Source organism: Dasypus novemcinctus, chromosome 21 (genome assembly GCF_030445035.2).
Source record: "Dasypus novemcinctus isolate mDasNov1 chromosome 21, mDasNov1.1.hap2, whole genome shotgun sequence".
NCBI classification, from domain to species: domain Eukaryota; kingdom Metazoa; phylum Chordata; class Mammalia; order Cingulata; family Dasypodidae; genus Dasypus; species Dasypus novemcinctus.
The window spans coordinates 5,703,300-5,775,388 of NC_080693.1; the positions used below are offsets into that span (position 1 = coordinate 5,703,300).

The following is a 72,089-nucleotide window of genomic DNA, read 5'->3' on the forward strand; positions in this document are numbered from 1 at the left end:
GTGACCCGGGACTCGGCGGATCTCCACCAGGTGCGTTCCCCTTGGCAGCCGCGGGCCCCAGTTCAGAGCGGCGCGGTCTAAGTAGGGAGCTGGTCCGCCCGCAGCCGCCGCACCCCCTAGCGCCGGCCCCTTGGCGGGCACTGCCTCCCGAGCCGCCCTCTGCTCTCCGCGCCCCGAGGTGCCAGGAGACTCCCTGGTCTAAAAGCCGCCAGGCTGGGGTCGGGTCGAGAAGGCAGCTCTTTGTCTCTTTTAAGAGTTTTTCATGTTAATGTCTATTTTATCAGATATTATTATAACTACCCCATATCTTTTTGGGTTACTGTTTGAGTAGAATATCTTTTTCCAGCTTTTCTCTTTCCACTTATTTGTATCCTTGGGTCTACGGCGAGTCCCTTGTAGATAGCATATAGATGGGTCATACTTTTTTGTTGTTGCTTTTTCTGTCATTTATTTATTTTTAAATTAAAGGGAATAGATTACAAGGAATGTTACATTAAAAACATTTTTAAAAAAAACATGAGGTTTCCATATAACCCACTCCCCATCCCCCACCACATCATTTTTGTAAATTGTATTTTTTTTGAAGATATATACATCACAAAAAAATGTTACATTAAAAAATATAAGAGGTTCCTGTATATCCCCTCCCCCCACCCCAACAACCTCCCTCATCATTGTGGCACACTCATTGCGCTTGGTGAACACATTTGGGGGCACTGCTGCACTACACAGATAATAGTTTACCCTGTAGTTCTCACTCTCCCCCAGTATATTCAGTAGGTTAAGGCAGGATATATAAAGTCCAGTATCTGACCCTGCAATATCATTTAGGACAACTCAAAATTCCAAAAATGCCACCGCATCGCATCTCTTCTACCCTCTCCCTGCCCTCAGCAACTACTGTGGCCACTTTAATCCTTTCTGACAATCTGTGTCATTGATTATGGAGATTAATCCATTAACATTCAATGTGATTACTGTAAATGCAGATCTTCAACCATTTTATCCTTTTTAAAATAGTGTTCCCTTTATTTTTAAAACATAACATACATACAAAATGTGCATAAATCACTACCTAATTTAATCAACATTATTGAGATATAATTTTAAGTACGTACTTGGAGTTTTGATGAATGTTAATGTACTTGTAATCACCATCGTTATCAAGATAACAGATCATCTCCATTACGCCAAATTCCTCATGACTCTTTACAATCAATCCCCACCCCATATCCCTGGCCTTAGGCACCCAATGATCTGCTTTCTTCAATATGGATTAGTTACACCCTTCTTGAATTTCAAATAAATGGAATAATGCAGTGTTTACTCTTTTTTTTTTAAAGATTTACTTTTTATTCACTGCCCCCTTGTTGTTTGTGCTCACTGTCCACTCTGTGTGTCCATTTGCTGTGTGCTCTCTGTGTCTGCTCCTTTCCATCCTTTCCATCTCTCTGGGAGACACTTGAACCAAACCTTGGATCTCCTATGTGGGAGAGACACACTCAATTGCTTGAGGCACCTCAGCTCCCTGGTTTGTTGTGTGTCTCATTGCCTTTCCGCTTTGTGTCTCTTTGTTGCATTATCCCACCAAGCCTGCCTGTTGAGCCAGCTGGCTGTCTTGCTTGTTTTCTCCAGGAGGCACCAGGACCAAACCAGGACCTCTCATGTGGTAGGTGGGCGCTCAATTGCTTAAGCCACATTTGCTTCCCCAGTGTATATTCTTTTGCTCTATTTCTTTTACTTAACATAATGCTTTACAGATTCAACCACATTATTATGTGTATCAGGAGTTTATTACTTTTTATTGCTAAACAACATTCCATTGAATGGTGTACAAGTATGTTTATAGGTTCACTGATTATTTCTTTTGCAGGGTCTAATGTGCTAACCTGCTGTTAAATCTGTCCAGTGAAGTTTTATTTCCAATCTTGTATTCTTCATCTCTAAAAATTCCATTTGGTTCTTTTTTTTTACAACTTTTGTTTTTCTCCTTATTTTGTTCATGTTTTCCTTTGAACATATTTATATTAGCTGCTTTAACATCTTTATTTGTTTCCAGCATCTCTGCCTTGTCTGGATTTGTTTCTATCGATTGATTTGTATTCTAGTTCTGGGTGACATTTGCTTCTTTCCAATTCTATAATTTTTATTTAGATCATGGCTATTGCAACTTTTAAAAAAAATCATTGAGTACTGCATTTTGTTGTCTTCATTTTAAAACTTTGTTTTGACATGCAGTCAACCCGTCAAGGTTTATTTTTAAGCTTTCTTGGAGCAGGGTTAGCGTAGCTTTATTTTAAGGTAGAGTGTCTCAACAGCAGCCCTGTTGACGTTTTGGGCCCAAAACTGTCCTGTGAGTTGTACTGTGTTTAACAACATCCCTAGCCTCCACCAACTGGATGGCTGTAGCATGTCATCCCCAACTGTAACAACCACACTGTCTGCAGAAATTGCCAAATGTCCCCCGGAGAACAAAATCCCCCCCGTGGGGAAGCACTTCTGCGAGGCTCCACTAGTCATGGTGGGGCAGGACCCTTCTGGGTGTCTGCCACATGCCCTAGGTCTTCAGCAAGGATGCCCAGTCTGGCTGATCAGAACGTGAATGTTTCCCAGTCTCTGCGAGCTCTGGAAATTGTTTGGCTTATAGCGTATGGTTATCCTTTGCCCAGCCTTATACATTCTCACCTGGAAACTACTTACCAACAGGCTTAAAAGGAACCTTGTGCGTATCTCTGAAGTTCTTTATCTAAGCAAATTTCTCCTTCTGGTTCTCTGCCCGAGTCCCAGCCCTCTCCACTGCCCAGAACTTCAAATCCTGTTTCCTTAACTCAGCAAGGGTACTGTACTTACGTTTTTATGTGTCATATCTTATTATTAGCTCTCTTTTTACCTTTTTAGTGATTAATAATCTTCATTTCTATAGTCTCCTCTAACCATCTCTCCTCTCTTTTCCTTTCACCTGCAGATTCCCTTTAGTATTTCTTAAAATGCAGAAAATGATGAACGCTCTCAGTTTCTGTTTATCACTGTGTATTTTTAAATCCCCTTGGTTTTGAAGGACAGTTTTGCCAGATAAAGAATCAATGGTTGGTAGTTTTTCTATTTCAGTACCTTAAATATAGCATACCACTGCGTTCTCACCTGCAGTTTCTGATGATGAATCAGTACTTGATTTTCTCTTCCTGCTTCCAGGTTTTGCTCTTTATCTTTGACGTTTGACACTCTGATTAGTATGTGTCTCAGTCTAGGTCTATGAGGATTTATTCTGTTTGAAGTGTGTTGTGCTTCTTGGACATGTATATTTATGTTTTTCATAAGAGTGCAGAAAAGAATGGCCATTATTTCCGCAAATACTTTTTCTGCCTTTTTTTTTTTCCTTCTCCTGTCCTTCAAGGATGGCCATGATGTATATGTTTTTGTGCTTCATACTGTCATTCAATTCCCTGAGACCCTGCTCAATTTTTCCATTCTTTCTCTATCTGTTCTTCTGACCGAAAGATTGTGAATGTCCTATCTCCTAGTTGGTTGATGCTTTCTTCTTCTGGTTTAAATCTGCTATTGTATGCTTCTATGGACTTTTATTCTCTGCCATTGTGACATTCATTCCAATAATTTCATTTTCTTTGCATGCTTTCAAATTCTTCTCTATGCTCACCTAGCCTCTTCATAATATCTTTTATCTCTTTAGCCATCATTCCTTCATCTCCTTGAATTGATTTAGGAAATTTGTTTAAACATCCTTGCTTAGTTTTTCTAAATTCTGTGTCTCCTCTTATATTTTATTTTGTTCCTTTGTCTGGGCTATATTGTCCTTTTTCTTAGTATTGCTTGCAATTATTTGCTGATATCTGGTCATCTGATTCTTGATGAATTTACTCTGTCAGTTTTACTCTCTCTCTTGCCTAGTTTTATTATTGATTGTCTTTGTGTTAAGGTTCTTTTTGACATCTGGTTTAACTTATTTTATTTTATTTATTTTTAAATATTTATTTTATTTACTTCTCTCCCCTTTCCCCCTGTTGTCTGCTCTCTGTGTCCATTCACTTTGTGTTCTTCTGTGCCCACTTGCATTGTCAGACGACACTGGGAAACTTCGTCTCTTTTTTGTTGTGTTATCTTGCTACGTCAGCTTTCTGTGTGCGGTGCCACTCCTGGGTAGGCTGTGCTTTTTTCATGTGGGGTGGCTCTCCTTGCGGGGTGCACTCCTTGCGAGTAGGACACCCCTACGTGGGGGCACCCCTGCATGGCACGGCACTGCATGCATTCAGCAACACTGAGCATGGGCCAGCTTCCTACATGGGTCAGGAGGCCCTGGGTATCAAACCTCGGACCCTCCATATGGTAGGCAGATGCTCTGTAAGTTGAGCCAAGTCTGCTTCCCATGGTTTAACATATTTTAGACCTTTAGATTTTCCTGTGTTTAACCATTTCAGATTTATTTGATACTTTTACATGTGAGTTTTGTTCTAGGTGTATGGTATGATTTTTAATATTGCTCTGTGTGTTCACTTGCTTCACCCCCAGGAGAAAGCTTCCTTTCTTCTGGTTATCTTGATCTGTGTTTGTTTCTATTTTGCCTATCTATTTTTCCTATATAGTCTTTTTTTTTTTTTTTTTTTTTTTTTTTTTTTTTTTTTTCTGTTTCCCCTTTCCTTGCCTCTAGTACTTTTGCCTGGAAGGAAAATTCTGGGAGGAGGGTCATCCCAGGCAGGGCTTTCTCAAATCAGCATTCCCCAGCCAGTTCAGGGCCAGGGGCCATGATGGGGTGCCTACCACTTCTAAGTGGCCCTGGGGGGAGGGTCAGGAAAGACGTCAAAATCCTCTTTTCTCAGCTTTCTGAAGCTGTGCTTTCCTGCCTTCCCAGTAGATTGTGCTCTTTGGTAAGCTGTTCTCTGCAACCCTAGGGAAGAAATGTGGCTTTCCAATCTCCGCTGGCTCTGCCCCTGTCCTGGGTGGTATTGAAACAATGCCCTCAGCAGTTGCTGTCTATTCTCAGCTGAAAGAGTGGTTTTGAGCCAGGACATAGTAATCCCAACTCACAGATCCAGAGATCGGATCAGATCAAGAGTTACTTCAGTAAAGGCAAAGGAAAATGAGGAAAATACCTTTGAAACACACGCCAGGAATGAGATGGTGTTGGGGTTAGTCAGAGAGTTAGCGATGGATTGGGGACAGTGATGGAAATGAGGCAGAGATCCAGAAAGGACAAGTTCCTCAGGAAGTAGTAAATGGGGGTTGTGTAGCTGATGATCTTCGGTGGTGAGAGTGATGATGAGAAGATTCCCTAGTAGGGCTGCCAGGTAAATGATCAAAAACAGCACAGCCTGTAAAACTTGAGTCTCCCAAATATCAGAAAACCCCGTAAGGAAGAATATGGTCTCATATACTAAGCTGTCCATTTCTCTGGACATTTAATCAATTACTCTAAAAAGTAAAGTGAGCAACTTGAGTTATTTACTGTGAGTTATTTACAGTTTTCTAATTTGTGCAAATCCCCTTTCTTCAAGTCACCAATATATCTATCCGAAAATTAGAGACCATATGAGACCAACCACTAAGTTTTCACTGAGGTAATTTAAACCCAATTTTCCATATTAGATTAGGAGAACATACAGGGATATCAATGCCAAATCTTCAACCCTGAAACTCTATTTAGATCAAGGCCCAAAATTCACTATTTAGTTAATTAAATTTTGCAACATGCAGTGAGAAGAGGCATTGAGTTTGGAGCAAATTACAAATTTCAACTCAACCATTCACTAACTTTATGACCAAGGATAAATCATTTAAGTATCACTTTACTCAATTTACATTGGGAGCTTTCTCATTAGACCATTATTCTGATTCAATTAAATAATGTAGATAAAAATGCCTAGCATATTTCTTGGTCAAAAAGGGACAAACAAATAACATTTACTCTATTTATTACATCTTTCTTCCTTATGCCAGTAAATGGAAAAATTGTTTAAAATGTGAAATTAGTCAGAAAAATTCTAGGTCCTGTCTAGTGCACTGGGTTAACTTTTCTTTTGGTTGTTTTTTTTTTTTTTTAAAGATTTATTTATTTATTTAATTCCCACTCTCCCCCGGTTGTCTGTTCTCAGTGTCTATTTGCTGCGTCCTGTTTCTTTGTCCGCTTCTGTTGTCGTCAGCAGCACGGGAAGTGTGGGCGGCGCCATTCCTGGGCAGGCTGCACTTTCTTTCGCGCTGGGCGGCTCTCCTTTAGAGATGCAGTCCTTGCGCATGGGGCTCCCCTATGTGGGGACACCCCTGCGTGGCAGGGCACTCCTTGCGCGCATCAGCACTGCGCATGGGCCAGCTTCACACGGGTCAAGGAGACCCCGGGTTTGAACCGCTTCCCTCTTTTGGTTGTTTTTGAGCTATTTTATAATTCTGGAAGTTGTAAAAAGCAGTTATTAGTGCAAATAATTATTTTCCAAGGAAATGAAAATTAATTGTGTTTGTGTAATGCAAATCATTATTGTTTTCTACACTGATGTATTTTACATCTATTTGAAAGGTCATTGTCATTCTTTAGCTGCCCTTATATGTGTAGTAATTTGATTTCTTTTCTGAATGAGTTCTATTATCTTGCTGGTTCCTTCTTTAATTAATGAGTTAAATAAAATTGTTTGCATGTTTTTTTATATTTGCATAAAAGCTGTAATTTTATCCTTTAAAATTTATCATTTCATAATGATAGAGAGTAATCTGTCATATTTAGAGTCAAATCTTATGAAAGGACCTGATCTATATTATATAAATGCATTTGGGTATTTTATTATAGGCATTGACAGCAGAAATCTGCCATGTATTCTTGTCTTTTTGTTCTATTTTGTTTGATAAAATCTAACTATAATTTTAGTAGTCAGAAGTTTTTACTTTCTCAGTGGGTTCTCCAGTATTGCTGCTGTGACCTTTAGGGACTGTGCAGTAAATCACAACTATTTAGCCAAATCTCCTACTTAATTACCTGGAGCAACAAACTCTCTGTAATCTCCGTAACCTTAGCTGTTGGCCAGGTTTCCTTTCCCTCCTGGTGCTCTCCCAGCTGCCCTCAGCCTTCACCACCTTCCTGTTGTCACTCAGTGGCTGCCCCATCACTTACATGCTGAGAATAGCACATGGTCCCTATATTGCTCCACCAAACTGTTCTCTTCTCACTGTCTTTCCTATTCCTTCCTTTTCGTCTACAGGAAGAGTGGCTTCTTCCTACATTTCAGCATATAACTAAGTGAAATGTCAAGATTATGCAGAGCCTTTATCACTTTAGGCTTGAGCTACCTCAAATAGCCAAAATGAGTTGTCTCAAATTGGTGTGTGTAGTGCAGTATTGTGCATTCATAACACATGTTGAGATTGTTTAATAAAATTCAATTTACATACTCATAGGATGATAGTCTATGTAGTATCCCATTAGGAACGGGATTTACCAGTATTTAAGTGTCCTAGTCTATTAATTTACCACTCAATGAATGCATCAGATTAACTTTCGAGTTTTTTCTTGTTCTTTGATAGTGTTTCTGCATCAAAGATTTTGCTTTCTAATATTCCCTCTCTTTCCCATATTTGAATAACAACATTTATATAATCACACATAACTTCAGCAAAAATGTTGTGTTGATTATTTATAATTGTATAGGTTCTATGGGAGAAACACAGAAAACTAGTATTCTAATAGAAATCATTGTGTATAATCATGAAATAACAAAAATACAAAGCAATGTAGTTAGTGGCAAGCACAGATTTAGAAAATAAGTAGCATTCAGTTTTTCAGTATCTATTCTATTTGTCAATATCTTACCTAGTTCTTATACTAAAAAAAAATTCATATAAATATAGTTTTCTGTGTATCATCCTAATTTCTGCCACCATATAATTCATATCTCCTGAAAGGGTGTTCGATGCTTTCTCTCTTCCAATTCTAATCCTCCCGTAAACTTTATGATACTTTCTGTCATGAAGCCTGCCAAACCTCAAACAAACAAAAAACAAAATATAGATTGTAAATGACCTTCTATTATCTAAGGTCAGTTGAGACTTTGTGAAGTCTCCTTGGAATTTACAAGAAGTGACTGCTTTTTCTTTGTTAGGATCTTCTCTTAGGCCCCCAAATCCCTAGGCCAGTGGTTCTCCAAGTGAGTCACAGGCTCAGCAGCAGCAGCAGCATCTGGGAACTTGTCAGAAGGGCAGACTCTTGCATACTAACTCACAGCTAAAGAAGCAGAAACTATAGGGTAAGCCTTATTGAGGTGTGGTTTGATGATTTTTCCATGTAATTCTCATGTATGCTAGAGTTTTAAAAACCACTACCTTACTGTCCATGTGCCAGCTGGTCTAGGGTTCAGCAGAGTTGCAACACTTACTCTCCAGTTCATTGGACTCATCCAAGACAACTAACAAGGAGGTGAGGATGGATAACCACCATACCAAGGAACTGAAAGTCTATAATTGCAAGCAAGAGAGTCCCATCCATCAGTCATATGGGATCAAAACCCCCTCTCAGTTAGAGGTGGAGTAGGCATCACAGTCCCAGAATCCTCAGGACTGGGGAATAAAATATGGACTGGAGTGGATTTACTGATATTGTAACTATAGACTTATTATGATTTTAGAAATTGAAGAAATTATATCATTGATGTGGAGACAGTGGCCCCTGGAGTTCCTAAAAGCAGGGAGAGGGAAAAAGAGGTCCAATATGGGGTTATTTTTGGGCCTTGGAATTGTCCTGAATGACATTGTGAAGACAGATACAGGACATTATATATCCTGCCATAACTTACAGAAGGAGTGGGAGAGAGTGTAAACTACAGTGTAAACTATAATCCATGCTAGGTGACAGTGCTCCAAAATGTGTTCCTCAATTGCAATGAATGTACTAGACTAATGAAAGAAGTTGTTAATTTGGGAAAATTGGGAGGTGTGAGGAGTGGGGCATATGGGAATCCCTTATATTTTTTTATGTAACATTTTATAGAATATCCTGTTCTGTATTTAATTATTCATATGGTGTCTTTATCTGATTTACTAGCAGCTTTTTAATTTTATCTCTGAAGTCAGGGTCACCCAAAATTATTTTTGGTTTTCTTCTGTTTTATCTCTGAACTCTTTTTTGGAGATTTCAAGCATCAAAAGTAGTTCTTAGCAATTAGAAGTCAAATTCTGACTTTTTTTTAAAGATTCTGCATTTCCATGTCAGTGATTTAAAAAAAAGTTGTTCTCCTACTATATTGTTTATTTAGAATTAAAATAAGCATATGAGTCAAGTTTACTAGGCCAAATATATTCTTCAAGAGTACTAAGGAAATTAAGGTGGGTTTAATGTAAATATGTTGCAAAAGTAAAAATTACCCCTTGAAAAAGTGGCACTAGTTTTTATGTGAAAAATGGAAGAGAAAGTCATTTAAGCCTGGGAACACAGTGGAAATAAAGAAAACCCTCAGGAGCCTGAAAGGTTTAGAGGTAGAACATTCTAGGAAAGGCTCAAAACAGTGGTCTAGGCAAGAGGGATGGGAGAGTTGAGGGGCATGAGCAGTGGCCTCCGAGGCTTAGTTTTCACCTGTCCAGACTGAGAGCAAAGGATGGTTTAGTATTTAAAGATGGAAGGCATAATGGAGGTGGCCTTTCCTAGAAATTCACTGTTTATTGCAATAAATTTATTTGTGAGGTCAGGAAAAGGGGTCAAGATGTTATTCTAACAGCTATACTATTAGAATAATAAAGGGATGACCTGGAATGAGTGGTCTCAAAAGTTATTAAAGGGAAAGAAGAGACACAAAATGACTTATGGAAGATAAAGAAAATGGATGGAAGGATTTAATGTATTATAATGTATTACTGAATGAATGAAAGTATAATAAAGATTAGAGTAAAATTCTAGATCAATAAATAGGCATGGTTATAAATTTTCCTAATTTTACTTCCAAACTGAGAGGGAGGTAGACTGTGCCTATCTGTGCTGGCCTCTCATCTCTTCCCTTCTCACCATGCTCATCTCTTCCAGGCTGGCCCACATCCTAGACTCCAAGATTTCAGCTCTTCTGCTAATGAGGGTTTCAAAGAGGTGTTCTCAGACTCTGCAAGACAGTTTTCTGACCTCAGAGAGGAAGAACATTTCACTTTACCTTTAATTATGAAATACAATTACAACATTATGGGGAGCAGATGTAGCCCAGTGGTTGAGTGCCTGCCTCCATGTACAAGGTCCTGAGTTCAATCTGTGGTGCCTTAAAGAAAAACATGAAGAGAAAACGCCATTGTGGTTGGGTTTAATGAAGTTCTTGCATCACTGGTAGTCTTTTAGAACTAGTTTATAGGAAAGAAAAAGTTAGCCTTTTCCTGAAACGCCAGCAGGCTTCTCCTGGGGTGCCTCCCCCGGGCTTTAACATTGGGCTCAGGATAGAGCCGCGCTTGCTTCTCTTCCTTTCCTTGAGCTGCCACTGGCAGGAAGACCCCACACTGCGTTTGTGAAAACAACGGTGAAACAACAGTCCATCTTTGACTAACCCAGTATATTAAGAAAAGTTCATTATTATATGGATTTATATAATCCGCTAAAGCAAATTACAGTCAAAATGAGAGTTTTTATGTTTCTTATATGTTGATGAGTCTCTGAAAGTTTTCTAGGCCATCAGATAATTTTGCTTTGAACTGTTGTCTTCTTGTGTTTTAAATAGTCAAAAGGATATGTTTATGAATCAAGTCTAGCAAAGCTTTTTTAACATGAGGATGTGCCAAGATGTTTATCCAATACACCAAGATCCTCACTCTAATCCTTCCAAGTACAGCAGGTGGTTGTTTTATTTACTTTAGAACAAGAGAAGCTGAGCAGGCATATACTTTGGTGGTATGATCAAAGGCAGGAAACATTCAAAACTTAAGAAATACTCTAGTGAAAAAGTGAAAGATCTGACTACCCTGTAAGTCATATTCTGTGAAATTCCTATGCATTCTTTAATATAATTTACAACTATGCTCAAAACCACCCATGATATTTCCATTATGCTGAGATATCTGACCTGTAGAGAGCTTAAGGAATTAGCTCAGTTCACACTGTGCGAGCATGATAGAGTCAAGATTTGAACCCAGCAAGCCTCTTTCTGAATCCCAGAATTTTCATCACTATCCAGAATGTCTGTTACAATTTTATGGACTCAAACATACTCAGCTGTATGTCTGGATAGCATCATAAAAAGCAATTGCAGAGGTGACACATTGACCCTCTCCTCTCTAGCATGGTGCTTCTCCCTATTTAGCAGACCTCAAATCCTAATTTATTTCTTTATTGCTCTAATGGATAGGTTGCACAAAGATCCAGCAGGTGACAAAGAGGTGGCATTGTGGTGGCCCCTCCTATGTCTTCTTGTGAGTTTCCAAAGGATAAACTAAGAGCTAATGTCCATTACATTCTTACATTGTCCACTTTACTCACGCTACCTCTTCTGAGTTTAACAGCAGACCTATCATCTGCATTTAAAGATAAGAAAATGAATACTTACAGCATTGGAGACATCTGACAAGAGTTGCAAAGCAAAGCAGGTATCAGAAAGGCATACAGACCAAGGGCTTAGCCAAATTCCTTCAGCTGTAGTACTATGTGAGATTATACACATCATAAAACAGTTGATTAAGAATCATGGATTGCTTGTCTATGCGTATTCCTTATTTTAAAGTAATCCTCCTTTATTTGGGTAAAGAAATGCTCTGGAGATAGAACCAAATTAGCCAGCACATTTGTCCTCAGAAGGAAAGTGCATTTATAGGAATAACCTCATTTATTTAGAGATGCAAGGAAATTTCAAAAGACACAGGTTATTTCAGTTTTGCATTTGGGGCCAACATGCCTTTGCAGTATGTTTTGAGATATAATGCCTCATTGCTTTGACATAAATATATTAATATATAATTGTGAGACATAAAAATGACATGAAACATTTGTTTTAGTATTTTTGACAACCTTTCATAACTTTTCAGTATTTTCATTGATGATGTTGTTCCTAAATATTAAGAAATTTTGACTGTCTCATGCTTACTCTATATAAAAAGGTTATGTTTTTATTTTATTTGTGATATTATATTGGCTGTAAGACTTTATTGAAACTAATCAAATGTAATATCCCTTTGATTTATGGCTCTGGCTTTGTAGTCTTGCTTGGAAAGGTTTGTTTTTCTTTACTACATTTTTGGGTCATGCTAACTAAAACCAAGCTATAACTTTCTAATTCTGTCAAACACACAGGTTTTGTCTAAAAATCATTCAGGAACATATTTTTCCATAGCAGTACTGTACAATTTTTCTTGGGTAATTTTCAAAAGGATTTAACTATTCACTTGGTCTAGATTGGATGCATTCTTCCATTGTACTTAGATAGTAGTGGCCTAATTATATATCAATGACAATTGCTTTATTTGTGCATTTTTATTAAGAATCAACTATTGAAGTATATTGCTATTTTGATAGATTACTTTCAGCTTTCAAGGTATGCAATAATTATCATGTAAAAAAAAGAATATTGCTCCCTCCTTTCAAATTTCAAACATATTTATTTCATATTTCTATTTTACTAATTTTATGAACAATAAAACTGAATAACAACTATACTCTTTTCATATCACTTTTTATTGGAAATATGATTCATTTCCCTTTTACCATATGCACATTTTGATTAAAGGTAAATATATTGCAACAATATATTATTAATCATAAATAGTTTAGAATAATTTTTCTCAGATTTAAATTTACCTGTTAGAGAAAATTTAACTTTGTTTATATAAGCCTTTTGTTCTTGATTAATAATTGTTAATGAATAGTAACCAGTCATTATAAAAACTGAAAATACTAGCACATCTGAACACCCATTCATCTCCCTTTATCATAAGTGTTCCTGACTTAGTTATTTCTAAATCCATATTACTTTCCCTGTAATTATTCTAGTATTGGTTACAATATTCAATATGTTCTCTTAAATATTTGAGGTATTTGAAAAATAACAGACACTTCTTATTTACCCCAGTGTTTTTTAAAATTGAGTGCTGCTGTAGGTAATTTACCAACTTTCCAGGACTTTTGTTCTGCTTTTGTGTCCTTAGAATTATTTCTTCATTTTATAAATATTATTTCATTCATCAAAATTTCTCTCATTTCAAGAATCTTTTTCACATGTTTACAGGAACGTAGTGTTCATTTTACACCTACAGATTCAAGTTTTGGTATTAAGAGAAGTGTTTTTCCACTATTGCTATGAATTTGTTTTATTTTTTCTATTGGTTCTGCTCTCTTCTCAAAAAATTTTTTTCCCAATGGATACCATTGTCTGTCTCCCAGTACTATTAATTTCTCTCTTATTACCTGCATAGCAAGTCTGGGTTGACCAACAGCTTTTCTGCAGATCTACTGAGTTTTGGCCAAAGCTGTGGAATCTATTAACTAAACATAAATTATCAGTCACCACAGATCCAAAGTTGTTTCAGATGTTTAATCCTATCTGCTTAGTTTTGTAGTTACAATAGGACTTCTGATTTGTGCCTGGTTTGGTAGAGCCTGGATTGGAGAGAGGGATTTGATGGTGCAGCCTGGCCACAAAGATTGAATGTGCCTACATGACCAGTTCACTCTGAGTTGCCAGCATCCCAGCAGATTTTGGGTTTATTGGTACCTCCCCATCTGTATATGTTGCTGGTAGCTTGAGGCCTGGAGTGAGCCTGTGTCCTTTGTAATGTAGAGTGGAAGGACAAAAATGTCCATGCCTGATGTTGTAGGAAACTTGTAATGAATATTGTTCTCCCATTATTCCTTTCTTGTCTCTTTTACCAATTGTAAAGTTCTTCCCTAACTTTAAACTGCTTGAATCCTGTTGGTCCTTTCAGCTATCAAACTCTTAAGGTGAATAAGGTGTATAAACATGATTTCAATAGTCTTTATTTCTTCTTAAATCTGACTCCAATGACCTTGCCTGTATTTTCTTCATCATCGATTTTCAATCTCAATTGTCTTACACTCCTTTAATGTGTTCATGGTTTTATCTTACAATTATTTCATGACCATTGGCAGATTAAAGTATTTCTCTTATATATTCATCTCATCATTGTTCAATATAATCAATCCATTCCACACTGCATTCACTACACTTTCTCTTTCTGTCTGCTTTACTTACAAGGCAAAACCCAAAGCTCTGCCTATTTTTGACCCACTCTCCCTGCTGAGCATGGTTTCAGAATAAGGCATGATCTTGCTGTCTGGTTTAACTTAAATTTATGATCTAAGAATGCATGTGAGTCATCGATAATATCCTTTGATCTATTATACTTATTTCCTTTAGCTCTCAAACTCCAGCAGCCCTTTCATTGCACTTGGTTTATAATTACTAATTCTATTTTAATTTAAAAGAGCGCACATAAGCCAAGGTTAATAGTTTCACACTATCAAATATACAAAGTCTGTCTTCCCTACTAATATCTTGTTAAAAAGTGAACTTCCTTTGTTTCTATATAAAATCAATCTATTCCCAGGATCATAAACTCAAAGACTTTGCCCCTTCATTTATTCTAACTCATCTATGGGCCATAAATATTACTTCATCATTCTCACTAGCCTATATATATCTAAAAAATGAAGCATAATATTTCTCCACATACTTCTATATTAATCTTCACTAATTTCTAGAAAACTTCACAAATGGGTTGTCTGTTCCTATGACACAATCTTCTCTCCTGCTGCACTCTTGCAAATCCATTAACTGTAACATATTTTACACGTAGAGTACACTGGAAGAAATATGGACCTTTACTAAAATAAAAAATAAACATGATTGTGAATTTTGTCTATTCTGGGGTTACCTTGCAGGACTGAGATAAAGACTGGCATTCATTTCACCCATCTCAAGATAGAACAATTTTATAGGTGATATTTGATAAAAGCATTTGAAGATAAACTCTACCTGCAGTAAGCAACACATAATGGTCAAGCAGCAGGGAGACCTAGAAGCCTGGACAGAACAAGGCTGAGGAGTAAGATTCTAATGGATTAAGGGCCTTGTGGAGCTAACAGGAACCCTGGGGTACCCAGGGATTTCGTGCATGTGCAGCGTAGGAAACATGACCCTAAGATTATACTTCTGGCTGATCTTTAGGATCTCCACAAGAAAGAGGTGAAGGTCAAGCCAAAGTAGGGGGCAGCCAGGCTTTATAGGAAGGAGTGCTGCAGCTCACAGCCAGTCTGCAAAGAATGGAAGAGGTTTTTAAGTATTTTTTTCAATTCCTGGCATTGAAGGAAATATGTCAGGTCACTTGCTGACTGCTGAGATAAGGAAACAGGAACCTCAGAGACAGCACATGACAACAAATACAGTTTTTTTCAAAAATAGTTAGAAATGCCACCAAACAGACAAGTGCAACCACATGTATATACATGCAAATTTATTTATGACAAAATAAGAAAGAAATACTCATAATGATACATGCATTATTTCTGCAGCCAGACCAAAGGCCATATTGGCATTTAAGAATCTTTTTTTCATGCTCATTCCAAATTCCCTTTACTCTCCAAATACACCTTAGTTGGATATGGTTCTTTGTGTGGAAGGATAATCTAAATATTCACTGTTTTTTGTTGTTTGTTTATCCTTCCTTTATTTTGCTTTTTAATTAGCTAAGTTGTAGGTTTAGAGAAAAGTCATGAATAAAATACAGAGGTATCATACACCACCCTATTATTAACACCTTGCATTAATTTAGTATGTTTTTTACACTTCATGAAAACTCATTGACTACAGAAGAGTTCAGTATTTGCATGATGCTGTCCTATGCTTGCATGTTTTTGATTTTTGGTTTTTTTTAAGATTTATTTTTTATTTATTTCTCTCCCCCCAGTTGTCTGCTCTCTGTGTCCATTTGCTGTGTGTTCTTCTGTGACTCTCTCTATCCTTATCAGCAGCAGTGCTTCTTTTTGTTGTATCTGTGTTTCTTTTTGTTGCATTATCTTGCTGTGTCAGCTCTCCCTGTGTGCAGCGCTATTCCTGGGCAGGCTGCACTTTCTTTGGTGCTGGGTGGCTCTCCTTACAGGGCGTACTCCTTGCGCATGGGGACACCCCTTTGTGGCACGGCACTCCTTGCGTGCATCAGTACTGCGCATGGGCCAACTCCACATGAGTCAAACTTTCCCCTTTTTAACCATATTGACGTATACACTTAAGTGTTAATTGTGTTCATATTGTACTACCATCATCACCATCACCATCCATTACCAAAATTTATCATCAAACCAATTAGAAATGCTATACAATTTAAGCATTAACTCCTCATTCCGTATGCTTATCCCATCCCCTAATGACCAAAATCTTAGATTCTGACTGTGAGTTTACTTATTCTAATTATTTAATAAAAATGAGGTTATATATGTCCTTGTGCATCCGGTTTATTTCACTCAATGTGATGTCTTTAAGATTCATCCAGTTATGGCATGCATCAGAATTTCACTTCTTTTTACATCTGAAAATATTTCATCGTATGTATATATAACATGCTATTTTTTTTGTAATTTTTTCTTTTTCTTTAAAACATCTAAAGAGCACAGATTTTTAAAAAATACAAATCTATTAAAATACATATCACTTTTGGGAAAACAATATGAAAACTTGATTCCCCCTCCCTCCTCCCCGCCAATAAACACTTCACAGGCTCAGAAAACAAGAGATCACCTCTAGAAAAGCTGTATATTAAATTCCCTGATGCCACAAGCTGCGCGTGTGGAAAAGTTTCACCCCAGACTTTATGGAACTGTGCTTTTACATTTGAAAAAAGTTTACAAGAGCGTATTTGTCAAAAAAGGTCTGTACAGCGCCGGAGCGTGGAGGAGGGTAGGGTCAAGGGCCCCAGGACAGCTGCGCCTCCACCTCCGGGCCTTGCGCGAAGGGAGCACGACTCCCAGGCCGGGGTGTGTGTGTGTTGGGGGGGGGGGGTGCGGTGCGTAGTCCTTGGGCAGTCTGGCGAGGCGCCCAGGTGTGCTGGCGCTCCCAAGCGTTCCCAGCCCAGGTGCGAGTGTGGGACACACGCGCGGTCCAGCTCGTCTCCGGGAGCCTCTCGCAGGTTTTCCGGGCGGTAGCCGTGCGGCTTGTGGTCACAGTAAGTGCGCTCCGGTAGTTTCTAGAAGGCGGGGCGGCGGGACAGGGGAGCCAGAGCAGCTCCAATGCGTGGTGGGCGACGCTGGAAGGGTCCGAGTGGAAGCCCAAGGCTCGCTCCGGCGCTGGCGCCCTCAGGGCTCTCGCGAGAATCAGCTGCCGAGGCCGACCTGCACCGCCCCGCTCGCCGCCCCCCGGCAGGGGGAGCTCGTGCTCCCGCGCGCCTCCCTTGACCTTGGGGAGCCCTGGAGCGCCCTGGCCCGGTTTCCTGCTGCCGCCGTCCCGCGGGGTCTTGACCAGCAAGCGGCCGTCCTTGGCCCGGGGCCAAGCGACCTGCGGCTCGGTCTTGCAGCCGTGGAGCAGGAGGTGCTGGGGGGGTGTCCCAGGGGGTGGGTGGGGGTCGGGGCGGACGCTGGTGAGGCCTGACTCAGAAGGGCGACCTCTAAAGGACGACCCCCCCGGGGGACTAGACACGACCACTGAGACCAGGCTCCTGTGTGTGCTGGGGGCGGGGGAAGTAGGGGTCCCTTTAGACCCTGGGGTCCTGCTGAGTTCCTGGAGAACCAAGGTCAACACTGGGGTCAGCAGCCACCCCTTCCCCTTCCCTAAAATCAACCAGAAACCAACCTGGGAGCTGTGCCACGGAGGCCTGCGCGCGGTAGGGCCATAGGGGTCCGGTCTGAACCTCAGCCAAGAAAACCCTCCTGCAGGGACATTGCGGGGGTCTCCACGCAGACCCCTGCCTCTCGTGGAGCCAAGCGGGCGGTGTGTCACAGACAGCGCTGCAGCTTCTCCCTGGCGGCCCCTTGGCTGCTGTGAGTGACCAGCCTCGTGGGCTCCCCACGGGCCTTTTGCTCTCAGGACAGCTTGGTCTCTGGACCCTGAGACCAGGAGGCCTGGGGCAGAAGAGGAGGCCACACAGCCAGGGCCCTTCTGGGTGTATAGGGGCCTGGACAGTCAGTTAAGCTGGCCACAGAGAATGAGTTAGAGGGCGCCCCTCCTCTAGAATACTTTCTTTGCAAGAGTTTGAGAAAGGTTGGTGTTAATTCTACTTTAAATGTTTGGTAGAATTAACAGTGAAGGCATATGGTCCTAGGCTTTCTTGGGTGGGAGGTTTTTGGCTATTGATTCCATCTCTGTACTTGTCATAAGGTTGCTGTGGTTTTCTCTTTCTCCTTGAGTCAATTTAGGTAATTTGTGTATTTCTAGAAAATTTTCCATTTCATTTGGATAATCTAATTTGTTGTGTACAGTTGTTTATAGTATTACTTATAACCTTTTTTATTTCTGTAAGGTCAGTAGTCGCATTGTTGTAGATGTCGAGAGAGGTTCAATTATTGTGTATGGAAAGGCCAGGACTCAGTAATAATTTTGGGAAGGAAAAGGAATTTATTTATGACCAGCTGGACTTGGGAGCTTCTCATTCAAAGCCAAGTCCCGAATAAGATTTTTGAGCTCTTTTTATACAGAGGAAGAGTTAAATGGTCCTTTGTTTCAGTGCTCAATAAGTTTGAAATAACACATATCCCCCACATTCTAGGTAAGCTTTTAGCATAAACTTCATACATTCCATGTAAGCTTTTATCACATTTGGTTTGCATCCTTCCTGAATATTTAAAGTGTATTTACATTGCCTAATTGTTTTTCCAGGACAGGAGTTGTTACCATGGTTACCAAGGGCAGGGCTGTAGCTCTCACCATCAGACACACACAACTCAGGTTATTTACAAAGAGACAGACAACCCCCACCCATAGCATATATCATTCCTCCTTTATCCTAGCTTAACTTGCTAAGCTTTGGCATAATTATCGCTGGCGTTATGAGGTGGGTGGCTGTTTGTTGTTTTGATTGATTATCCCACTTATCAATTTCCCAGTGAGGGCCTAAAGACAAAGTTCCTGGGTAACATCTGAGGCTTATCCTGTTTCGAGAAGTTCTCATCCTGGACAGCAGAATCCTGGGGGTGGGGCCCCCCAGCAGCCATCCTGGAGGTTACTGGTGCTTATGTGGATTTTTTGCCAGGCTCCAGATCCATCTATTAATTTTATTTTACTCTTAGAGAGTTTACACCTTTAATCTTAAAGAGGTGCTGAAGGGAGATGATCTCTTTTCTGTAACTACTTCCTGCTGGCCATAGGGTGTAGTCCTTACCTAACATGAAGTTGGGTGAAGTTTTCATATGGCTAATAAGATGTCCATTCTGAAAGAAACAAATTTAATTAGAATTTTGGAATACTTGTTTGTTAAAAGATGACACTGGATTACAAAGATAGATGCCTGCAAAGATGGCACTTCTTTCAAAAGTTGGTGGGGAACAGTAAATATATATGTATATATACTTTTTAAAGTTATTTTATGTTCAGAGAGATATTGTAATAGATAACAGTATTAGGTGCTTAGCTTTGTTTTGAAGACGCATTTCAGGCTGTTTAATGATTGGCACTCATGTGCTCCATCTTGTATTCCTGGTGAACTGGCACCTTCTTGGGCAGTGGGTTTCATTCAGTATTAGTGCACCAAATTGGAAATACTTTTACGGCTCTTGTAGGAAATTCATATGCATCCCTGGTGAACCAACTCCCCTCAGAAAATAATGTCTCTTAATTTCTTGAGAGAGAACACCCACCCCTTGCCAGGAACCCTAAATATGCTATCGGAAGCCTGCAAAGCACATCCTACTGTCCCTCTCCCTTAGGTGTGCTACAGGGGGGCTAGTTAATTTTCTGACTCCACCTTCTCCCAGACCAAGTTTCCTATCCCAGGGCATTTAGGTAAATTGGGCTCTCTCACCAGATTCACCTCTCCTCTCTTCCTAGGCTCTCCCCAAGTTAGCTGATATGCTCCTCCAAACTCAATAAAAGTGGGGAACCAGAAAATTGAGCCTGAACTCCTTGGGCCCCTCTGCACCTCCCACTAAGTCCTCCCACTCACAGGTAGTCCACGACCAGAGGAGTAGGGCAATGCCAGATTTCCAGGACTGCTGGGCTTGTGAAACAGAGCCCTGGGAGAATGTGGACTCGGGGTATGTAGATCTGCAAAATGTGGGTTGCAGGGGTGCAGGGAACACGGGCTTGGGGTTCATGCATTTGGGGAACACAGGGCTTGGGAATGCTGCTGCACGACTGGCAGCTGTCTGAGAGTGATGCACCCTCAGCCCTAGGGGGAAGGGATTTACCTTCCCATGGCTTCTGAGTTCAGGGTTAGAAACCCACAGTTCTACCTTGAGCAAGCACCAATTCTGCTGCAGTCTCTCCAGATCAACATCCAGGTACCTCCTGCCCTGTAGGTTCCTGAAACAGCCTGCTCCAGCAGAATTCCATCACCAACCAGCTGGTCCTTTGCAGGAGAGATGACAATGGTGTACTTACTCAGATGCCATCTTGCCCCACCCCTTTAAGCTGTGAGAGTGATTAGAACTACAGAATAAAGTTTTTTCCATTTTGCTTTTAATTGAATAATTTCTGGTAATTTTGACTGTTTAATAGGTGACCCACTGCTAGTAAGCCAGCCTCGTTTTGCTACACATTAGAGTACAATAGAGTAGTAGGGTGGCTGAGCCTGGTATTAATTAACCAGTTACCTGTAAGTCACTGGTGGCCCCATTGTTTTTAGTGAAGAGGGCTATTTTATTTTATAGACATGTTTATTTTTATTAACTATTTAGAAAATGGTTTACCAGGAATTTAAAATGTCTAATGTACTTTTGTACATGATTTAGAATAGAAAAGATAACATTATAATTATTAGGCATATATTTAGAACAGGATAAAGGTACAGCACTTAATATTAATGTATTACTTAATGCATAAGGATTCTGAGTTGCAATTAATAGTTTTAAGTTTCAGGTTTATAATACTTTACATGCTATCTCTCCATGGGAGCAGGCCATAATGCCAATTGTGTTTAAGTTCTACTCACAGTATTCTGGTATTTATTGCTCCACTTTGTATGTTTTTCACAGGAACTGCAGTACCATTGGTCTTAGAGAGAAACTAGGGAGTAGATTTTACCAGCCTGGTGCATAGTGGTCTCTGGCACTATAGTGCCAGTTTGGAGATGATATTCATTGTACATTTGGCTGTCCTTAGCCACAATTGGCTACTGCAGGAGCTTGAAACTGCAAAGTAGTTTCCATCCACTTCAGGAGCATGACCAGAAAGGTAGTAGATATTTTGTTTTAAAGGTTAGTGACCAAATTAGCCAGTAACTCATATGGAGAGGCAACCTGCAATGTATTCAAGGCCTGGTTTGAATGTACAAGAGAATTTGACAATGTTGAAGTTTATCCCTTGATTTTCATATATCTTTAAACATTTTCAATGTAATATGTTACATATCAAATGACTTTGTTTATTTTTACATTTTTTTACTATGATTTTACTTTAGTAGTAGAGGAAAAATTATTTTTCATTGTTAAAATGAAAATGGAAGATTCCCAATGGAATCAAGGTAACCTTTTATTACCGTTACTTAAATATGCAACTTGTAGTGACCTTTAGGCAGGTTTCATTGCTATGAAGTTATTTTTTGCTATTAATATTAATTCAGGGTTTTAGTTAATAATGACTTTTTAGAACTAGAACCATTTAAATGCTTCAGTTTGGGAGATGCTTTTACAAACTTTTTACAATTAGCTACAATTACAGACTAGCAAATTTACTTTAGATTACAATTAGGAGCCAATGGAATTTACCTTATGCATTTAAGAGAGAGCAACTCTACATTTAACTTTATTTCATTAAACATGAGCTTACAGTTTTTATTATTTTAAAGATTTAACATATATAATGTTAACTTGTTAACCTGATATTTTATAAGCTAGAGAGATAATAAGTTAAATAAGTTGAACTTGTTTTTGATTAAACAAAGAATGTTGTTTTCTTTTTTACAGGGGCTTAAAACCTTTGTTTTTGATAATTTTAAAACTATGAATAATTTTAAAAGCATACTAATATTTTAGGCTCTGGAATATAAAGCAATTATTTAACCTGTTTTAATTATAATTTAATAAGGATTTTATAGCTTTTTAAACAGTTTCTATATTTAGATTTTTACATGACCTTTCATAATGTTTAGTTTAATTTGGGTTTTAGGAATATATATTACTTACATAACTGCATATAATAGGCAGACATGAATAGTTTGATACAGAAACACCATTTAGTTATTTAAAACCTTTTTTTTTTCCTGGTTCATTTAAAGTATAGCTCCCTTACTGGCTTTCCTAGTTATATTGCTGTTTGGAGGGAACCTGGCAAGCATTTGGGCTTTTGTTTAGAATGCAAAGAAACCAGGTAGCTTTTACTCATTTTTTTTTCTTTTTGAGAAAGCCTGAACAATGAGGGGGGGAGGGGGAGGGTTGCTTAGTAAGGCTTGGTACACTCAGAAGAGTATTGCCTACTCTTGGAAAACCTGGCAACAGTTATTTCTGATTCCTGGTGGAAATGACCAATTAGATTAATTTATATTATTTTAAAGGTCAAGGAAAAAGACAACTTTTCCTTTAAAAGGGTAAAGAGGAAATGAGAAGACTAAAAATATTCAGAATAGCACAAAAGTGATATGCATAAGCCCCTTTCTTTTTAATTTAACTATAAGTTTTTAATGTTTAATTACTGGATTGAATTGTTAAGGGGTGGAACTGTAAGCTAAGGCAAATGCAAATGCAGTTTATAATTACTATCACAATAGTTGAAGACCAGGGGTGAAATTAGTCATAAAATAATTATAGGATAAGTTTAAATAATAACTACCACCATCACAGTAAGCACTAGATAAACCCGAAGTAGCCATAAATAGAGGCAAATTAATTCAATATCACTATTACAATAACCGAAATCCAGGCCACATTTACTCCATTGTAATAGCTTTAGTTATAAATTTATGCATGTATATAAAGGTACTTATACAATGATCTTAATTCTTAGTTACAGTTTTTAGTATGTTTTTACCTTAAGATGAATCAGATACTTTTATTTATTAAGTTACAAGAACCTTATTAGTAACAACCCTGAGAAACTTCCTTGTTTTTTTCTAGTAACTGAACAAATTTCATCTGCGAGCTATGCAATTAATTTACCTGCAAGACAGCATTAACATTCAAATATTCATTTTGTTACCTTTTACCATGATTTCTTAGGCACAAGCAAACTAACAAAAGTTAAACACAGATTTTAAAGTTGAACACAAGGTTAAGCACAGATCAAAACAGAAGAATTCCATATCTTAAGCATCTCCAGGGTATTGGGAGATAGGCTAATTAAATTTAGCATGATGTTGGTAAGCCGAATTGGTTTTTTTGTGGGTTTTTTTTAATTTTTTTTGTAGTTTTATGACCTTTACAGCTGATAGTTCTCAGCCAAACCATTAAAAGGGCTATCAAGTAATTAGAGGTTTATTGTTTCAAGCAATAGCCTCCTTCCTTTTGGTAAAGGTACTTTACCTGTTTTACAGCTTTAAAACATTTCAAAGCATTCTTATGCAGACTTGCAAAGAGAGAAATTCAGAAAAGCAGAACCTGGGGAGAAGTTAATTATACAAATTTATTTTGGCCCTTGATGCCGTAGGGAGGGAATTTTTATTGCATTTATCCTGGTCCTGCTCGGCACCGTCCTTCACCTCCCCCCTTCCATGCAGCCAGGTGTGATTAGATAGGAATGTGGCTTATGAATAGAAGGCATGGACTCACTGGAAAGGGGCAAGCTGCTCCCTCCTTTCCTGGGTCTCTGCTTTTGCTGCACATCCTCTTAAAGGTAGGAGGGTGAAACGTGTTGGTGGCAAGTTCCAGGCTGCTAAAATGGCTTGAAAAGAACTTTCTAAGCTTGGCAATTTCCCAGGGGACCCCTGTACTGGCAGGGCTATGATTTAAGTTACTGGTTTCATCAGCCATCCTGACTGGGGCCAATTTTAATAAACTTGGGTGTGCGGCACAGACATGGATGACCCTCAAGCCCCAGCAAATGGGCGGACCCAGAGAGGTGAGACAGCAGAGCATGTGCACACATCCAGACTCTGGGGTTTTGCTTTATAAACTACAATCATTTCACTCCTTTGCTAATGGCAAGGGAGGGCTCCAGCTTAACCAAAGTTTAGCACTTTACATAATTACACAATTTAACACTAGCACTGGACAGACACAGACAGAAGCACAAAACCTATTAATTAATCTGACTTACAATTTCTATTTTTTTCTGGCATGGCTACTCCTGCAATCATTACAAACTTTAGAAAGAGAGAACACTTAACATTTAAATCTGAACAAGATTTCCTGCTTAATCTTGCTGTCTACAAAGTGAATTCATCTGCAATCCAGCACAAAAACAAAAGGCTCTGGCTAAACCTTTTTCATTATTTAACTTTACATTCAGATCAAGTCTCACTGCAAAGCTGATTCATTTTTCTGTAACAAAGATTTTCTAGATGAGACCAATTTTTAGGATGTTAAATTAAGCCTATCAACATCCTTTCCTATTATAATCAGGCCTTCACTACCTCATTTTAGGCAAGATTAAAACCAGATGCTAATCATCATTAGCCAAACCTAAACACCAGATTTTTCCCCCTTTTTTTTCTTTCCTTTCAGACCTGGAGGAGACAGCTTCACCCCAATTTCTGGAGGTAATGGGGTCTCCTTGGGAGGTGATTGGGCTCCCCTTCCTAACAATTAAAGCTAGGGTTTTCCTGACACTGCTCCCCCAGGGGAGTCTTACCTTTTTTCCATGTTTGGAGTTTTTTCATTCCAAGAATTTTTCCAGAACTTCTGTTATCCCTGATTTTCATCAGGAGGATTCCAGCAGAACCCACATCTTTTTCTTGACTAAACGTAGTCGAGGGGCACCCAGATTTGGGGTTCACCTAAGTCTTCCTGGTTCCCCAGGGATCTAGAAGGAATAGCGAAATGCTGCCTTCTCTGACCTTCATTTGCAAATCCTGGATGAGCCCCCAAATGTTGTAGACATTGAGAGAGGTTCAATTATTGCATATGGGAAGGCCAGGACTCAGTAATAATTTTGGGAAGGAATAAAGAATTTATTTATGACCAGCCAGGCTCGGGAGTGACTCATCCAAAACCCGAGCTCCGAATAAGATTTTTGAGTTCTTTTTATGCAGAGGAAGAGTTAAATGGTCCTTTCTTTCAGTGCTCAACAAGTTTGAATTAACACATATCTTCCACATTTTAGGTAAGCTTTTAGCATGAATCCTGTACATTCTAGGTAAGCTTTCAGCATGAACTTCACACATTCCATGTAAGCTTTTAACACATTTGGTTTGCATCCTTCCTGAATATTTAAAGTTTATTTACATTGCTTAATTGTTTTTCCGGTACTGGAGTTGTTGCCATGGCTACCAAGGGCAGGGCTGCAGCTTTCACTGTCTGACACACACAGCTTCAGTTATTTACGAAGAGATGAACAGCCCCCACCCATAGCCTATATCAGCATCACCATTTACAGTTCTGATTTTAGTTGTGTCTTTTCATTTTCCTTTGTAAGTCTAGTCATGTTACTTTTATTAATTGTTTTTGAATGAACCAACTTTTGTATTGTTTATTTTCAATTATTTTTCTACTGATATGGGCTGTGTGTGGGGGGCTGTATGTTTCTTCATAAATAACCTGGGCTGTATGTGTAAGCTAAATATGTTAATTCAAGTTTACCTGGAATGTGGAAAATATGCATGGGGGGATGTATATGTTAATTGAGACTTACCTAGAGAGTATATGTTAATTGAAGACCTATCTGATACTTACCTAGAAAGTGTGATAATTGAAAACTAATCTGATACTCAGATAAAACACTTGAAACTCTAAGAAACTAACAAAAGGTTCTTTTGCATATAAACACCACCATTTAGCTCCTGACTCATATATCCTCTGTATAAAATAAACTCAAAAATCTTATTCCAGGCTAGGGTTTTTGAACAGAAGAGTTTCTGAGTCCAGCTGGTCATAAATAAATTTTTTCTTCCCGAAATTATTACTGAGTCCTGGCCTTCCATATGCAATTATTAAATCTCTCTGCTTCCACAACACTACCCTATTTCATTTATCTCTTCTCTAATCTTCCTTCCTTCTGATAACTTTGGGTATACTTTGCTCTTTTTCTAGTTCAAGATGTCCAGCAATGTACTTAATTTTTTCATCTTTCTTCTTTTTTACTATAGGCATTCACAGCTATAAATTTTCATCTGAGTATCACCTTCATTGCATCCTGTAAGTTATGGTATGTTGTGTCTTGGTTTTATTATTTCTAATTATTTTCTGATTTCCCATGTGAAGAAGAAATTTACTATGTTATTTACCCATTTATACATATTGTTGGACACTTGCACTGCTTTTGGGATTTGTGAATAATGCTGCTATGAACATCAGTGTGCAAATATCTCTTCAAGTCCTTGCTTTCAAAACTTTTTTGTTAATGCCTAGAAGTGGGTTTGCTGGGTCAAATGGTAAATGTTGTTTCTGAAAGCCTTTGTGAAAGAATGTAAGTGCTCCCAGCTTCCATTTTATTTTCTGTAAAGTGCTGGAAAGCACCAATGATATGCCTAAAAACAAATATTGCTGATTGGATTAATTTGATGAGAATTTGCTAATGTGGGGTTTCCTTAGCAAAGCCTAATAATAATGTCATTTTATTCATTATTTATTTTTATCACTTAGAGGTTTTTAGGCTCATTAAATAAGATTTCAGAACTTGAGTACTTTTTTCAGCTTTGTAAGGCAGAAATAAATGCAAAGTCCTTAGCTAGAAAGATTTCTTTGAATCCTGTTCTTTAATTAACTGACACAAAAACCTGTACCACATCAGTGACAAATACTGAATCCAGATTTTTTTGCATATACAATGTAAATAAAAATGCATTACTTGACATATACTGTTTTATATCCATTGTGTCCTTATTATAATATTTGGTCCTTTAATAATGAGTTTTGTTTGCACTGGAATAAAATCTAAAGAAATTTTGAGTTGATTTATATTCATTGCCCTTATAGTTTAAGCATGGCAATGTATTGTTTTCATTTTTATCTCTTCAGATTTTCTTAGCAAGTCAATTTATTTATCCGGAAAATTTTCACATGTTTAAAACAGATTAATTTGAGAAATAACCAATATTGTTTTAATACTTGTCCTTTTGTGTTATGATACAGATATAGGCTTTGCTAATAGAAATAAAATTCCACTTAATAATTACTACATTAAAGAAAAGTAACTAGCTCTTGATGGGACATCATATTCAACCCTGGACATTTTTAAAGACTTCACCTAAAGTGATTTATAGATTCAGTGCAATCCCAATAAAAATTCCAGCAACTTTCTTTGCTGAAATGGAAAAGCCAGTCATCAAATTTGTATGGAAGGGTAAGGTTCTTCAATAGAAAAAATCATCTTAAAAAAGAAAAATGAAGTTGGTTGACTTTCACTTCCCAATCTTAAAAATTATTACACAGCCATAGTAATCAAAACAGCATAGTACTGGCATAAGGAGAGACATACTAATGATTGAAATTGAATTGAGAGTTCAGATGTCAACCCTCATATTTACAGCCAACTGATGGTCCACTCAGTGGGGATATAATAGTTTCGCCAAAAATGATCTTGGGAAAATTTGATATCCATGTACAAAGGAATGGAGGTGGGTCCCTAGTTCTCACCATGTAGAGCAAACAAATAAAAATGGAACAAAGACCTAAATATAAGAACCAGAACTATATAGCTTTAGAAGAAAACACAAGGAAGCAACTTCAGGACCTTGTGTTAGGCAATAGTTTATACAACTCTATATTCAAAACACAAGCTTTATTATTATTTTTTATTTTAAAAAATTTAAAAAAGGTAAATGGGACTTCTTCAAGCTTAAAAATTTTTGCACCTCGAAGGCAGCTCTATCAACTTTCATCCTGTTTGGACTAGACTGTTGGATGGATATCTGATTCTGTCCCCACTCTGTCAAGGCAGGAGGAGAAATAGTGCACCCTCAACCTCTTTGGAAAACTATAAGTGACTTTTTTGTTTGAATATTTACTTGGTTGATTTAAATCTTTGACTATTTTGATTTCTATTTAAGTTGATTCTGACAGATTTTGCTCATACTTTCAGTGTTTCTGAGGAGGAACAGGCTTTTGGAGACTCTAATCTGCCTTTTTAAATTGATGTCTCCCTAACTTATTCTTTAATTAGGTTTGACTTATGATTCACTCACCTGTCTTGGTATAATTCTACTCATATTTTATATTTATTTTTTTGTTTTTTATTTTATTTTTCATATTTAAAGATACTTTAGATTACATAAATATTGCATCAGAAATATAGGGGGATTCCCCAATACCCCATCCCCTCCTCATCCCAGTTTCCAACAATAAGATCTTTCATTATTGTGGTACATTTGTTACAATGGATATACATATATTGAAGCATTGCTGCTAACCATGCACTATAGTTGAATCTTTTCTATTTCTTTTTGAGTCAGTTTTGTAAGCTTGTGTGTTACTAGGAATTTGTTTACTTCATATAGCTTTTCTATTTTGTTGGTGTACCATGATTTATTGTCTTTTCTTATAATCCTCCTTATTTTTGTAAGGTCATTAATCTCCCATTCATTTCTGGCTTTAGGAATTAGAGTCTCCTACCTTATTTTCATGGTCATTCTCACTAAAAAAGCATCAGTATTTTTTATATTTCCAAAGAATGAGTGTTTGAATTTGTTGATTCTATTGTTTTTCTGATCTCTCTTTTGATCATATCCAATCCAATTTTTATTATTTCCTTTCTTCTGATAGTTTGGGATTAGTTTTCTCTCCTTTTCCCAGTTGTAAAGAATGTGAAGTTTGGATATTTATTTGAAATTAATCTCTGAGCACTTATTTTGCTTCATCCCATTTGTTTTCATATCTTTTATTTGTTTCCCTTCATCCCTTTTGTTTTTATTTTCCTTCATCTTCATCTTCTTTATGGATCCTTATTTTGTTAAATGTTTGTTAAACAGTGGTTTTATTTTGTTGTTGTTTGTTTAATCTTGTCATGTATTTGTGAATGGAGTTTTATATGGAATATTTTTAAAAGAGACTTGAAGTCTCCCACCAGCCAACCTTATATAAATTTTTTTTCAATTATGTACTGGATAGTTAAAATAAACACACATAGCTACTGGAAAAAAACCCTTATATTTTCTTCAGACAAGTAGACTGAGTAACATTATGACTGAAATATTGTCTCTTTTTCAGTCAGCTTCTTCTGCATAACTGTAAAAAATTCTCATGCATAGTAATGAATATTTATTTATCACTTCTGTATTTGTGGAGTTCAGTTTACCTTGGCTCTTGCAGTGGTATGTTAGTAACCATTATGCAAACATGCTTATAGAGTTCTGCTTTTCTCTTGAGCATCTGAGTGTAGACTTTTGAAGACTATTTCCCAAGACATCCATTAGCCCCATGTGAACATTAGACATTGGTAGATTTGAACCTTAGCTGAATCATGGGGTAAATTCTAGTAGAACCTGGCTCAAAAGAATGTTTGTCAGCCAGAATAAAGAAGAATAAACTTGAAGATAGGATAATTGAAATGATCTAGTCTGAAAGACAGGAAGAAAAAAATAAAGAAAAGGTAAACAGTGTAAGGGACATGTGGAAGACCAATTGTATGAAAACATGCACTAATCGAGTCCCAGCAGAAGAGAGAGCAAGACACGAAAAGAATATTAGAAGAAATAAGCCTTCCCAAATATGAAAAAAAAAACATGAGTATTTGCATAAGTAAAGACAGCAACACAAATACACATTAAATGTAAAAGGAAAAACGTAGTGCAGTAAGCAAAATTAGAGAATAAACTTGCTGTGTACAGATATATTTCTGAGAGTACAGACTCATATCCAGGCCACACTTACAGTGAATCTCACAATAAATTGAATTACATGATTTTTTTTTGTTTCCTAGACATATACAAGTTATGTTTATATTCTGCACTAAGTGCATCATAGCATTATATCTTAAAAGTCAAAGATATAATGCCTTAATTAAACAAATTTTATTGCTGATGATGTGATCCAAGATGATATCAGAGTAGGTAGGGCATGGCTCCTTTGCAAAATAGGGGAGGAGGCATAAAAGTATTCTGAGAGCCATTTGGAGACCTGCAGACAAGGAGAGTGCTGCATGTATCATTTGGGAGGGACTGAGGACAAAGAGAGGGAGTGTCCAAAGGCAAAACCATGAGTTGGTATCCCCATGGCTGGAAATTCCATTTATCCATCCCCCCCCACCCCAAGGCAAACAGCCTTGTTAAAATCTGAGGCTGAGTGGCCAACACAGAGGGGAAAGAACAGGTTCTTCCCTGGGATGAGGGAGGGTATGGCAGAAGTCTGACTGTGGTGTCTCCTCAGTGACTGTAGCTGCCATAACTTGTTGGTTCAGAAGAGCTAGTAGAAATTAAAGGATTCATCTCCATGGAAGGATTTGTCTATGAACACTTTCTGCTGTGAAGAAGACAGGCTTGATAGACATGGTCGGGCCCAGCTTGTGGCTCTCTGCCCCTGTTTTGATTACTCGAACAGGGCAGTATTAAAGTCTTAGAGAAAAATGAACTAAAAATCAAAGAAGAGCTGTGAAATATAACCACTAGCAATAGAGAGAAATTGATTAACATAGCCAAATCAATAACATAATCAGATGCCAAGATATTAACAAAAGATTATCCATATTAAGAAATAGGAAGATATGACCCAGCTAAAGGAACAAACCAAGAATCCAGATGAGACCCAGGATTTAAGACAACTAATAAATGATATCCACATAAATCACCTTAATTTAAGTAGATGAAGGGAAATATGACTAAAGAGATAAAGGATATTAAAATGACCCTGTGAGAGCATGAAGAACAACTTGAAATCCTGCAAAAAAGTAACAGCCAAAAAAAAAAAAAAAAAAGTAACAGCCTGTGGGAATGAAAGAAACAGTGGAGGAGAGTAAAAATATATTAGCAGCATATAATGGCAGATTTGATATGTTAGAAAATGAGTAAGTGAATTTGAAGACAGAGCATTTCAACTTGAAAAGGTAGGAGAAAAGACAGAAAAGAATAAAAAAAGTCGAACATAGTTTTAGGGTTCAATAACAACATAAAATTGCAGAAATGTATGTGTTTTAAGTTTCCCAGATCTAGAAGACAAAGGAAAGGGGATAGAAAGAATATTTGAGGAAATACCACCTGAAAATTATCTAACCCTTGTGGGAGACATGAATATAAATGTTCAAGAAGGACAGTGTACCGCAAACAGAACAAATCAAGTAGACCTTCTATGAGATATCTACTTTTCAGAGAGTCAAAGACCAAAGATGTAGGATTTTGAGAGCATAAGAAAACAAAACAGTTTACTTACAATGGAGCCACAATAAGGTTAAGTTATGGTCTCTCATCAGAAACCATGGAGGCAAGAAGGCAGTGGTATGATATATTAACGTACTGAAAGAGAGAAACTGCTAGACAAGAAATCTTTATCTGCCAAAACTACCCTTCAGAAATGAAGAAAATTTTAAAGTCTTTATAGACAGACAAAAATGGAGAGTGTATTACCAAGAGATGAGATCTTCAGGAGATTTTAAAGGGTGTCTTATAGCCTGAAAAGAAAAGACAAGGGCAAGAGCCCTGAAGAAGTGTGTAGAAATGAAGACTTAAGTAAGAGAAACTGAAAGAATTAAAAATACAGAGAGTAGTAAAAAAAACCAAGGGATTAAATGGGTGAAGTAAATAATACATTTACCATAGTAACAATGAATGTTAATGGATTGAACTCTCCAATTAAAAACATGGACTGATAGAATGGATTTTTTTAAAAAGCCATCTGTTTGTTGTCTCTAAGAGCTACACTTTAGATACAAAGACACATTCAGGCTGAACATGAAAGATTGGAAAAAGATATTCCACACAAATAGCAATTTACAAAAGAGAGTGTAGTGATACTAGTATTGGATAAAATATATTTTAAATGCAAATCTCCTATAATAAATTAAGAAGGTTACTATATATTAATAAAAGGGAACATTCACCAAGAGGAAATAACAATAATAAATATATATGTACATAGATAGTTGCCCCAAAATACATGAGGTTCACACTGGCAAAACTGAAGGAATGAATTGATGACTCTACAATAATAGCTGGAGACTTCAACAGTCAACTCTCGGCATAGAACATCTGTAGAGAGCATAAGTAAGAAAACAGCTTGAATGATATGAGAAATGATCTAGATATAGTAGATATTTATAGAGCATTACACTCCCCCTAAGAGCAGGATATATATTCTTCCCAAGTGCTCGTGGATCTTTCTCCAGGATAGACCATATGCTGGGAGATGGGGATAGGGCAGATCTCAATAAATTTAAAAACATTGAAATTGTACTAAACACTTTCTCTGACCACAATGGAATAAACTTGGGATTTAATAATTGGTGAGAACAGGGAATTTTCACAAATATATGCAGATTAAACAAAACATTCTTATTAATCAGTGGCTCAAAGAAAAAATCGCAAGAGACAATACCTCAAAACAAATGAAAATGAGAACACAATGTAACAAAACTTATGAAATATAGCAAAGGCAGTGCTATTAGACAAATTTATAGCACTCAATGCTTATATTAAAATAAAAGAAAGAACTAAAATCAAAGACCTAGCTGCACATATGGAGGAAAAAGAAAAAGAACAGCAAACTAATCAAAAAGTAAGCAGAAAGAAAGAAATACAATTATAGTAGAAACAAATGAAGTGGTGAGTAAATAAAATAATAGAGAAACTAAACAGAACTAAAATTTGGTTCTTTGAGAAGACCAATAATGGATAATTAGAAAAAAGAGCATATTCAAATAAATGAAATTAGAAGTGAATAGGGTGACATTACCACAGATCACACAGAAATAAAAGAGTTCTTAAGTGGATACTATGAACAAATATGTGCCAACAAACTAGACAACATTGATGGAATGGATAAATTTCTGGAAACAAGAACAAATCCCACCAACACTCAACAAACCAATTACAAGATATTCAAATAGTCATCAAAAACCTCCACAAAATGAAAAGTCCAGAACCATATGGCTTCACAGATTAATTCTCCCAATCTTTTAAAGAACATATACCAATCTTGCTCAAACTCTTTAAGAAGTTAACCAGAGGAAATGCTACCAAACTCATTCTAAGATGCTAACATCACACTAATACCAAAGCAAAATAAAGATAAAATGTAAAAAGAAAATTACAGGCAGTTTCTTTAATGAATATAGATGAAAAAATCTTCAAAAAAGACTTGATAACCAAATCCCAAAACACATTTAAAAAATACACCACAATCACGTGTGCTTTATATGAGGTATACAAGGGGAGTTCAACAGAAGAAAATCAGTGTAATACACATTAATAAATTGAAGAAGAAAGATCACATGATCATTCAACAGATGTAGAATGTGCATTTGAGAAAATAAAAAACCGTTCTTATTAAAAACACTCCAGATGATAGGAATAGAAGGAAGCTTTCTCAGTATAATAAAGTGCATATATGAAAAACCCACAGCTAACATTGTACTCAATGGAAAACTCTGACAACTTTCCCACTGAGATTGGAAATAAGACACAGATGCCCACTGTCTTCACTGTTATTCAATTCAGTACTAGAAGTTCTAGCTAGAGCAGTTAGATTTGATAAATAAATAAAAGGCACCCAAATAGAAAAGGAAGAAGTAAAACTTACACTACTCACTGATGATATGATCCTATACTTAGAAAGTCCTAAAAAATCCACAACAAACTATTAGAACTTATAGACCATTACAGCAAAGTTGTGGGACAAAAAAATTAATGCATAATAATGACTAGCATTTCTATATACTATTAATGATCAATCTGAGAAGAAAGAAACATTTCCATTAACAATAATAACTAAAAGAAACAAATATTTAGGAATAAATTTAACCAAGGACATAAAGGACCTGAATTCAGAAAACTATAAAACATTGCTAAAAGATACTAAAGATGACTAAAAAAATGGAAGGATATTCAATGTTCATGGGTTTGAAGACTAAATAACATTACAATGGCAATTCTACCCAAACTAATCTGTAGATTTACCATCATTCTAATAAGAATTCCAATATACTTCTTGGTGAATTGAAAAAGTCAATTATTAAATTTATCTGGAAGGATAAGAGTCCCTAAATAGTGAAAAATATCTTTAAAAAGAACAAATAATGGACTTTTACTTCCAGACTTTAAAGCATATTATCTAGCTACAGTGGTGAAAACAGTATGGGACTGGCGTATAGATAGACAAATTGACCAATGGTATCAAATTTAAAAATTGGAAATAGACTGTCAAGTGATTTTTGACAAGGCTGTCAAACCCACTCAACTGGTTCAGAACAGCCTATTCAAGAAATGGTGCTTAAAGAACTAGACATCCATATCTAAAAGAAAGAGGACAACTATCTCACACCTTATACAAAAATTAATTCAAAATGAATCAAGGACCTAAATATAAAAACTAGAACCATAAAAACCCCTAGAAGAAAATGTAGGGGAAAATCTTCAAGATCTTTTTGTTGGTAATTTCTTGGACCATATACCCAAATATGAGCAACAAAAGAAAAAAAATAGATAAATGGGATTGACTCAAATACTTTTGCCTTTCAAAGGATTTTGTTAAGAAGGAGAAAAGACAGGCAAATCAATTGGAAAACATCTTTGGAAACCATATATCTGATAAGGGATGGATCTACATGTTATTTAAAAAATCATACAACTTGACAAAACATCAAACAACATAATTAAAAATGGGCAAATATTTTCAAATACATTGTTTTCTGAAGTGGAAATATAAACAGAGAAAACACATATGAAAAGATGTACATTATAACTAGTTATTAGGGAAATGAAGATCAAAACTACAATGAGGTATTATGCCAAAAAACATAGCAGGAAACTGCAAGCATAGTAAAGGATGTGGAGAAATAGGAACACTCCTTCACTATTAGTGGGAGTGTAAAATAGTGCATCCTCTGTGGAATATGATTTGTCAGTTCCTCAGGAAACTATAGATTTGCCATATGATCCATCAATCCTGCTACTAGGCATATATTCAAATGAACTGAAAGCTGGGACATGAACAGATATTTTCACACTGATGTTCAATGTGGTATTCATGGTTGCGAAAAGATGGAAACAACCCAAGTGTCCATCAAGCAATGAATGGATAAACAAGATATGGCATATTCATTCAATGGAATATATTCAGCTATAAGAAGAAAATATTTTGAGGAAGCACATGAAAACATGGAGGAACCTTGAGGGTATTATATTGAGTGAAATAAGCCAGATACTAAGAATGAATACTATATTGTCTCACTGTTGTGAAGTAAATACAATGCGTAGACTTATGGAGTTGAACTTGGAAGTATAGGTTGGTGGGAGATGAAATGTGGGATGAGAAGGGGGAGATGATGCTGGATGTGAGTTTTATAAGGTCAAATATAAATATGTGGTAATGGATGGACCTGATGGTAAAACATTGTAATGAATGTAACAAGCCCTGTTGATGTATGGATGTGATTGTGGTGTAAATGAATATTCTAGAGATTATTAGAGGACAGCTGGATGTTAATATAGGAAATGTATAACAATGATTTTGGTGGTAGATGAGGATTATGGTAAATCATATAAAAACAGGAATGTTCTATAAGAATGTGGTGATGCATGGGAAAAATATGGCCAATGCAATTTATAGACTACAGTTAACAATATTGTAATATTTTTGTAGCAAAAGCATAGAAGGTAATATATTAATGCTAAAGGTACAAAAAGGATTATGTGGTTTGCTTTTGTGAGATATGAATATGATTAAGCAGTTTTTTCTCACTTCATTTTTTTTCATTAGTAAGGAGAACTTGACTTCATCATTTAGGTAATATGTGTTAATCTATATATCCTTCTGAACACTAGAGGAACAGTTGAGTTAGTTGTTGGAATTAAAGGGGTAAATATTGCTTTAACAGAACTTTTAGGAGTAATACTTCCATAAATTTTTGAGCTGCCCTCTTCTGTTATTTTATTTTTTTATTTTGAAATAAAGTTTGAATAAAAATGCTTTATTGCTTAAAAATGCTAACCATCATCTGAGCCTTCAACAAGTCATGATCTATTTTTGTGGGTGATTTCTTGCCTAATTGTTGATGACTGCTTACTGGTCAGGTTGGTAGTTTTGGAGGATTGGGGTGGCTGTGGCAATTTCTTAAAATAAGACGACAATGAATCTTGAGGCATAAATGGAGTCATCTTTTCACAAAAGATTTTCCTGAAGTAGCAGCTGATTATGTTTGATGGTATTTTACCCACAGTAGAACTTGGATTCGTCTTATCCATTAAAGTTTTATCATGAGATTGTAAACTAAGGAACATCTTCATGTTCTACTTCTAATTATAATTCTTTTAGTATTTGCCCCACATCTGCAATTACTTCCTCCACTGAAGTCTTGAATCCCTATCCGTGACGGTCGGAATTAACTTCTTCCAAATTCTTGTTCATGGCAATATTTTGACCTCCTCCCATGAAGCACAAATGTCCTTTTTTTTTTCATTAAAGAAGCTTTAGATTACATGAATGTTACACCAAAAATATAGGGCATTATCATAGATGTCACCCCCTCCATCTGTCACACTTTCCCTCATTAACAACATCTTTCATTAGTGTGGTACATTTGTTATACTTGATGAGTAAATATTAAAGAATTGCTAGTAACCATGGTCTAGAGTTTACATTATGGTTTACACTTGGCACTGTGCAATTTTATAGGTTTTGACAAAATGTATGTTGGCCTGTATCTGTAATTGCAGTATCATACAGAACAATTCCAATGTCCAAAAAATGTCCCATATTACACTTGTTCTTCCCATTCATGCCTCTCAGAATCACTGGTGACTACTTCCTTTATATCAATGGTACAAGTTCTTCCATTATTAGAATTAAAATAAGTCCACTTTGGTCCAGAGTTGAACTCCCACAAATATTCATTCTTCAATCTTGAGGAAATGGACATGGTGATGTTCCCTCTGCTTCTGATTGAGAGGGTCTTAGATCCCACCAGGCAGGTGATTGGAATTCTCTTGCTTGCAGCTGTAGATACTCCCTGTTTTTTGGGGATGGAAATTGTCCATAATCCTCCTTTTGTAATTGTAATTGTTCTGGGTGTGTCCAGTGAACTGAAAAGTAGGAGTTGATTGCTACTGAAATCCAGGGCTCAACCAGCATATGAACAGCCAGAAGATTAAAGTCTCTGGGACACATTTAATGGGTATAGTGCAAATTATAGGTTCAAATAAAAGGGTCATAAGAGCCATGTATAGGAAAATTATAAATGAGTCTAATTCTGATACATTGAGGGGATAGGTATGAGATATTCTAAGGCAAGACCCACTGAAAGGTTGTTGAATTCTTGAGATTGTCTACCTTGCCTATAGTGCCTAGAAGTCTCTAGAACCCTCAGGAACCCCTCTGCTTAAGGCACTGTCTACTGTGGCAGTGAGATCATCCTGAGATATGCGTAAGTGTAACCTTTGGAATGACCTCCTGACTCAATGAACTCTCTTAGCAATAAAAAGTCATTTGTATTTATATTTCACTCTTTTGCTCCAGGTGTTTTCCAAATGCATTGCAGTTTGGCACTTGGTAAGAATCCCTTGTGCCAGGGAGGCTCATCTCTAGGAGTCATGTCCCATGTGAGGAGGAAGGTAATGTGTTTATATGCTGAGTTTGGTTTAGAGAGACACCACATTTGAGCAACAAGGAGGCTTTCAGGAGGTAACTTTTAGGCCGTATATAATTCTAGGATAAGTTTCATTTCAGAAGAATGAGGTTCCTAAGTACAACTAGCTCATTGGTCTGTCATTTGCTAGGCACTGCCCATGTACCCTAGGGATTTTTGCCACTATATTAGTGAATATAGCAGACTCCCCAGAATGGGAATTTGATATTTTTTCAGTTATTTTGTGGGTCTCCACCTACTGAGGCAAGACCCCATGATCACTTGAACACATTCATATTCTGTAAAGACATGTCACAGGTACACCCTTCCCACACATACCCCCAACTCAGGCACCCCAAATCAGTGATTTTCCCCTTCCACGGTTAGGACCTTTTTGCAATCCAAAACCTTCTCAAAAACAAATCCAAAAAATAAAGAACCTAAAAAAATAAAATATACATGAAAAAAATTGCAGTGTCTTTAATCACCATAAGATCTATCTTTTATTTAGTGACAATTTCTTCCATATGTTCCCTCAGTGTCTTCTATTTTTTTCAATTTATTTTCAAAAAAGCTTTAGGTTATAGAAAAGTCACATCACAAATATAGGGGACTCTTGTATTTCCCTCCCACTTCCCCTTTCTCTCACACACTTTCCCCTTCAATAACATCTTACATGAGAATCATACATTTTTTACAATTAGTGGACAAATATTGAAGCATTGCTCTTAACCATGGTCAATGGTTTACATTTTTGTTCACATTTTGCACTGTACACTTTTATAGGTATTGACAAAATGTATACAGGCCTATATCTGTCATTGCAAAATCATGGAGAACAATTCCAGTACTCTAAAAAATATTCTATGTTCCATTTATTCTTCCTCCTCTCTCTTCCCCTCCCCTCAGTAACTGTGGTAACAACTAAGTTTCCATTTTTGAAGAATAAGTTTCATAATTACATGAATTAATATTAAGGGCTTGACATATTGGTCTGTTTTCTTTTATTAGGCATTGCCCCTCAAATTGAGAACCTAGCAGGTCTCCCCAGGATGGGAGTTTACTATTTTCTTGCTTATTGTCTGGGTCTCCATGCACTGAGCTAGCATCCTATAACAGGATTAACGCTTTTGTAAGTGTTCTGCCATATTAAGGGGAAGAACAGTGCCATCATTGTAATTTCAGCCACAGACATGCCAATCCTGAGTTTATCTGTTCCTTCCTTCTTCCTTGAGCCCTCCCCCCATTTCCATGGATTATCTAAAACAAACCCCCACCCTACTCACCCTAATATTCTAGCACCATTTACCTCACTCATCCCTGCACCACTGTCACCTACATCCACTGCCAAACCACCCTATTTCACCTTATCATAGGTTTCATCCAGATTGGCATCAGCTCACCATATTCTACTTCCTTTCCGTCTCCTGATAACCTGTCTTCTAGACTCTAGCTCTGTGAGTCTGCTCAGTGTGCTTAGGTTATACCATTGAGGCCATGTAATATTTGTCCTTCAGTTACTGGCTTACTTAACATAAGGTCTTCAAGAGACTTCCATGTTGTCCCATGTGTCAATACTTCATTCCTTCTTACAGCTCATAATATTCCACTGTATGTATATATCACAATTTACTTATCCATTCATCTGTTGATGGACACTTGTGTTGATTCCAACTTTTGGCAATCATGAATGATGCCACTATGAACATTGTTGTGCACATATCTGTTTGTGCCCTGCTTTCAATTCTTCAAGGTATATCCCCAGCTGTGGTATTGCCAGATCGTATGTCAGTTCTTTAATTAGCTTCCTAAGGAACTGCCAAACCATCCTCCACGATGACTGCACCATTCTGTATTCCCACCAGCAGTGAATGAGTGTTCCCTTTCCTCCTCATCCTCTCCACTTGTAGTTCTCTGTTTCATTAATAGCTGCCAGTCTCATAGGTATAAGATGGTATCTCATTGTGGTTTTGATTTGCATTTCCCTAATAGCTACTGATGTTAAGCATCTTTTAGTGTGCTTTTTAGTCATTTGTATTTCTTCTTTGGAGAAATCTCTTGCCCATTTTTTGGTGTTTTTTTTTAAATATATATTTTTATTTGTTTTAATAAGATACTTAGATTACATAAAATATTACATTAAAAATATAAGGCATTCTTATATGCCCCACTCCCCATACTTCCCACTCTTCCCCACATTAACAACTTCTTTCATTAGTGTGGTACATTAATTGCAATTGATGAGCACATTTTGGAACATTGCCAATAATCATGGATTATAGCTTACACTGTAGTTTACACTCTCTCCCACTCAAATCTGTAGGTTATGTCTTGTCCATTTTTAAAATGAGTTGTTTGTCTTTTTATTTTTGAGATGTAGGATTTCTTTATATATGATAAATATTAGACTCTTATTGGATAAATCATTACCAAATATTTTCTCCCATTGAGTAGGCTGCCTTTTCAATTTGGCAAACTTTTTGAAGTGCAAAAGATTTTTAATCCTTGAAGTGGTACTGTTTATCTATTTTTTCTTTCATTGCTCATGCTTTGGGTGTAAAGATATGAAACCATTTCCTACTATAAGATCTCATAGATCCTTCCCTCCATTATCTTTTGGGAACTTTATGATCTTGACTCTTATATTTAGGTCTTTGATCTATCTTGGTTAGTTTTTGTATAGGGCATGAAATCCTCTCTTATTCTTTTGGATACGGATATCCAGTTCTCCAAGCACCGTTTTTTGAAGAGGCCATTCTGTCTCAGCTGAGGGGCTTTGTGACTGTTGACTATCACTTGACCATATATGTGACAATCTATATCAGAACTCTGAATTCAGTTCCATGGGTCAGTATGTCTTTCATTAAATTAAATACTATGCAGTTTTTACCATTGTAGATTTACAGTATGCTTTAAAGTCAGGTAGTGTGATTCTTCCAATTTCATTTTTTTTTCAATATATGCTTGGCTATTCAGCGCCCCTTTCCCTTCCAAATGATTTTCATAACTAGCTTTGCCCATTCAGCAAAAATGCTGTTGTAATTTTACTGGGCTTGTATTAAATCTGTAAATCAATTTGGGTAGGATATGTTCACTTATATAAAAAGGATAAATCAAAACTATAAATTGTCTGCAGTTTATGATTTTAAAAGTTATTTTACTTTTCTCCATTTCTTTCTGTTCAAAAAGGTGATCAAGTAATGATGGTTAATTTTACATGTCAACTTGGCTGTTGCCTACTTTTTATACGTAAGTAAGAACTGGCATGATTGTTACTTTGAGGTTATTTTATATATGAATTTAAGTCATTAGATTTTGAATGCATCTGTAGATGATTACATCTACTTTCAACAAGAGATTGCATGTTTGTTTCCAACTTTTGGCAATCATGATTAATGCTGCTATGAACATCAGTGTGCAGATGTCTGTTCATGTCACTGCTGTCAGTTCTTCTGGTTATATACCTAGTAATGGTATTGCAAGTTCACATGGCAAGTCTATATTCAGCTTCCTTAGGGACTTCCAAATAGTGCTTCACAGTGTCTGTACCAGACTACATTCCCACCAACAATGAATAAGCATGCCAACTCTCTACATCTTCTCCAACATTTACAGTTATCTCACTTCTTGTAGTGGCCTGTCTAATAGGTGTGAAGTGATAGCTCATTGTACTATTGATTTGCCTTCCCCTAATCACTAGTGATGTTGAACATTTTTTCATGTGTTTCTCCACCATTTGCATTTCTTATTTAGAAAACTGTCTTTTTAAGACTTGCTCATTTTAAAATTGGGTAGTTTGTCTTTTTTATTATTGAGTTGTATGGTCTCTTTGTGTATCATGGATATTAAACCCTTATCAGATATGAGATTGTAAAATACTTTCTCCCATTGAGTTGGCTGCCTTTTCACCCTTTTGATAAAGTCCTTTGAGATGCAAAAGAGTTGAATTTTGAGGAGGTCCCATTTATCTATTTTTTCTTTTGTTGCTTGTACTTTAGGTGTAAGATTTAGGAACGTATCATCTATCACAAGATCTTGAAGATGTTTTCCCACAGTTTCTTCTAGGATTTTTCTGGTTGTTGCTTTTCTACTTAGGTCTTTTAACCATTTTGAGTTAGTTTTTGTCTAAAGTGTGAGATAGGAGTATTCTTTCTTTTAGATATGGATACCCAGTTTTCCCATCACCATTTGTTGAATAGACAGTTCTGGCCCAGTTGGGAGGGCTTGACCACCTTGTCAAAAATTGCTTTGCTGTAAATGTAGAATCTGTTTCTGAGATCTCAGTTTGATTGCATTGGTCAATATATCTGTCTTTATGCCAGTGCCATACTGTTTTTTTACCACTATAGCTAGATAATATGCTTTAAAGTCAGGAAATGAGAGTCCTCCAACATCATTCTTCTTTTTAAAGATATTTTTGGCTATTCAGGGCCCCTCATGTTTCCAAATAAATTGATAATTGTTTTTTCCTCTTTTTCAAAAAAAGTCTATTGGGATTGTGTTGAATCTATAAATTAGTTTTGGTAGAATTTGACATTTTAATGATATTTAACTTTTCAATCTAGGAACACAGAATATCCTTCCATTTATTTAAGTCTTCTTTAGTTTCTTTTAGCAATGTTTTGTAGTTTTCTGAATACAGGTCCTTTATGTCCTTGGTTAAGTTTATTACTACATATTTGTTTTAGTTTTTATTTTAAATGGAAATTTTTTCTGAGTGCCTCTTCAGATTGCATGTCAGCTTTATATAAATGCTATTGATTTTTGTGTATTAATCTTATATCCTGCCACTTTGCTGAACTCACTTTTTGGTTCTCATAGCTTTTTGTGGGTTTTTCAGGAAATTCTAGATATAGGATTATATAATCAATGAATAGTGAAAGTTTTACTCCTTCCTTTCCTATTTGGATGCCTTTTATTTCTTTATCTGGCCTACTGGCTCTAGGTAAAATCTCTAGCACAATATTGAATAATTGATGGCATTAAAATTGGACTTTCAGGCGGTGGACTTGGCCCAGAGGTTAGGGCTTCCGTCTGCCACATGGGAGGTCCACGGTTCAAACCCCGGGTCTCCTTGACCCATGTGGAGCTGACCCATGCTCAGTGCTGATGCATGCAAGGAGTGCTGTGCCACACAGGGGTGTCCCCCGCATAGGGGAGTCCCATATGCAAGGAGTGCACCCCATAAGGAGAGCCGCTCAGCATGAAAGAAAGTGCAGCCTGCCCAGGAATGGTGCTGCACACACGGAGAGCTGACACAGCAAGATGACACAACAAAAAGAAACACAAATTCCCATGCTGCTGACAATAACAGAAGTGGACAAAGAAGACGCAGCAAATAGACACAGAGAACAGACAACCGAGGTGGGGGGGGGGCGGAAAGGGAGAGAAATAAATAAATAAATCTTTTTTAAAAATTGGAATTTCAGGATATAATGCATTTACTTCAGTATTTCTCAAAGATTTTATACATTATACTAATTAGATAACATTTTGAACATAGAAAATAATAATTTAGAAAAGAATTATGGTATGTACATACTCAGCTCACACAATTCTTGCTAATCTTTGAAGGTAAGTATTGTGCACTTTATTATTTTAAATAGTCAACTGCACAACCTGAAAAGTATAAGGCTTATACACTCAAAAATTACACAGTGAGGAAAGGACTTATGAGTCACTCAATACTTCTTACATATTTGGGGATATAGTCTTACTTTTCATTTCACTATCTTCATTTTTTCTTCATTTGGGTTTTACATATAACTGAATTACATTTATTTACTTGGTAGTTTCCTACTAAGTATTTGTCACACCTTACAAAAAATTGATTGTAATTCAGACTCAGTCAAAAATTTTTATGGTCACTTTTTAAAAAAAATACATAAAACATTATTTTTTCATTAATGAAATTCTCTTACATCCTAAGGAAGTATTAGATAATTGTTTACATATTTCTTCAAATTTATTTATGATTGTGGCCTGAGATTCTAAATCTCAAGTGTCAATAGGATATGAATATGTGAAAGAAAAAGACATCTGAAGAAATACTTTAATTGCAATTTGTATGCATAAATAAGTCAATTTAGGCGGCGGACTTGGCGCAGTGGTTAGGGCGTCCATCTACCACATGGGAGGTCCACACCTCAAATCCTGGGCCTCCTTGACCTGTGTGGAGCTGGCCCATGCGCAGTGATGATGCACGCAAGGAGTGCTCCCCCGCGTACAGGAGCCCCATGCGCAAGGAGTGTGCACCGTAAGGAGAGCCGCCCAGCGTGAAAGAAAGTGCAGCCTGCCCAAGAATGGTGCTGCCCACACGGAGAAATGACACAACAAGATGACACAGCAAAAAGGAGACACAGATTCCTGTGCCGCTGACAACAGAAGCAGACAAAAGAAGATGCAGCAAATAGACACAGAGAACAGACAACCTGGGTGGGGGGGAAGGGGAGAGAAATAAATAAATAAATAAATCTTTTTAAAAAATAGTCAATTTACTACTTTCAATCAGATCTATCTGACTCATTGACAATTCACATATTTCTGTTAGAAAAAAATAGTACTTAGTGATTTAGCAGGAAAAGTAACGTGTCTGTATTTCTATTCTACATTACATGAAACAAATACCTACTTTAAATTTCCATCCAATAATTTTCCATAAGTGAGAAATTTTGCAGATTTTCCTTCACTTATTTTATTAGTATTCATTACTTTTCAGGTTTTCTTTTTTTCTTTTTCATTGTATATTTTATAATATATATTAACAAAATTTTCCTTCTTTCACTGAAATGCCAGTGTCTAGAAATATCTTTCGGCTGGCTGTGTACAACCACTAAATACTTGTGGACAGATTAAATAAGACCTTAGCTTGTACCTACCACATGTTTGCTTGAGATATGCACACAAACATACACACCTCTGGAAACCACTTAAGTGCAGAGAATTATCATAGTGAAGAATATTATTGGTAGATTATGATGAAATGCATTTATTTATTAGCTATATGCTTGAAACTTCATTTCCTAGTAAAGTACAAATATATAAGAAATATACAACCCATTCTTCAAGGACTTTACACAAATATGTGCAGGAAAGTCAAATACTGTGTTCTGTAGTTAAATATTGTATGCTGGTTTTTAAGCAGATTAATAAAGAGACAGATTAAATGTATGCTTATCAAGGATGTTTGAAAGTATAAATTGTTTTGGGCTAATAAAATATAATGAACTGATAAAATATAATGGAAGAAGATGAAAATGCGAGATAAGAGTGTCACTGTGTATGTAAGGTCAAAATTCTAGGTATATTTTCAAAATTGTGTTCACTGATGGGAGAATTTATCTTTTTTTTTTCAAATTCTCAATTTATTCATTTTTTAAAAAATATTACATTAAAAAAATATGAGGTCCCCATTCACTGCCACCGCCCCCACCACACCACTCCCCCCACAGTAACACTCTCCCCCATTATCATGACACATCCATTGCATCTGGTGAGTATATCTCTGGGCATCGCCACACCCCATGGTCTGTGGTCCACACCATAGCCCACACTCTCCCACGTTCCATCCAGTGGGCCATGGGAGGACATACAGTGTCCAGCAATTGTCCCTGGAGCACCACCCAGGACAACTCCAAGTCCCGAAAATGCCTCCACATCTCATCTCTTCCTCCCATTCCCCGCACCCAGCAACCACCATGGCCACTTTTTCCACTCCAATACCACATTTTCTCAATTATTAACCACAATAGTTCATGAATAGAATATCATTAAGTCCACTCTAATCCTTACTGTATTCCTCCTTCCTGTGGACCTTGGCTTGGTTGTGTCCATTCCACATCTATGTCAAGAGGGGTCTTAGATTCCACATGGATACTGGATGCAATCCTCCTGCTTTCAGTTGTAGGCACTCTAGGCTCCATGGTGTGGTGGTTGACATTCTTCAACTCCATGTTAGCTGAGTGGGGTAAGTCCAATAAATCAGAGTGTAGGAGCTGAAGTCTGTTGAGGCTCAGGGCCTGGCTATCATATTGTCAGTCCAGAGATTCAAATCCCCTAGATATATCTTAAGCCCCAGCACCAAGTACAATTCCAGTAAAGTAGCATGAAAGGCTTGTGAAAAGAGATTCCATCTGAGTCCAGCTCCATCACGCAGAAACACCAGCTCCAAAGAAGGGCCTACTGACATGGCAGTGAACCCCATCTGCCATGACCATAGAACCTGTGGGTCTCTTTAGCCCTCAAAAGGACCAATACCTGGCATTGTATCTACTTTATCTGTCTCTGAGACTCTGTTCAGGTGTGCATAAGGGCAATCCTTCTGACAACCTCCAGACTCTTTTTTAGAGACTCATAGCCATATAAACTCATTTGTCCTTTCCATTTCCCCCTTACTTTAGGTCAAACAGCATTTTTAACTCCTGTTATTATATGTAGACAGGGATATTCTGCTGGTGCGCATTGAACCTTTAATTCAAGGTCATTTTCTAGTTATTTCTTGGTAGTGATCCCTTGGTGCCAGGGAGGCTCATCCCCAGGTGTCATGTCCCACACTGGGGGGAAGGCAGTGCATTTACATGCTGAGTTTGGCTTTGAGCTGGCCACATTTGAGTAACCTGGAGGCTGTCAGGAGGGAACCCTTAGGCACAGTGCTGCTCTAGGCCTTGTTCTTATTTCAGGCGTATAGGCTCACAAGCATAGTCATTAGTATCAGGGACTCACTGTTGGATCCTCATTCTTTCCTGGTCCTTACCGTTGCACCTGGGGTACTGCCGCTGCTCCCCTAGGGACCACGACAGAGCCCCCCCTCCCCCTGCCAGGAACCCAGTACCCCCCCAGCTGTTGTTTTTAATTGTTTCCACTATGAGTATATCCAAACATTTCCATGCACCCTGGACACATGCCCTGTATAACTCCCTGTCAACCATATATCACCTGTCAATAACATCCCATACCAGTATTCTTCTACTGCCATTGTTGAACCACTCTGTGATCCAAAACTTCCTGAAAAGTGAAGCCCAATATGTCAGGTTCCCTTACTAGTAAAATGGAATATAGCGATGAGTTTAAAGGTTAGATATAGAATACATATTGATTTGGAAAAATTCTACATCCTATCTTTTTCTTTTCTTTTTTCCTAATTATTGAGCTTCTCTTCACAAGAGCCTTAGATCACAGTAATTCATATATACAATATACAGTACTCCCACATATCCATTATAAAACCTTTTCCCTTCCACAGCGATAATCTTTTAACTTATTCATATCATATTTACTGAAACTGATGTACAGATATTGAGACAATAGCTTTCAAACAAGGTAACATTTGTATTTACATTGTGGTTTATACTTTAGGCTATACAGTTTTCTAAATTTTTTAGTTATCCTATGTTTTACATTATGGTTTACATTATTCGTCCCCTACATGTTTTTGGTGTAATATTACATGTTTTATATCCATCCTTGTGTACTCTTGTGAAACACTTCTTTTGCCCTCACATTTACTTTGGTTCCATCTATTCAATATCTATTTCCCCCTCCCCTTGGGGCCCACAGTGACAGTCAGTCTTCATTTCTTGAGGAGCCATGTTCAGAGATACTTGCAACAGTGTTGAGGGAGTTTATCTTTCATATAGTACAAAAATGGAAATTTTTGAAAAATAATAGCTTGTGCACTGATTTTGCAAAATAATTTACTTTCCACCTTTCAGCATGTAATTAATTATATAAGCAGTGCGGGCCTGACTACACATGAACACAGACCTGGAGTATATGTGCTTTTCCTAAGATCCTCTAGAAAAGCTGTGGGAAAATGTCATCCTGGGAAAGACTGATTCCTGTGAGAAGATGATGATGGTAAAAGTTGTGGAAATAACCATTTAGGCTACTCACAGTATTTGATTGGTAAGAGCCTCTTTAGAAGAGGAAAAGTAATTACACGTATCAACAGGAAAAATGCATAAATGTGTCTACAGGAATATAAGCTTTCTATAGGTAAAAGCATTGGGTAGATCATTACAATTTCTGAAAGTAGTGAGAGGGGAAAGTTGGCACCAGTTAGAAATTTGAGCTGACCTTCATGCTAGGAAAGGAGAAATTGTAAAAAAGATAAAATATAAAAGATAAATTTCTATAATGAATATTCAAAGAGCTAGTACACATTTATTAAATATTTTAATTTACAAGAAAGATGTTCAAAAGGATTATAATACATATTTGTAACAATCAAGTATTTAAAAGAAAATTTTAAAAACTGCTAAATAATTCTGAGAAGTAACAATGTGCTATGTTTGAATAAAACAAGAGAAAATGAGTATGGCTGTTTGAAATTATTTCATGAATCTCAAAAAGAGAAAGGTTATGTTTGTGAACTAATCCATCCCTGTGGGCATGAGTCCCTTTTGCTGGATTATGTCAGTGAGGTGTGACTCAAGTTGAGTCTCTGCCCTCTTGCTATGTCTGATATAAACAGACACAGAAGGAAAAGGAAGCTGTGGTATTTGATCCTGCAATATGAGAGAAAGGACTCCAGTTTTGTCCTCAGCTGAGCTGCAAAGAGAGGACCCTGAGAGGCCCAAAGGACTGAGACCCAGGGAGAGATGAGCCATAATGCCTGAAAGCTTGCAGCTGAACTTGAGAAGAAAACCGAGCAGCTTAGACTGATAGAGGAGGCCTGGAAAAACCAAGCCCTATGCCTGCTTACCTTCAGCTGAGCTCCAGGAAACAGTAGATTCTGGAGGGGAAGGCAGAAACTTTGGCAGAGGTCAGCAACCATCTTGATTCACAATGTGGCAGCTGATGCTCATGAGAAAGCATCTCTGCTGATGTCATATTTGCAGGTTTCATGTCTCAGAATTGAAGCTTTTGCTCCAAATAAATCCCCATTATAGAAGCCAACACATTTATGGTACTTTGTATCAGCAACTCTTTGGCAAACTCAAACAATGAAAAATATTACAATTTTTAGAAATTTTCCCATTAGTTATAAGAAATGAATTCAATTCAAGGGTTTCTCAGAAAAGAGCAGGAACATCATGAAATAGAATGGATCCATGGAGAATGACTTTACTGCTTATTATAATCTACGGGAAATGGAGAGTAAAACATTAAATTTATAGTATCCTGGGTAAGGATTGTCATGGTAGGAACAATGAATTATCAATGTGAATGATTCTTGTGGAATCAAAGAGGGCAAAGTTGGAATTTTGCACCTTCTCCATTGGTTTGCACTGACTTCTGGCTTGTTCTGACTGACCGCATCCAAATTTCTTTTGCTTATATGGACTCCATCCATATACACTATTCTGCCCCTACCCCCTGATTCAAGTTATCCTAATCTAAATAAGATATTCAACGATCTTATTCACAAATGAGTTCACACTCTCACTAATAACATATTCAGAGGTTCTGTTTACAATGGGTTCATACATGCAGCAATGAAAATTATGACTTGAACGTATTGGTGTTCAATACAATTTAGGTATTTTGTTGAGGATTTTAGTAGCCATGCTCATTAAAGTGATTTGTCTGTACTTTTCTTGAAGCATCTTTATTTGGTTTTGGTATTAGGGTGACATTGGCATCATAGAATGAGTTAGGCAGTGTCCCCTCCACTTCTAATTTTTGGAAGAGTTAAAGCAGGATTGGCATTTGTTCTTTCTTACATGATTGGTAGAATTCATCTATGAAGCCATATGGTCCTGTGTTTTTTGTTGGGAGATTTTGATGACTAATTCAGTCTTGTTACATGTGATTGGTCTGTTGAGTTCATCAATTTCTTCTTTCATCAATGTAGGCTGCTTGGGTGTTTCTAGGAATTTGTCCATTTCTTCTAAGTTATCCATCTTGTTGGCATGCAATTTCTCAAAGTATCTTCTTATGATACATTATTTCTGGGGATCAGTGGTGATATCTCCTCCCTTATTTTTTATTTTATGTATTTGCATCTTCTCTCTTTTTAAATTTTTGTTAGCCTAGTTTAAGGTTTGTCAATTTTATTAATCTTCTCAAAGAACCAGATTTTGTAATTTTTTCTAGTGTTTTTAAATTTTCAATTTCATCTAGCTCTTCTCTAATGTTTGCTATTTCCCTCTTTCTGCTTATTTTGATATTAGTTAGTAGTTCTTTTCTAGTTCATCCTGGTGTGGAGTTAGGTCTTTGATTTTAGCTCTTCTCTTTTTATATAGGCATTTATGGTTCTACATTTCCCTCTCAGTACTGCTTTTACTGCATCCCCTATGTTTTAAAATGTCATTTTCTCATTTTTATTCATTTCAAGGAAGTTACTGATTTCTTTTGAAGAGATATATGCATGCCAATGTTCATAGTGGCCAAAAGTGGCCAAAAGTTGGAAGTAACTGACGTGTCTATGAACAGATGTATGGATAAGTGAATTGTGGTATATACATACTATGAAATATTATTCAGCTGTAAGAAGAAATGCAGTATGAACATATGGGACAACATGGGTGAATCTTTAAGATCTGTTGTGGAGTGAAGGAAGCCAGTCACTGAAGGACAATTTTTATGTAACCTCACTGATATGATCTAATTACGTTGAGCAGAGCTAGTGTCTGGAAGATAGGTTATTAGGAGACAGAAAGGGCTCAATATGGGCAAAACCTAAAATAAGGTGAATGGGGTGGTTGGGCAGTGGATGGGGTGATGCTGATACAGGGATGTGGGGGGTCAAAGGTGCTGAAATGTCAGGGGGAATAAGGTGGGGGGGGTTGAGTTGGAGTATCCATGGAAGGGCTGGAAGAAGAAACAAGGTGCATTCTGGGGGTTTGTAGGTCTGTGGTTAAAAATACATGACGGGGGAAAATGGACTTGGCCCAGTGGTTAGGGTGTCCGTCAACCACATGGGAGGTCCGCGGTTCAAACCCCGCGTCTCCTTGACCCCTGTGGAGCTGGCCTATGCACAGTGCTGATGCGCGCAAGGAGTGTCACGCCATGCAGGGGTGTCCCCCGCGTAGGGGAGCCCCACGCACAAGGAGTCGCCCCATAAGGAGAGCTGCCCATCAGGAAAGAGAGTGCAGCCTGCCCAGGAATGGCGCCACCCACACTTCCTGTGCCGCTGACGACAAGAGAAGCGGACAAAGAAACAAGACGCAGCAAATAGACACAGAGAACAGACAACTGGGGGGGGGGGGGGATAAATAAATAAATAAATCTTAAAAAAAAAACATGATGGAAATGTTCTTTTGTCAAATAGTGCAGGGAAGGCTTACTGGTAAAAGGCATCAGGGTGGGGGCATATGTGACATAGGGCACACCTGGGGCATGCACCTATGGGATCTAAAAATGTTCATCTTGTCATAGTGTGTTATCTCAGTGGGTAGAGCCCCACACAATAAAAATATATTCAACTCCCATTTAGGGGAGTCCTGCTGTGTTCTCAATTAGAGGGGCAAGGATCTCCAAAAAAAAAAAGTCAATGCCTAGTAAAAGTCCAGTATGTCAAGCCCTCAATATTAATGTATGTAACTATGAGCCTTATTCTGCAAAAATTGAAACTTAGTGGTTTCCATAGTTTCTGAGGGAAGAGAAAGGGCATTTTTAGGTTATTGGAATTGTTCTGCATGATCTTGTGTTGATGGATACAGGGCATTTTAAATTTTTTCAAAACCTATGAAAGTGTATGGTGCAAAATGTAAACCATAATGTAAACCATCGACCATGGTTAGTAGCAATGCTTTAATATTCGTTCATCAGTTGTAACAAAGGATTCTGTGGTGGTAATGCCCACTCTAATTGAGAGGGAGCATAATGTAGGCATTTTCAGCTGTACATTTCCCTCTGAACACTGTTGCTGCTGTCTCTCATACATTTTGGTATGTAGTACTTAATTTTCATTATTTCAAACTTTAAAAAAAATTTCCTTATGATTTCTAATTAGACTCCTTCATGGTTTAAGAGAATGTTTGTTTAATTCCCTCCTGTTTGAGAATATTGCCGTTTTCCTTCTGTTGTTGATGTCAAGCTTCATTTCGTTGTTGTCAGTGGAAAGACTGTAAAACGTCAATCATTTGAAGATTATTGGAACATTTCGTGGCCTAAAATATGGTATATACTGAAGAATGTTCAATGCTCACTCGAGAAGATTGTGTGTTTTGTCATTGTTGGGTGCAATGTATTAGGTAAGACTGTTAGTTCTAGTTGTACTCTATTTCTGGTTGATCCTACCTAAAAATCTACCTTTTATGGGAAATGAGATATTAAGCTCTACAGCTATTATTACAAAACTGTCTTTTCCACTATAATTCTGTTACTGTTTGGTTCAGATATTTTGGGGCTCTGCTGTTTGGTATGTATCTGCCTATATTTGTTATGTTCTATTGATGCATTATTTTCTCAATTTATAATATCCTTTTTTTGTCTTATAAAAATTTTCACTTAAAATATATTTTATCCAATATTATTATAGTCACCCTATTTCTCTTTGGTTACTATATGCATGGAATATTTTCATCCATCATTTCATATTCAACTTATTTGTGTCATTAGCTCTAAATTGATTCTTTTTAAAAAACTGATTCTTTTATAGAGAAGATAAAGTCGTATCATGTGCTTTTTAAAAAGCCGACCGACCCTCGTCGCCTCCAGCCTCCAGCCTGCTGCCAGCGCCCCGCCGCCTGCGTGCGCCCGCCCAGCCTCGCCGCGCCGCCCACACCAGCCAGGCCAGCTGCCAGCCGCGCGCGCGTGTCCTCCCGCCGCGCCTTCCGCGGGGCCAGGCTTCCCGCTCGGGTCCGGCTGCGCTCGCCTGTGTTCCCGCGCGCGCGGGCTTCGCACCGAGGGCTGCTCGAGCTCGGTGACGTCCCGCGTGCACCAGGTGTCGCGCACATCAGGCAGGGCCTGGGGGCTGGGGTCCTGGGGGCCGCCAGCGGGGGTCAGTCTGCGTGCCCTCCTCCTGCGGCGCGGGCGAGCTGCTGGGCTCCTCACTGGTCGACGCCACGAGTTCCTGACCTCGCGCTACAAGGAGAAAGTGGAGCCACAGGAGCTCAACAACTCTTTCTCGCCAGCTGCATGGAGAAAGGGCGCTTCCTGGAGCAGCAGAACGCAGCGCTCAAGGTGACTGTCTCAAGGGCCAGGAGCCCACGCGTGTCGCCAGCTCTACGAGGAGTTGCTGCGCGAGCTGCGGGGCCAGGTGGAGGCGCTCCCCAACCGGCACATCCACGTCAAGTGTGACCTACTCCACGACCTGCAGCAGCTCAAGGTCAAGCTGCAGAGAACAATTTGGCTGCCTTCTCAGCGGATGTAGATGCAGCCACTCTAGTTCGTATTGCCCTGGAGCTCAGAATCGAGTCTTTCAAGGAGATGATCGCTTTCCTTAAGAAAGTGCACGAAGAGAACAGAGAGCTGCAGGTCCAACTCCAGGTGGAGATGGACATGTTCACGCCAGACCTCACCTCCGCCCTCAGGGACATCCAGGCTCAGTACGCGACCATCGCTGCTCAGAACATCTCTAAGGCGAGGAGTGGAACAAGTCGAAAGTGTCCCACCTGACCCAGGCAGCCAACAAGAACAGTGAGCGCTGCGCCAAGTAGGAGGTGGTGGAGTACCGGCACCAGATCCAGTCCTACACCTGTGAGGTCCACCCCCCAAGGGCACTAAGGATTCCCTGATGAGGCAGACATGGGAGCTGGAGCACCGTTCTGCCAGTGAGGCCAGCGGTTACCAGGACAACATTGCAGGACTGGAGGAGGAGATCTGGCACCTCAGCATGAGATGGCCAGCCACCTGTGAGTATCAGGACCTGCTCAACATCAAGATGGCCCTGGACGTGGAGACTGCCACCTACCAGCAGTTGCTGGAGGATGAGAACATCAGGAGCAACCTCCCATCCAGACCTTTGTGACCTCAACTTCCAAGAAAGGAGCCCGGAACAAAGGAGTTCCGATGTCCACACCAAGAAGACGGTGATGATCAAGACCATCGAGACCTAGAATGGGGAGGTCATCAGTGAGGCCGCACAGCAGTGACATGAGGTGCTCTAAAGCCACCAGAGACAGTCCTCTCCCCATGCTTCCTCACTGCTTCCTTCCCTAGGGCATCACACCCAGCCACCAGCCTTCCCTCACAGCCTCTGGCCCCTCCTCACTTACCCCTTGCCATGGCCCCCATAGGGAACATGGCCCATCCCTGCCCACCCCCAGGGGTGCCCCAGCCATCTGCTGATTGTTGGAAGGCTCCTGGGTGCCCTCCCTCCCTGCCCCCTCAGGGCGGCCCTTTTCCTGGGCCAGGGGGGATGGAGCCAAGGCCAGAGTGGTGACACTGCCCCTGGCACCTCTGAGCCTCTAGCTCCAGCTCTGGTTTTGGAAAGCGCCCCAGCACACAGCGTTGGGACACCCCAGGATGAGGATCGAGTCCCACGTACCCTCACTACCACCCAGCCAGGGCCAGAGAGAGAGAGAGAAAAAAAAGGGCCACTTCCTCTGGAAGTGGGCAGGTAACCAGGGGGACCAGCTCTCTGTAGAGCCTGTCCCCCATGGTCCCTTAGTTTCCCTTCCCTCTTCCCATCCTTGCCCCAGGATGGACTTAGAAAGAAGTGGCTACAAGAAGGAACCCCTGAAGGTGTCAGATGTGTGAGCAGGAAATTCAGGAGAGAAGGTGGGTGAGATACTGGAGAAAGGAGAGGAGAGAGGCAGAGGGTGGTCTTAGGAAGGTAAAGGGGCACCCACCTCCCTGTGTCTGCCCCTTCCCTGCTGCCAGGCTCTGGATGGAACAATAAAGACATGCACAAGCCTAGCCCACCCCCTGATGTCTTGACTGCCTGGTCTCTGGGTCCCCAGGGCCCTGTCACTCCACCCCTCCAGATTGACCGTGTGCTCCTGCTTGCCCTGCCAGGCTTTCCCCAGGGCCTCTCCCAAGAGCCCCCCAGATTCTGTGTGCATAGCACATGGGGGGAGGGGACTTTGTTGGGGAACCGCAAATACTTCCTGTTAGGCCACAGTTCCTGGAATACCCCCACCTGCCCACCTCCCACCTTCTGATCAGCAGGGCTACCTGCTGCTTCTCCACCCAGTCTGGCTTTGAAGCAGCCCTCCCCAGCCCCTTCTCCAGAGAAACATTCAGCATCTTTTCATTAAATATACCTTGAGCTCCTTAGCAGTTTGATATGGTTATGAATTCCAAAAATAGGTACTGGATTATGTTTGTAATCTGATCTGTACCTGGGCATGAGCATGATTGAGTTATGATTAGGGCACAGATAAAAGGCATGGCAAAGAACAGAGTTGAGGGTTTCTGATGTTGGAGTTTGATGCTGAAGACTTAAACTGAAGCCCTGGGAAGTCAGCATGCAGAGGAAAGAGAAGCCAGCCCCAGGAAGAAAGGAATCTTGAACCCAGAGGGAAGCAAGACTCTGGAAGAGAGGAATCCAGGAAGCCTGAACTCTCACAGCCATCGGCAGCCATCTTGCTCCAACAAGTGAAAATAGTCTTAGGTGAGGGAAGTAACTCATGCTTTATGGCCTGGTATCTGTAGGCTCCTACCCCAAATAAACACCCTTTATAAAAACCAACCAATTTCTGTATTTCACATCAGTTCCCCTTTTGCTGACTAATACAAGAAATTTTTTGGCAAAAATAAATTAAAAAATAAAGGCTTTATGTCATCTCTGTCTTAATTGGTGGGTTTAATCCATTTAACTTTAAAGGGATTAATAATAGAGAATCACTTATTTCTGCCATTTCCTATGGCTTTCTACAAGTCATATCTATTTTATTACTAAATTCATTCAACACTACTTGATTGTGTTTAACTGATTTTTAATATAACATTTTAATTCACTCCTCATTCCTATTTCTTTATATGTTTAGTTTTTTTTTAGTGGTTACTCTGGTGATAATAATTATATCCTCAGTTTATAACAGTGTAGTTTAAGGTGATACCCACTTTGCTTCAATAGAATAAAAATAATTGCTGCTATGAAACTCCTTACTCATTTATGTTGATTTTTCCATAAATTAATTAATTGCACACTGTAAGTCCATTAACATTGGTTTATAATTTTTATTTGTTGTTTAATTTATATAGAACACAAAAAAGCTGTTATGAACTAAAAAAGGAATAAAACTGACTTTATATTTAAATATGTAGTTACCATTATATATTTTTTCTTCATATAGCTTGAATTAATAGCTTGCATCCTTTATTTTCAGGTAGAAGGATTCTCTTTCACATTTCTTATAAAGCAGATCCTCTAGCAACAAAGTCCCTCAGCCTTTGTTTATTCTGGGAGTGTCTTAATTTCCCCCTTCATTTTGAAGGATTATTTTGCTGGATATAGAATTCTTTGGTTGACATCTGCATTTTCTTTCATGACTTAAAATATGCTCTCCCACTTTTAAATGATTTACTTTTCCTAATAGCCACAGTAGGATAATAAGCAATTTCCCATTTTCAAGGGAATTGAAAAAAAAAAAGTGAATTATTCATATAGTAGAAAACTCTCAGATATGGAAAAAAATAATACAAATCCTCAAACTATTTGATATATATTGTAGTATTCAAAAGAAGTCAGCTCTAAAAGAGATCATTCTCTATGATTCTATTTATATGAATTTCAAGATTAGTTAAAATAATAAAGAAGTTAAAATAACGATTGTCTATAGGGGATTTTAAAATGAGTAAATAAAAATAAATTCAGATACACAAAACCATATTTCAATGCCAACATCCCAGTAGTACAAGAAATGAAGAAGAGTAAAAACATGAGTCCAAGGATTTGTGAAAATGGAAAATTGAACTGGATTGTAAAAATTTGAAGATGGATAAATAAAATTCTAGAGTATAGCTACATAAAAAACTTAGCATTGTACCACCAAAAGCTATGAAAGGAGAAATGGATATGAGTAAAAAATATGAATACATTGGGAGAAAAATAAAATGAAGAACAGATGGGACAAATAGTACACAGAAACCCAAAATGTTCCAGAAGTTAGATTAAATAGAAATAACTTAAATAATCCAATTAAAAGAAAAATATAGTCAATGTGGAGTAAAAATGTATAAGTCTTAAAAATATATATAAGGGACACAGATGTGACTCAAGCAATTGGGCTCCTGTCTACCATATAGGAGGTCCAGGGTTTGATGCCCAGGGCCTCCTGATGAAGGCAAGCTGGTGCAAGTGTTGAGCTGGCCCATGGAGAGTACTCGCCTGCATGGAGTGCTGGCCTTCACAGATTATTGCCCCATGCAGGAGTGCTGGCCCACACAGAGAGCTGGCACAGCAAGATGATGCAACAAAAAGAGACACAGAGTAGAGACGATAAGAGACACAGTAAATCAGGGAACTGAGGTCATGTGAGAGAATGATCACCTCTCTTCCACTCCAAAAGGTCCCAGGATCAGTTCACAGAACCACCTAATGAGTATACAAGCAGACACAGTAGAACACACAGCAAATGGACACAGAAAGCAGACTATGAGGGAGGGTGGAATAAATAAAATCTTTTGTATATGTAAGCCTTTCCATTGATAAGAAAGACTGTTTGAAATATATGCAAGCTGTATACATAGAAAATAAATTGGAAAGAACATGGGAAAATATCTTTATATATGATGGAAACACAAACCAAAAGCTGATGTGGCTATATAACTGCATTTTTATTAAACAGAATATAAATGAAGTGAGGATGTATGGTTCAATATTAAGGTTATTTTGCATTCATGATAAATAACACAGAGCTAAATAAATATTAACCAATTATAACAGGTTCAAAATTAATAGTGCATAACATGATATCTCAAAAAGGAGAATTAAAAATACAAAGTTATACCTGGATATGTAAAAACAATTCAACCAGATTAATAATCCTGGGAAAACCATCAGGAAATATATAAAGTTTTGAACAGTATAATTGACTAACTCCTAATGGTGCTGAATGTGCATTCAGTGTATATTGATTAGTTTGAAATCATAAAGTTTGTGCTATCTGAGCACAGTTGAATAAAAGTAGAAATTAATGGCTGAAAGGTACATAGCATCTCTAAGAGGCATGCTGAGGCTCTCTACTTTCCTATCATGAATGGAATTATCCAATAATACCTTTAATGTGAAGACTGGAGGACAGTTAATACAGAGCTTCCTAAAGGCACTTTGTACCTCATGCTAGTCTAAATGACTTACATGTCCCATTTATCCTCCTCTCAAGTTCACCTTGAGGGTGGACACCAACGTTAATGTGCTAACAGGAATAGAAACTGAGACATCAGAGATAAAGCAGCATGGTGATGATCCTCCAGCTCACAGGCTACTGAGCTGGGCGTTAACACCAGGATCATCTCATGCTTTGCACAATTTCAGAAAAACTGATTTATCACGTAATCAAGTAGCAATACTGGGATTTTGGTCGGACTGGTGAATATGCCTCCATTTCTGCAAGAAAAACCTGAGGATGTGCAGGGAAAGGTGTCCAAGGATTGGGCAGAGACCAGACTTTGGTCTTGAGGACTCATGGTTACTTCACCTTAAGAGTATTCAGAATATTAGGGCAACTGGGATATTCTTTCTGTTTAAATGATTATCCTTTAAGCCTTCACCAATTTTTTCATAAATTCAAATACACTAATATATTTTAACACATAAAATTCCATTCATCAACATATTTTACATGGGTCCTGTTCCCTAACCATCTAGGAACAATTACCTCTTGGATATTTCCTGTGGGCACTGGCTATTACTGGTGCAGAAGCCTGTGTTCCCAGGGGTTTTCTCTGATGCCATTAGAGACTTCCATTTGGGACTAAATAACACTAAACTCTAACTACAATAGAAATACTCCAATCAGGATGTTAGTGAGCTCTACTAAACATGTCCACTCATCCTTGCCTGCACATGAAGCATCTTTGGACCCTTACCAGAAATCCTGATGTGTCTTTTCAGTGTAAGAAAAAAACATTAATTTCTGAGTCTTCATTGTTAACTCCCTTCCCTCCATGAGTCACCCCATTTCTTTCTTGTACTGCTCACTTGATTTTTCAAGAAAAAACTGTCAAAGGGACTATTATTAAAAATATAAATATGGAATGTACTAACACAATGAGGCAAAGTTCTTTCTTATTCAATGAATTAAAAACTCAGTTAAAGCAGTATTAGCAGAATTGGGAGCTGTTCATGGAAACAAAGCATGAACAGCTGATTGCAGGAGCAGATGGAGCAGGGGCAGGAGAAGCTCTGCACAGAGACCAGAGCTTCAATAGGCAGAATGCTAATTTAAATTTATACTTAAACATATCTAGTTCAGATAGGATGTGCTTAAATTAACCTAAAATAATATAAATAATATTTTATGTGTATTTTACCAAATAATTTATTATTTCAATTATTGTTGGGCTAATAGTTTTCCTTTCCCAAGTAGTCTGCTAAAAGTTCAGGTGGTACATAGTGAGTAAGTAAATCCCTGTCATAAGATAAAGTGTGTATGGGAAACGGACTTTGGCCCAGTGGTTAGGGCGTCTGTCTACCATATGGGAGGTCCGTGGATCAAACCCCGGGCCTCCTTGACCCGTGTGGAGCTGGCCATGCGCAGTGCTGATGCGTGCAAGGAGTGCCGTGCCACGCAAGGGTGTCCCCCGCGTGGGGGAGCCCCCACGCGCAAGGAGTGCGCCCGTGAGGAAAGCCGCCCAGCGTGAAAAGAAAGTGCAGCCTGCCCAGGAATGGCGCCACCCACACTTCCTGTGCCGCTGACGACAACAGAAGCGGACAAAGAAACAAGATGCAGCAAATAGACACCAGGAACAGACAACCAGGGGAGGGGGGGAAATTAAATAAATAAATAAATCTTTAAAAAAAAAAAAAAGATAAAGTGTGTATATAACCCCTTAAACATCAGGTTAATTTTTGGCTCTCTCATGTGAAAACCATGTAAGCATTTGTTCATAATTCATTTCTGCAGCTTCCAGACAAAATGCCTGCATAAAATTCACACCCAAACATCTTACAAGGTAGTTATTTATAAATAAATTAATGATTACAAGGTTATCTCAATCAATAAATGAATTTATATATTAATGACCAAAAATGCCCTCTAATTCTTGAAATCTTTGCAGAAAAAGCAAAATAATAATAATTTGCTTTTACAGTTTGATGGATGGGAACTCCTGTGCAATATTCTAGTTCTCCCAGAACTTTAATGTGCTGGTTATCCTATATAGTGTTTAAAAATAGTCTTTACTTTATAATCTCTATTCATCTGTACAGAACACTTCACCAAATACAGAGTGCTGGCTTTCCTTTACTTCTATGCTTTCTTTTATAATAATATTAATGAATTTAAATTGAAAGAAATGAAAGTGCTGAAGGAATCACACGCATAATCCCTTTTTATTTTTAGTATTTACTGGCCTTTCTTTAGCATAAATGCCATTTTGAGTATCTATATTTGAATTATTTTCAAATATCAAATCATGAAGTAGGCATTTTCAAATACTAAATACACGAAGTAGGCATTTTTATAAATTTTACAGTAAAGGAAACTGAAACTCAAAGATATTTGTGAAGCTCTCCATAGCACGTTAGAAAATAAATATTAGAGTCATGATGTAAAACATATCTTCCGATGCCGGCACAGTTTTAACTCTGCTATGTTGACACATCAGAAATCTAAGCTAGAAACCTACAATAGGTTGATGATTATAAAATAATAAATAATTTTCACTCTGTTCTAACTATGGAATCCTGTTGCATTTCTATAATATGGTAGAAGTAGTCTGATATGGAATTTAGCGTAAAAATTTCAAGCAGTTATTTTTAAGATCTCAAATTCCGCAAGAAGCTTGGTTAAACATGATAAACTATTTATTAGTATTGAAGTAGCAATTTTTAACCAAGTTCATCATACAAATATTACCAATAAGTTTTCAATGTTGGTATAAAATAACAAGAACAACAACAACAAAAAACTACTTTTTGAAGAATTTGAGGGATCCTGAAGTAAAGAGAATCATAAAGAGGGAAAATTTTTGTTCTTGAGACCAGGAAATGAACATGAGCACTGCATTCTCACAGTTAGCAGAGGTTCTGGATAAGTGGTTATCAGGAAAAAAGGGTTGTCAGTAGAAAAAGGAAACAAGGAAGCATGAATTTGCAGTGCATTTACATTGGGAAGTAGAGTGCAAGCATAAGCAAGTCTGGAAATACATATTCTACAGTTGCAAGAGAAAAATGAAAGCAGACAGTTTAACAAATTTCAGGAGAAAACATTGAAAACTTGGGGTTAGATAAGGGTTTAGTTAAAGTCAATTATGAGAGGGAATCTTATGAAGGATTTCGGTGTAAATATGACATTCACTAATGACTCAAACACTAAGCAATGTCTTTCTATTTCAGCTTAGTGAAGTTCTGAAATATGTTCAGATTTTGTGAGAAAATGTAACAGCATTTGGCACAAAACCAAAGAATTAATACACTTAATTTAGTGAAATCGATATTGTTAATATATGATTTTTTCCCACAGGTAGTATCTATCAATCTAGAGTTGCAAGTGACTTTTATTTTGAACAGAGAAACTCAAGCATCTGTATAAAGTACAAGAAATGCATGGAGATGCATGAGACAGTTTTGATGGCATTTAATAGGAAACATTGACCTCAGTGAAAGAGGGGAGAGTATGAAGACTGGAGTGGTGTATTGGCCTTAGAAATGGATGGTTCCACTCACCCTAAGAAAACAGATTAGAGGGAAAGATAAGTGAAAGTATATAATAATTGTTTTAAAATGAAATTCTAAATGTATTAAGACAAAATTTTTAGGACATTTTAAATGAATAAAGACAATGTTTGCTGACATTGAGTAGAGAGTAGGGCAATTTTACTCTTTTAGATTGTTTGAAACATATATCACAGAGCATAACAAGTAAATCTGAATTGAAGTTTTCTTATGCTGTCAAGGAAACCCAGGAATATAAAAATATGGAGCAATATGGAAAATAGTTTTGACAGTTCTCATGGACCACCTAATATGAAACATGTAGGAAATCAGTGAGGGATGTTCCAGCTCTGGATCATTGTGATTTAATAGTGGATCCGAAAATTGGGGTCTTGTGGTTCCTGCAGGGATCAGACTCCTAGAATATTGCTGTGCTGGGGAATGTTGAGCCTCAATGATGAGTATGGATCGGCATTGTGGGAAACAGTGAATCTCAGTAGGATCAGGAGTTGTGCTGAGGAAAATGCTCCATGTGGCATGAACTATCTGAGCAGACACATCTGACATTGACTCCTACTATTTTGCTTACATTTTCATGGACTAAAAAAAGTCCTTGAGCTTTCAGTAACCTGCTCTTTTAAAAATGTTGCATATTTTACTTTTCCAATTTTCAGTTTCAATAGGAATTACAGTACATAATATATGAATAATGTAAACTGTAAAATAAATTATGAGTAAACAATAGGTGATGTTAATATATTTCATTTAATTGGTTATTTTATCTAAGTTATCAGCATAACGAATATATACAATGAAGCCAGAAAGTATTTTAAAAATACTTAAAATACTTTCTGGCTTCATTTTACTTTACAAAAGTAAAAATACTTTTGTTATTAAAAATAACAAAAATATATTGAATCAAATGGCAAAATTAAAAGTGCATAAAGATTAACTGCTGGGAAGATTATATATATATATATAGAGAGAGAGAGTGAAAATGTGGCCATTAGAGAGGAAATTTTAAAGGAGAATTAATTTCAAATGAAATCAGTATCAAAATTTATATGGCTGAGGGAAGCAGACTTGGCCCAGTGGTTATGGTGTCCATCTACCACATGGGAAGTCCGCGGTTCAAATCCTGGGCCTCCTTGACCCGTGTGGAACTGTGCTGATGCGCACAAGGAGTGCCTTCCCACACAGGGGTGTCCTCTGCTTAGGGGAGCCCCATGCACAAGGAGTGTACCCCATAAGGAGAGCCGCCCAGTGCGAAAAAAAGTGCAGTCTGCCTAAGAAAGGCACCGCCCACACGGAGAGCTGACACAACAAGATGACGCAACAAAAAGAAACACAGATTCCCATGACGCTGACAACAACAGAGGCAGACAAAGAAGATGCAGCAAATAGACACAGAGAACAGACAACCGGGGCAGGAGGTGGGGGGGAAGGGGAGAGAAATAAATAAATCTTTTAAAAAAAATTTATATGGCTGAAGTGAAGATTAAAATAAATTTCTACCTGGTTGTTAGGGAATGAATTGCAATTATTAAATTTTTATATGCTCTGAATACTAGTAGTTTTCAGTCTCTGCTTAGATTTTATGTCATCATCATGTACCCATAGATATTAACATTCACAGAATATTACTATTGAAACAGGAATACATATAAATTAGTTAACTCTTGTAGTCTTCCAGGAAAATCATCACCATCCAATAGATCCATTTTATAATGAATAAGTGATAGAAATACATGTAAACATAAGTACAAGCTCTTAAACATTATTAATACATTTTACTGCTGCCCCTACCCTGCAAAGAAATATTACAAATAGGGGGACTAAAGGAACATGAGAAAACAAACTAAAGGAACAAACTAGAGAGACTAAAAGTGGATTAATGTGAGAATATAAATGTGCAAGCTAATTTCTTCTATATGTTGATTCTCCATGTTTTAAGAATTATTTGTCTTAAACTCTGATTTTATTTAAGAAAGTTTATCTCATATCTTTAATTAGTATTTCAAAAACTATGCCTCCTCAGGGACAAATTCTGTGAAAAATTTCTTTCACAATTGGTCCGTACGTCTCCATGTCATATATGTTTTGTACTCTTTTGGTGTGAATTGTACAATCTCAGTAGTATTGTGATAACTCTGGAAATCTTGGTTTCCCATGGCTCAGAGATTGACTTTTTATGTGTTAATTTTTGGATCTTATGACTTTCCAGACTATTTTTTTGCAGAGTGTAAATTCCTTATTTTACGTGGTCGCTGAAAATTATTTTCCATGATTCAGTGGACAGTGATTCAAATGACATAAATTGCATCAATTAAAAAAAACTTTTTTGAAAAAGAAAATAAAAATTAGAAAAAAAATTATGTAGACACTGAGGAAGAAATGAAAGAAATTGCCTTGCCAGCTGTACATACAGGGCAACAACTATTGCAGTGATTAAAGGCAAAACATCAAAAACAAAGTGTTATGATTTTTTCATTTTTTAGTACCCAAATTTATTTTTACTTTCAGTTTTTCTAAATTAGTATTCTGTTTCTAATCTTTAAACTATCACTACTATTTCGTTTTCCTATTAAATGAATTTAGCAATATATTAGGCTTCATTTTTGAAGAAGTTTTGGACCACAGAATGGTTCAACTATGGTGGGGGAGGCACGCTGGTGTGGGGTATTATTGATGGGGGACACATGGTTGGGAGGAAGTTCTCCAGGGCATGTATAAAGGGTACACAAAAATGTTTGGATATATGTTGGGTATTTTCATAGTAGTTACAGTTACAAAGGACAATTGAGGGAGTGCTGAGTTCCTAGCCAGGGGAGCTCTGTCACATTCCCCAATGGAACACCAACAATCCCCCAAGTGCAAGGGTAAAGTCCAGTGAAGAAGAACAGTCCAATGATGAGACCTTGATACTGATGACTATGCTTATGAGGCTGTGTGCCTGAAATTCGAACTAGGCCTAGAGCTTCAGGGTACTTAAGAGTTAATTCCTGAAAGCCTCCAAGTTGCTCAAATGTGGCCACTCTCTAAGCCAAACTCAGCATGTAAATGCATTACATTCCCCCTAGCATGGGACATGACTCCTGGGGATGAGCCTCCCTGGGGCCAAGGGATTACTACCAATTACTAATTGGTGATGCAACTAAAAGAGACCTTGAACAAAGGGGGGAAATGGTAAAGACAAATGAGTTTATATGGCTAAGAGTCTTCAAAAAAGAGTCAGGAGGTCATCACAGGGGTTGTGCATACACATGCCTCAGAAAGATCCCAGAGACAGCCAAAGTAGATACAATCGCAGGTACTGGTGCTCCTGAGGGCTATGGAGACACACAGGTTCTGTGATCATGGTGGTTAGCTCTGGAGTTCAGTGCCTTGTCAGTGGGCCCTACCAGGGAATTTGTGTTCCTGAGTGTAATGGAGTTGAACTCAGATGTGAACTTTCTACATATGCCTCTTCTACCACTTTTCTGAACCTGTGGTTGGTGCTTGGGTTGATGTATACCCAGGAAACTTGAATCTCTGGAATGGCCATGTGCCAGCTGGGCCCTGAGCCTCAGCAGAGTTGCAACTCTTACTCTCCAGTTTGTTGGACTTGCACACATCGGCTAACAGGGAGGTAAAGATGGTCAACCACTACACCAGGGAACTGAGAGTGCCTACAACTCCAAGCAGGAGAATTGCATCCATCAACCATGTAGGATCTAAGCCCCCTCTCTATATAGAGATGGAGTGGACATCACCAACCCAGGGCCAAGGATGGAGGAATAAAATATGGATTAGCATGAACTTACTGGTATACTACCATGGAACTATTGTGACTAGTAATGGAAGAAACTATAGCACTGATCTGGAGACAGTGGCCAAGGTAGTTGCTGAGGGCAGGGAAATGGAAGTAGACATGAGATATGGGGGCATTTTTGGGACTTGGAGTTGTCCTAAATGATATTGCATGGACAGATGCTGGACATTATATATCCAGCCATAACCCACTGAATGTACTGGGGGACAGTGTAAACTACAATGCAAACTATAATCCATGTGGTATAGCAGTGCTCCAAAAAGTATTCACCAAATGCAATGAATGTGCCACAATGATGAAAAAGTTTGTTGATATGGGAGGAGTGGGGTGGGGTGGGGTGTGGGGTATGTGGGAACCTCATCTATATAAATATATATTCACTATTGCCAAAAGTTGGAATCAACCCAAATACCCATCAACAGATGAATGGATAAATAAAATGTGGTATATACGTACAATGGAATACTACTCAGCTTTTAAGGATTATAGTACAAACACATGAGATAACATGGATGAATCTTGAAGACCTTATGTTGAGTGAAGCAAACCAGGCATTGAAGGACAAATACTACATGACCTCACTGATATGAAATAAGTAAATCAAGCTGTCTCAGTGAGCTAGAGACTGGATGATAGGCTTAAAGGAAGTTGCGGGGAGAGGAAGGTTGTGAGTTAACACCTACTTGGGTGAAATCTATGATAAGCTCGAGGTAAGTATTTGTACACCGAAGGGATAAAATGGGGCCATAGGGATACCTTTGGGTGGGGCATTGCAGGATTGAGGAGGCCTAGGGATGGGAGGATGGGTGAGATGGCCCAAGAAATTAGAGGGAGGGTGGGGGGAACATTTGAACATAGGAGATTGTCAGGTGTGTGTTTGAAACTATAATGTTGAGAAAACTCTTTAGAAAATATAGTTAGGAAGATTACCTTTTTAAGATGCTTAAGGGGGGACATCTGACACAGGCAAGGCTTCTAGGGAGTGTGTGGACACACACACACAAAATATATATATATTTCTTCATTTTTCATTTCAAGCTACTTTCTTTTTTCTATTTTTTTAAATGTTACATTAAAAAAATGGAAGAGGTCCTCATATATCCCCATTCCCCTCACCCCACTCCTTCCCACATCAACAGCCTCTTTCATCATCATGTCACATTCATGTGACTAATGTTACTATGAACACTGGTGTGCATATATTGATTTGTGTCCTTGTTTTCAGTTCTACTAGGTATATACTCAGCAGCGGAATTGCTGGGTCATATGGCAAAGCTATAGGTAGTTTTTTGAGAAACTGCAAAACTGTCCTCAGAATGGCTGGATCCTTCTGCATTCCCACCAGCAGTGGATGAGTGTTCCCATTCCTCCACATCCTCTCCAGCATTTGTAGTCTTCCATTTTTTTGATAGCTGCCAGTCTCATGGGAGTAAGATGGTATCTCATTGTAGTTTTGATTTACATTTCCCTAAAAGCTAGTGATTTGGAGCATTTTTTTCGTATGATTTTTAACCTTTTGTATTTCTTCTTTGGAGAAGTGTCTGTTTAAATCTCTTGCCCATTTGTTAAATGGTTTTTTGTTTTTTTATTTTCAAGATATGGGAGTTCTCTATATATGCAGGATATTAGTCTCCCATCAGATATATGGTTACCAAGTATTTTCTCCCATTGGGTAGGTTGTCTTTTCACTTTCTTGACAAAATCCTTTGAGGTGCAAGAGGTTTTAATTTTGAGGACGTCCCATTTATCTATTTGTTCTTTTGCTGCTAGTGCATTTGGTGTGAAGTTCGTGAAGCAATTTCCTATTACATGGACCTATAGATGCTTCCCTACATTGCTTTCCAAGGTCTTTATGGTCGACACTTACATTTAGGTCTTTTATCCATCTTGAATTGATTTTTGTATATGGTGTGAGTTAGTAATCCTTTTTCATTCTTTTACATATGGATATCCAATTTCCCAGGCACCATTTGTTGAAGAGGCCATTCTCTCCCTGTTGAGGGGGTTTGGTGGCCTTGCTGAATACCATATAACTTTATATATGAGGATCTATATCAGAACTGTCAATTTGGTTCCATTGGTCAGTGTGTATATCCTTGTGCCAATACCATGTCATTTTCACTGCTGTAGATTTGTAGTATGTTTTGAAGTCAGGTAGTGTGATTTCTCCAGTTTCATTTTTCTTTTTCAGTATGTCTTTGGATATTCAGGTCCTCTTTCCTTTCCAAATAAATTTCATATTTAGTTTATTAAAGTGTGCTGGGTTGATTGTTACTGGGATTGCATTGAATCTGTAGATCAGTTTTGGTAGGCTAGACATCTTAATATTTAGTCTTCCTATCCATGAACAGGGAATATTCTTCCATTTATTTAGGATTTTTAAAATTTCCTTGAACAGTATTGTGTAGTTTTCTGTGTATAAGTCTTTATATCTTTAGTTAAATTTATTCCTAGGTATTTGATTTTTTAATTTACTATTGTAAATGGCATTTTTCTTGATTTCCTCCTGAGATTGCTCATTATTGGTGTACTGAAATGCTACTGATATTTGTGCATTGATCTTATAACCTGTGACTTTGCTGAACTCATTTATAAGTTCTAGAAGCTCAGGGTTTTCTATGTGTAGGATTATGTCACCTGGAAATAGTGAAATTTTGACTTCTTCCATTCCAGTTTGGATACCTTTTATGTCTGGTTCTTGCCTCAGTGCTCAAACAAGTACATCTAACACAATGTTAAATAGAAAGGGTGATAGTGGGCATCCTTGTCTTGTTCCTGATCTTAGAGGGAAAGATTTTAGGATTTCACCATTGTAAATGATGTTAGCTGTGGGTTTTTCATATATACCCTTTATCATATTCATAAAGTTTCCTTCCATTCCTATCTTTTGCAGTGTTTTTGTCAGGAAAGGGTGCTTTATTTTGTCAAATGCTTTTTCTGCATATATGGACATGATCATATGATTTTTTTCCGTCATTCTCTTTATATGGTGTATTATATTAATTTATTTTCTTATGTTGAACCATCCTTGCATACCAGGAATGAATCCCACTTGGTCATGGTGTATAATTAATTTAATGTGTTGTTGAATATGATTAGCAAGTATTTTGTTGAGGATTTTCTTCTTTCTTTTTTTTAAGATTTATTTACTTATTTAATTACCCCCTCCCCCGGTTGTCTGTTCTCTGTGTTTATTTGCTGCGTCTTGTTTCTTTGTCTGCTTCTCTTGTCGTCAGCGGCACGGGAAGTGTGGGTGGTGCCATTCCTGGGCAGGCTGTACTTTCTTTCACGCTGGGCAGCTCTCCTTACGGGGCGCACTCCTTGTGCGTGGGGCTCCCCTATGCAGGGGACACCCCTGCGTGGCACGGCACTCCTTGCACGCATCAGCACTGCGCATGGGCCAGCTCCACACGGGTCAAGGAGGCCTGGGGTTTGAACTGTGGACCTCCCATATGGTAGACAGATGCCCTAACCACTGGGCCAAGTCCATTTCCCTTGTTGAAGATTTTCATGTCTAGGTTCATTAGAGAATTGGTTTGTAATTTAACTTTTTGTTGTGTCTTTGGCTTTAGTATTAGGGTAGATTTGGCATCATAGAATGATTTAGGCAATGTTCCCTCTGTTTTGATGTTTTGGAAGAGTTTAAGCAAGATTGGTGTTAGTTTTTTCCAGAATGTTTGGTAGACTTCACCTGTCAGGCATCTAACCAAGGGATCTTCTTAGTTGGGAGGTTTTTAATGGCTGATTGTATGTCTTTTCTTGTGATTGGTTTGTTGAGATCGTCAATTTCTTCTTTCATCAATGTAGGTTGCTTATGTGTTTCTAGGAATTTGTCTATTTCCTCTAAATTGTCCTTCTTATTGGCATAGATTTCTTCAAAGTATCCTCTTATGATAGTCTTTATTTCTGTTGGGTCAGTGGTGATATCCCCTTTCTCATTTCTTATTTTGTGTATTTGCATCTCCTCTCTTCTTTTCTTTGTTACTCTAGCTAAGGGTTTGCCAAATTTATTGATCATCTCAAAGAACCAGCTCTTGGTTTTATTTTTTTCAAGTTCATTTAGTTCTGCTCTGCTCTTTGTTATTTCTTTCTTTCTTCTTCCTTTGGGTTTACTTTGTTGTTGTTTTTTACTAATTCCTCCAAGTGTGCAGTTCTTCAATTTTAGTTCTTTTTTCTTTTTTGATGTATGAATTTATGGCTGTAAAGTTCCCTCTCAGTACTGCTTTCGCTGCATCCCATAAGTTTTGATATGTGGAGTTATGATTTTCATTAGTTTCAAGGTAGTTATTGATTTCATTTGAGAGTTCCTCCTTGACCCACTGTTTTTCTAAGAGTGTGTTGTTTAACTTCCATATCTTGGTGCCAAATCTAGGTCTCTGGCCTTTGTAGAGGCATGTATTCCTTCACTTAGTTTTTCCAGTGCTTGCCTCACATATTTGGAGGTGCCCTTTTTAGGAGCATAAATGTTTATGAATGTTCTTTCTTCTTTAAAAATTATCCCCTTCACTAATATGTAGTGTCCATCTTTGTCTCTCACAATTGTTTTGCATTTAAATTCTATTTTGTCTGATATTAGTATAGCTACTCCTGCTCTTTTTGGTTATTTTTTGCTTATAAGATTGTTTTCCAGCCATTTACTTTCAACCTCCTTGAATCCCTGGGTCTAAGAAGTGTTTCTTGTAGACAGCATATAGATGGGTCATATTTCCTTATCCAATCTTCCAGTCTGAGTCTCTTGACAGATGAGTTTAATCCATTGACATTCAGTGTTATTGCTTTCAAGGAATTACTTATATTAGCCATATTTCTTCGGATTTGTGTTTGTCATATTTTGCTTGGCTTTTTCCCAACTTTTTTGTCTTTTTAGTTGCTCTTACTCTCTCCTCCATCTCTGACTCTCCTGTTTTTTACTTCCCTCCTTCAGAACTCCCTTTAGTATTTCTTGAAGGGCAGGATTCTTGTTGGCATACTCTCTTAGTTTCTGTTTATCTGTGAATATTTTGAATTCTCCATCCTTTTTGAATGCTAGCTTAGCTGGATAGAGTATTCTTGGTTGGACTTTTTTTTTCTTTTATTACCTTGACTGTGTCATACCCCTGCCTTCTTGCCTCCAGGTTTCAGAAGAGAAATCAGCTCTTAATCTTATGGAACCTCCTTTGTATGTGATGGTTCTCTTTTCTCTTGCTGCTTTTCATTTTTTGTCTTTGAGCATTTGATAATTTGACAAGTATATATCTTGGGGTTGGCCTGTTGAGATTTATGCTATTTGGAGTGCATTGTGCTTCCTGGACATGTTCATCCATCTCCCTCAATAGATTTGGGAAGTTTTAGCCATTATTTCCTCCAACACTCCTTATGTCCCCTTTCCCTTCTCTTCTCCTTCTGGGATTCCTATAATGTGTATGTTTGTGCATTTTCCATTGTCATTCAGGTTCTGAAGTCCCTGCTGGATTTTTTCTATCTTTTTATTGATCAGTTCTACTATCTGTTTGATTTCAGATGTACTGTCTTCCACATCACTAACTTTTCCTCTGCCTCTTCTAATCTGCTATTTGCTGAGAGTGTTTTTTTGATTTCTTTAATTGTGCTGTTCATCACTGTCATATCCATTATCTTTTTGTGTGTGATTTCAATTTCTTCTGTATTCTCTCCAAGGGATCCAAGTGTGTTTTTCATATTCTTAATCTCTTTCTTCACTTCATCAAATTGGTCCCTAATATATGTTTTGAGAGCTCTAATTACTTGTTCAATGTTCTGCTCCTCTTCCTGGTTTTTAGTTTGATCCTTGGATTGGGCCATCCTTTCCTGATTATTGGTTTGGTTTGTAGTTTTTGTTGCTGTCTGGTCACCATTTTATCTTGATGAGTTTATCCAGTTGCTTATCTTCTTTGTCTAGTCTTGGGGTTTAATTAGTTGTTTTGTGTGCATGTTAAATCTTCTCTTTGTCACTTTGTTCTTATTCTATTTCCTTGTTGTTGGCTAAGTTCACTAGCAGGAAAATATTAGGGCCAGAGAAAGCAAAAGGAGTAAGACAAGAAAAAGAATAATAGTAGTATTGATAGTAAATTTTAACAGAAGAACCATGTGAGATCTAGGAGAATGGATATTAGACTCATATAAGCTGTGTAGAGTTATAACAGTAAGAAAAGTGGAGTACCTACAAAGAGACAGTAAATGGAATATAGGGAGGAATATTTTATGAATTAAAAGGCCAGTGTAGTCAGGAGAGAGGGAAAGAGAAAAGAAAGGACAATAATATAGTGAATAAAGGAAAGAAAACAGAACAAAGGTATTAGGGGAAAAAAGTCAGACAATTGGGGGCCAAACAAGGAGAGGTGGAATGTAAGAGAAACAATAAATGATGGAGGATAAAAAGATGTAGAGGAAAGGGGATAGTGTTGGTAGCCAAAATCAGTACACACAGAAAAGAGAAAATGGAGGATGAGGAAACACAGCAAATGTGAAGTGCTCCCTGCAGCATCTATATAAAAAGAATAAAAAAGAGAAGAAAGAAAATTTTAAAAAGGGAGGAAAAAGGGGGAGGGGAGGTGAGCAAGAAAAAAAGAGAGAGGAAAAAAGAAAAAATTACCATGGGGGGATAAAGCAGAAGGAAAAACAAGAAAACAAATGAACAAAAAGACCACACAAAGTTTCAAGCAAGGAATCCTCTTTGCAGTTAAATAAAACTCTTAGGAGCCTGACATTCCCCCTTTCTCCCTTTCTCACTTCT

At 37.9% G+C, this 72,089-nt stretch overlaps 1 pseudogene; it reads left to right on the forward strand.

Annotated features, from left to right (window-relative positions):
* The first annotated feature begins 24,049 nt into the window (after positions 1-24,049).
* LOC101418632 (desmin-like) lies at positions 24,050-53,890 on the forward strand (annotated as a pseudogene).
* The last annotated feature ends 18,199 nt before the right edge of the window (positions 53,891-72,089 follow it).